At 36.0% G+C, this 72,089-nt stretch overlaps 3 protein-coding genes across 5 annotated transcripts; 2 read left to right on the top strand and 1 right to left on the bottom strand.

Moving 5' to 3' along the window:
- The first annotated feature begins 26,968 nt into the window (after positions 1-26,968).
- Positions 26,969-45,103, top strand: LOC104110920 (G-type lectin S-receptor-like serine/threonine-protein kinase SD2-5). Of its 3 annotated transcripts, none has more exons than XM_018775869.3 (4): positions 26,969-27,127; positions 32,383-32,445; positions 36,624-36,841; positions 42,629-45,103. In XM_018775869.3, the coding sequence occupies exons 3-4, from the start codon at positions 36,693-36,695 to the stop codon at positions 44,790-44,792; spliced, it is 2,313 nt and encodes a 770-aa protein (XP_018631385.1). In that variant the 5' UTR covers positions 26,969-27,127; positions 32,383-32,445; positions 36,624-36,692; the 3' UTR covers positions 44,793-45,103. The 3 variants fall into 3 exon arrangements, with proteins under 3 accessions (XP_018631385.1, XP_018631383.1, XP_009618783.1); XM_018775867.3 differs by having other exon boundaries at positions 32,313-32,445; XM_009620488.4 differs by lacking the exon at positions 32,383-32,445.
- Positions 37,428-39,373, bottom strand: LOC117280231 (F-box/kelch-repeat protein At3g23880-like). The gene has a single exon (XM_033659904.2). It carries the CDS (start codon positions 38,927-38,929, stop codon positions 37,664-37,666), a length of 1,266 nt encoding a protein of 421 aa, XP_033515795.1. The 5' UTR covers positions 38,930-39,373; the 3' UTR covers positions 37,428-37,663.
- A 16,748-nt stretch (positions 45,104-61,851) lies between the features above and the next one.
- Positions 61,852-66,507, top strand: LOC104110922 (cytochrome P450 CYP72A219-like). Its single transcript, XM_009620490.4, has 5 exons — positions 61,852-62,228; positions 63,434-63,654; positions 64,078-64,322; positions 64,918-65,308; positions 65,923-66,507. The coding sequence occupies exons 1-5, from the start codon at positions 61,916-61,918 to the stop codon at positions 66,346-66,348; spliced, it is 1,596 nt and encodes a 531-aa protein (XP_009618785.1). The 5' UTR covers positions 61,852-61,915; the 3' UTR covers positions 66,349-66,507.
- Positions 66,508-72,089: the final 5,582 nt, after the last annotated feature.

Raw genomic sequence — 72,089 nt, 5'->3', positions numbered from 1 at the left:
TAATTCCCCACACTTAGGTAATTTTTTCCAGCAACAATCTTGTACTACACAAATAATTCCTACACAAAGCTCACAACCAGTTAGTTCAAAATAAAGCATGATCTAAGAAGAACGACAAAAAAGAAAGAAAAACACATGGGTTGCCTCCCAAGAAGCGCATGATTTAACGTCGCGATACGACACATGTTACCAACATCATTGGAAATTGATCAAGGCCACCACATGGCTGTCATCAAACTTGCCGAGGTAATGCTTCACTCGGTGCCCATTAACTTTGAAGATTTTACCATTTTTGTTTTCAAGTCAAGAGCACCAAACGGAGTCACGTGCACCACCTCAAAAGGGCCACTCCATTTTGACTTGAGCTTTCCCGGAAACAGTCGTAACCGAGAGTTGAATAGACGAACCAAGCCACCCTCCTTGAATTCTTTGTTCCGGGCATATTTTTCATGTAAGTACTTTATCTTGTCCTTATACAAGGATGAGCTGGAATAGGCATGAAACCGGAATTCATCAAGTTCATTGAGTTGCTCTACCCAGAGATTGGTTGTACATCCCATTCAAGGTTTAACTTCTTGAGCGCCCACATGGCCTTGCGCTCTAACTCAACCGGAAGATGGCATGATTTTCCAAATACCAACCGATACAGAGACATACCAATTGGAGTCTTGTACACAGTTCTATAAGACAACAAAGCATTCGTCAAGTTTCCTTGACCAATCCGTCCGGTTTGCATTGACAGTTTTTGATAATATGCTCTTTATCTCCCTGTTGGATATCTCAACTTGTCCACTAGCCTGGGGATGATAAGGTGTTGACACCTTATGATTGACACCATACTTGGAAAGTAAAGTGTCGATGGACTTGTTGCAGAAATGAGAACCCTCATCACTGATGATCGCCCTAGGAGTGCCAAACCTTGTGAAGATATTTTTCTTTAAGAATGCCACCACACTTCGTGCCTCATTTTTGGGCAAAGCTACAGTTTCAACCCACTTGGAAACATAATCAACAACAACCAGAATATAAGTGTTACCACACGAACTCACAAAAGTCCCCATGAAGTCTATGCCTCACACGTCAAAAATATCGATCTCAAGAATATTGGTGAGAGGCATTTCATCCTTCTTGGAAATTCCACCAGCTCTTTAGCATTCATCACACCTCTTAACAAGCTCACTTGTATCTTTATACAGGGTAGGCCAATAAAATCCACAGTTAAGAACCTTTGAGGCAGTTCTCGCCCCACCATGATGACCACCGTAGGGCGAGGAATGGCAAGCATCAAGAATATTCATTTTCTCCTCTCCCGGGATACATCTCCGTATCACACCATCATTGCAAATCTTGAAAAGATAGGGCTCGTCCCAATAATAATACAAGATGCCCCGTTTGAGTTTCTTCCTTTAGTTAGAAGAGAGCTCACTCGGGACAATGCCAGTCACAAAAAAGTTAGCCACATCGGCGAACCAAGGCATACCATTCAAAGACACGGAGAGGAGTTGTTCATCTAAGAACGAATCATTAATTTCGAGGCCATCATGGGGACTCCCCTCATCTTCTAAGCGGGATATGTGGTTTGCCACTTGATTATCACTTCCTTTTCAATCAATGATTTCAAGGTCAAACTCTTGAAGCAGAAGAACCCATCTCATCAACCTAGTCTTCGAGTCTTTTTTGGTCATCAAGTAACGGAGTGTCACGTGATCGGTGTGCACAATCACTTTGGCACCCATGAGATATGGCCTGAACTTTTCCATGGTGAAGACAATGGCTAATAACTCTTTCTTGGTCACCGTATAATTGACTTTGGCGTCATTCATCATTTTTCTTGCATAATAGACCGGATGAATTATCTTGTTGACCCTTTTCCCCAAAATCGCTCCTACCACAACATCACTAGCATCGTACATGAGCTCAAATGGTAAGCTCCAATTGGGTGCGGTAATGATGGGAGTGGTTGTCAATTTATACTTGAGAAGCTCAAAAGCTTTCATGCAATCTTCATTGAACATAAACTTTGCATCCTTTTCTAGCAGCTTGCACAAGGGGTTCACCACTTTTGAGAAATCCTTGATGAACCTTCGGTAGAACCCCGCGTGCCCAAGAAAGCTCCTAACTTTCTTGACGGAAGTAGGAGGAGGGAGTTTTGAAATAGCTTCAATCTTTGCTTTGTCCACTTCAATACCGTTCTTTGAGATCTTATGGCCGAGGATAATGCCCCCTCGACCATAAAGTGGCATTTTTCCCAATTAAGCACTAGGTTGGTCTCTTCACTCGGGCCAACACTTTGTCAAGATTATACAAGCATTCTTCAAATGAGTCCCCCACAACACTAAAATTATCCATGAACACTTCGAGGAAGTCCTCCACTATATCCGTAAATATTGCCATCATACACCGCTGAAAGGTAGCCAGTGCATTACACAAATCAAACGGCATCCGTGAGAATGCAAATGTGCCATACGGACATGTGAAGGTGATTTTCTCTTGGTCTTCCAGTGCAATGAGAATCTGGTTGTACCCTGAGTACCCATCCAAAAAGCAATAGTAGGCACACCCGGCAAGTCTGTCCAATATTTGATCAAGAAAGGGCAATGGAAAGTGGTCTTTGCGGGTCACTTTGTTCAGCTTTCTATAGTCCATACATACCCTCCATCCGGTGACAGTACGAGTGGGGATCAACTCATTTTTCTCATTTGTGACCACAGTCATACCCCCCTTCTTTGGCACATATTGTACCGGTGAAGACCATGAACTATTCGAAATAGGGTACACAACCCCTGTATCAAGCCACTTGATAATTTCCTTCTTGACGACCTCTTGCATAGCCTCATTCAACCTCGTTTGATGTTCCACGGCGGGTTTGGCATCATACTCTAGTATAATTTTGTGCATGCAAAAGGAAGGGTTTATACCCCGAATGTCAGCCAAAGTCCATCCAATTGCCTTTTTTCCTTCTTTGAAGCACCTCAAGGGTGGAGTCTACCTGCACGTTAGTTAGGCAAGCAGAAAGAATAACAGGTAATGTGGAAGAAGGGCCTAAGAATTCATACATGAGGTATGAAGGCAAAGGCTTCAACTCCAATGTTGGTGGCTCCTCGATTGAGGGCTTTGTTGGTGGAGTCTTCCGGTTTTCCAAATCCAAGGAAAGTTTACTGGGCCCATATGAGTAGGATCCCATTCCTTGCAACGCATTTGAACATTCAACCAATCCTTCTTTTTCATCATCCTCATGGTTTAACAACACAGCTTCCAAAGGGTCTTCCACATTGATCATGGCACTCGTGTCATCAACTATCACCTCCGTCACAAGATCCACAAAAGAGAAAACTTCATTGCTATTTGGTTGCCTCATTGATTTGCACACGTGGAATATAACCTTTTCATCGCTCACACGGAAGGTGAGCTCCCCTGCTTCCACATCAACCAATGCCTTCACTGTTGCTAAGAAAGGTCTCCCTAATATTATAGGCACCTGATAGTCGACTTCGCAGTCGAGAATCACAAAATCAGAAGGCAAAATAAACTTGTCGACCCGGACTAGAACATCATCAATAATACTAAGCGGCATTTTCATTGTCCGATCCGCCATTTGTAATCTCATGGAAATAGCTCTTGGTTGCCCAATACCTAGTGTCTTGAACACGGAATATGGCATCAAATTAATACTTGCTCCCAAATCACGCAAGGCTTTTGCAAAATTGGCGCTACTAATGGTGCATGGAATTGTAGAGGCACCGGGGATCTTCAAGCTTTGGAGCCATCGAGTGCACAATGGCACTCACTTGATGAGTCATTTTGATGGTCTCACAATTCATAGATCTCTTCTTAGTTACCAAGTCCTTCATGAACTTGGCATATCCCGGCATTTGTTCGAGAGCTTCCACCAAGGGCACATTGATTGACAAACTTTTCATCATCTCAATAAACTTCTTGAATTGGTTTTCATTATTTTGCTTTGCAAGCCTTTGAGGATACGGTGGAGGAGGCATTGTCAAAGGGGCCTTGGCTTTAGGCACTACCGTTTCCGGTATGTCTATCACCTGTTCCCTAGACGAGTTCACATTATTTTGAGTCTCCTCCATGTTGTCATCAATATTGATCATCACTTCATTATTCACATTCTCATCATTGGCTTGAATCTCATCATCTTCTTGCAACACAACATCATCACTCACAATCTTCTTTGGATTAGAGGTACTTGCATTTCCACCTCTACCGCTTCTTGTGGTCACCGCCATAGCATGGCCTGTATTGTTCCCACCCTTCGGGTTTACTACCGTATCACTTGGTAGTGCCCCCTTAGGGCGAGTATTCAATGCTTGAGAAATTTGACCCATTTGTACTTCCAAGTTGCAAATAGAGGTAGTATGGGAGGCTATTTGGGCATCAGAGTCAGCATTCCTTTCTATCATTTGTTTGAACATACTCTCTATCCGCCCCATCTCATTGTTTGAAGAACTTTGCCCTTGAGATGAATATGGAGGCAGATTTTTGGGTTGTTGATATATCGGGGGCCTTTGAAATCCCGACCTCCGGTTGCCTTGATTATTATTATTCAGACCCCCTTGGTTTCCATTGCCGCCCTAATTATTATTGTTGTTCCCCCAATTCTGATTGTTGTTCCCCCAATTGTTCGAGTTGTTGTTATTGCCATTGTTCCAATTCTCTTGGACTTGGTTGCCCCAATTTTGATTGTTCCCTTGAGATCTCCATTGTTGATTTGGAGCATTGCTCCGTTGACCATGGTAGTTATTGGCATATAACACTTCCTCACTTTGATCATCATAAGAATTGTCTTGATTGTATCCACTACCACTTTGCTCATATTGATCTTGATTGTTTTGCATTTGTTGACCACACTGTCTCCTCTTGTTGACCATGACATTTACCCTTTCCATGGCATATACTTGCTTTGTTCCTTGAACTTGCTAAGGCTGGGCCTTTGCTAACTGATTCATAGTAGTTGTTAACTCGGCTATGGCTTGTCCGTGATCATGAAGTTCCTTGTGAAGATGGATGACATTAGGGTCACCCTGAGGAACTTTTGCCCGACTCTGCCAAACTGAGGATGTGTCAGCCATCTCATCAAGTATGTCACAAGCATCGGCATAAGGCATTTTCATAAAATTTCCCCCAGCTAGTTGATTCACCACACACTGGTTGGTCGTGTTGATGTCCCTATAGAATGCCTGCTGAATCATCGCTTCAGTCATATCATTGTTTGGGCATTCCTTGACCATTGTTCGATATCGCTCCCAGATTTCATGTAGGGGTTCATTAGGTTCTTGTTTAAAGGCTAAGATCTCATCCCTCAATGCTTCCATATGACCCGATGAGAAAAACTTGGCTATAAACTTTTCTGCCAACTCATCCCACGTGTGTATGGAGTGGTTGGGTAGCCTCTCGAGCCAGTCCAAAGCTTTCCCTCTAAGTGAAAATGGGAAAAGTCTCAATCTCAGAGCGTCCTCCGACACGTTCGTTTGCTTGCTCCCCCAGTATGTGTCTACAAAACCCTTTAGATGCTTGTATGCGTTCTGATGAGGAGCTCCAATGAAGAAGCCCTTTTGCTCCAATAGGGTCAGCATGACATTTGTAATTTTAAAATTGCCTGCCCGTGGAGGAGGTGGGGGAGGGTTTGGAATGTTGTCATTAGCCTGGCGGCCTCTTCTTTGGACTTGAGGTTCTATATTAACCTCATCCTCACCATTGTCATATACCTCCTCCCCCGGAAGAACATGTCCGAGAGCATCATTATGAGCTATTTGGTACCTAAAGTGATTGATACACAAAAGTTAGAAAAACAGAAGGAAAGAAAAACAAGACACACAAATAGTAAGATAGATAGCCAACACCGTCTAACTCCCCGGCAACGGTGCCAAAAAGTGATCAAGGCCAAACCTACACTACTATAGAGTAGCGAGGATGGTCGATGCAGCTTTTACCAACGAGGTCGAGATCGATTTCCACAGGGAGTTAATTTGGCTTGGAGTTGGGTATCTAACTAATCTAGATGTGCGTGGTATTCCTAATTGCACTTTCAAACATTGTTGCGATTGATTATATTCTAATTTTATACTATTGTATGCTAAGTGTAAGCTAAGTACAATATTCTTTTGGTGAAAGTTTTCAAGTGTTAAAAGGCACTAGGGAAGTGACTTCCGCCTAGGTGAGTATCTAATGGGTATCAAGAATCTAGGACAAGCTTAGCTTGTTATGATTGGGATCGTGATATAACCATCACACATAAGTGCTCACTCTATACCTCTCGGTAGTTTGAGTGACTTTGCCCGATTTGGCTTTCTCAAGTCCAAATGGGTGTTCATACAATACAAGTGAAATTGGCTCAAGTCGGGTATTACTATCTCTAGGTTTAATGCTTTAATTGGGGCTATCAATCTCTTGAGTTCACCCCAATTCCTTGTTAGCCTAATTTTCCTAGACTTAGTCCCTCTTTCTCAAGAAGAGCCAAAGTCATAAAGGCATGAGTCAGTGTTTGCAACCACTAATTCTACAATTTTAGCATGAATTAGGCTAAATGTCACTAACCCATAAACAATTAAGCCCTAAAATTCAAGACCCATTAAATACCCACACTAGGGTTGGGTCACAACCCTAGCTATGGGGTCTAGCTACTCATAAAAACAGCAGCAATTAAAGATAAAGATAAAATATAAGCCATAATATTAAAGTACAAGATGAAAATCTAAAATTTAAAGGTAAATCTACTCTAAAATTGCCCAAAAAGGGAAAAACCAGCCGTTCGCGTGGTCTGCTAAGCAAAAACATAACCTAAAATTGATAAAAGAATCTATTTATACTAGACTGAAATTTCCGACCAAAAATGCCCCTACGGAGGATTCGCGGACGCATAATTCTGACCGCGTCCGCGCTTGAGCTTTCGCGGCCGCGTAATAATGTGCGCGGTCCGCGTTTCTTCAATACTGGGCTTGGATTGGGCTTAGTTTCGCAGATCGCATAATTTTAACCGCGTCCGCGTGTGGTTCCATCGCGGCTGCATAATTTGGACGCGGACCGCCTTCTTTAGTTAAGTCTGAATTGTAGGGTCTCTGAACCTCAAGATGCGCTCTTAACGGAATTCCCTTCGCGTCCGCGTAAGATCAATTCGCGGCCGCATAATTTGGACGCGGGCCACGTTCTTTATTTGAGCCCAAACTGTAGAGTCTCTAAACCTCGAACCACTCTCTCAACGAAAATCCCCTCGCGACCGCGCCAAAGATTTCGCGGCCGCGCCTTTCCAACGTGGTCAGCGGTGATTTTAGTACTCAAATCAGCTTCTCTGAATCTACTTTCGCGGACCGCGTAATAGTGGCCGCCTCAGCGGTGGTCCTTACGTGGCCGCGCTTTTTTGCCGCTCTCAGCGCTCCACTCTTATCCTTGGAATAGTGCAGGTTTGACTCCTTTATGAGTTGATTGTGGCTTATTTGCTTCATTTTGACCAAACCCTGCAAGCAAGCACATTAAGTTAATTTTCGGGAATACCTTTATGCATTTTTGACCCAAAACCTAAGCAGATGAAAGCAAATAATAGGCTAAAACCCCTAGTTATCATGCTTTCCCATCACGTATGAAGAGGAAGTCTATTTTGTCAATATCCACAGATGGTCTACTGAAGGTGCAAAGGAGAACTATTGTTTACACTTGCCAGCCTCGTACAAAAGCATAGAAAGAGAAAGAGAAAGAAGCCAGGTCGACCATCCAAGGAAGTCGAAGAGAAAAGTCAGTCTTTGTGGAAACATCCTATCACATAACTGTGGAAGATAGCCCAATGCCTTGACGTTGATGATGAAGTCCACGAGGCTCACCCTCAATTAGATGATGGCGGTCAATCAACTGTGGATGAGCTTAAGGAACTCAATTTAGGCACTCCGAAAGATCCACGCCCACCTTCATTAGTACACTTCTTACGTCTAAGGAGGAGAAGGAATACTCCAAGTTATTGACCGAGTACAAAGATGTCTTCCCTTGGTCGTATAAATAAATTCCTGGTCTTAGTCCTAAGGTAGTCGTTCATCATTTAGGGATCTAAAGTGGAGCACGCCTTGTGAAGCAGTCACAATGCATGTATCGACCCGATCTAGTACCACAAATTGAAGTCGAAGTCAACAAGCTCATCGAGGCGGGATTTATTCGAAAGGTAAAGTACCCATCATAGATATCGAATATTGTGCCTGTCAAGAAGAAGAATGGTCAAATACGTGTTTGTGTTGACTTTCGAGACCTAAACAAAGGCATGTCCGAAAGATGACTTTCCGCTACCAATTATTGAACTCATGGTTGATGCTACAACAGGGCATGAAGCTATGCCATTCATGGATGGGTCCTCCGGGTATAATCAAATCAGAATGTCTCCAAAAGATGAAGAGTGTACTGCTTTCCGAACTCCAAAAGGGATATATTGCTACAAAGTGATGCCCTTTGGTCTGAAGAATGCTGGTAACACCTACCAACGCACGATGCAAAACATATTTGATGGCATGCTTCATCAGAAGGTTGAATGCTACGTTGATGACTTAGTGGTGAAGACGAAGACTAGGCGTTACCACCTTGAAGACCTTCGAATTGTTTTTGAAAGGTTAAGAAAATTCGACCTAAAGATGAATCCACTCAAGTGTGCATTTGGAGTTACGTCAAGAAAGTTTCTTGGCTTCATTGTGCGTTATCGTGGAATTAAAGTTGATCCCGCAAATATTGACTCCATTCAGAAAATGCCCGAGTCAAAGAACTTGAGGGAGCTTCGAAGTCTACAGGGAAACTTAGCAATCATTCGGAGGTTCATATCTAATCTGGCTGGACGATGTCAACCTTTCAATCATCTATTGAGGAAGGATATCCCTTTTCATTGGGATCAGTCATGTCATAATGCTTTCGAAAGCATCAAAAGATACTTGCTGAATCCACCTGTGTTAGGGGCACCAATGATCGGAAAGCCATTGATACTCTACATTACGACACAAAAACGCTCTCTTGGGGCACTACTTGCTCAAGAGAATGATGAAGGAAAGGAACAAGCCTTGTACTACCTCAGTCGAACTCTGATAGGAGCTGAGTTGAACTACACGCCTGTTGAGAAAATATGCTTAGCGTTACTTTATGCAATAAAGAAACTAAGGCATTATTTTGAAGCATACACCATCAAACTCATCTCTCGAGAAGATCCTGTGAAGTTCGTGATGACTCGACCTGTTCTTTCTGGACGCCTAGCAAGATGGTCCATATTGTTTAACCAATATGAGATCACATACACACCACAAAAGGCTGTGAAAGGACAAGCACTCACCGATTTTCTAGATGATCACCCTCTTCCGGCGGAATGGGAGCTTTCTGATGAGTTTCCAGATGAAGACGTTTTGTTCATTGAAGAATTTCCACCATGGACAATGTTCTTTGATGAATTCACACGTCGGAATAATGCGGGGTCAGTTGTTGTGTTGGTCTCTCCAGATAGACAAATCTTGCCATTCTCCTTTATTTTAGGTGAAACATGTTCCAACAATGCTGCATAGTACCAAGCTTTGATCATCGGTCTTGAAATGACATTAGACATAAAGATTCTACAGTTGGAGATATGCGGTGACTCTAAGTTGATCATCAACCAACTTTTGGGGATTTACGATGTAAAGAAGGAAGATGTAACGACCCGCCCGGTCGTTTTGACTATTGCAATCTTGTTCCCCCATTTACTGCTCAAATTGTGAATTATAGTTGTTATTTGGCTTGACGGGGTAATTGGTTTGGGTTCGGTGAGGTTTTGAAATGATTTGGAGCGCTTAGTTCCAAGGTTTAGAATTTAAGTTGAAAAGGTTGACCGGATGTTAACTTATGTGTAACGACCCCGGAGAAATTTTGCTAAGGAAATTAAGGTTTGGTGGTGTCGAGGTAGATCAATTAGTACAAAGATTATAGAAAGCGGGCCGCATAATGACCATAGACCGGTTCAGTAACGCCCAGCTTTGGAGGCCAAATTATGCAGCCGGTATGCGGACCGCATACCTGTTATGCGATCGCATAACTGCATCGGAGCTTCCATTCTTTCTAATTTTTTACCCGACCCAACTTCGATTTATAGCCCTTGAAGATCATTGTTGAGCCAAAAATCTGATATTTTAGAGAGAGGTGAGAGCATTTTAGAGAGAGAAAGTGAAGACTTAGTGATTTATCCATCAATTCTTGTTCAAGGTTTGAAGATTTCACAAGGATCTTGCTAGGGCTTCAAAGAGGTAAGAATTTCTTTCCCTAATTCTTCAATTTCGGATTTGGAGTAAAGATAGGTGATTAATAGTATGATTCTTGAGTGTAGTTATCATATATACATACCAATAAGGTTGTGGAAAGATTGTTAAGTTCAAATGGATAAGGATTGGGTTGAAAATAGTAGAAATCTTCATATACTTTAATTGAAGATTTGAGGGCCGAGTTGGTGTCAGATTTTGGTGAAATTTATATGGTTGGATGGGCGTTCATATTCTGTAACTTTTGTCGGGTTCCGAGATGTGGCCCCCACGGGCGATTTTTGAGTTAATTTCGGATTTTATTGGAAAAATTAGTATTTTCTTATGGAATTAATTACAATAATTTGTATTGACTGATTCGAATTAATTGTGGCTAGATATGAGGCTTTCGGAGACCAATTCTCGTGGCAAGGGCATAGTGGAATAAATAATTATACGGGTTGAGGTAAGTAACAATTATAAATCTGGTTCTGAGGGTATGAAACACCGGATTTTGGTATCATGTGATTATTTTGGAGGTGGCGCACATGCTAGGTGACGGGCGTGTGAGCGTGCACCGAGGGGATTGTGACTTGGTCCGTCCCGAAAAACTGTAAAGTTGAATAATTTATTGTTAGCTATATGATCTCTATGTGTTGAAGAAATTTGACTATAAATCATGTTAGAAATCATGCTTAGGCTATGTTATAGTACTGTTGAGACCCGTAGAGGTCGCGTACTTGTTGAATTATTTGCTAATTGATGTCTTGTACTCAGTCATGATTTTTCTTGCGTATTATACCTCAGTATTTCTGGATATTTGTTGATATACTATGTTATATTTGTTTGGGCTGATCTTTGTGATTTCTGAGAGCCCGAGAGACTTGAGAGGTTGAGGACTGAGTAAGGCCGAGGGCCTGTCGGTGAGGTAAGGATATTATGGCACGTGAGTTGTCCATGCAGGATATTATAGCACGTGAGTTATCCGTGCAGCACGTGAGTTATCGGTGCAGATTATCGTGCTTGGGCTGTAGGAGCCCCTCCAGAGTCTGTACACATCCCCAGTGAGTGCGGGTACCCATTGAGTGTGAGTGCTGAGGGTTGAGAGCCGAGTGGTTGAGCTGTTGTGATAAGTTGAGTGACTGTTGCCTGAGAGGCTGTACTTGTTTTACATTTGTTGTTGCACTTGGTAGCTATCTATCATTGTTGTAAAATCTCTGAAAGAATTTATATCCGGTTTACTTGGAATTGAACTGTATAAAATTGATTTGACTTAAACTGCCGGATTTGAAAGCATGTCTATTCTCTGTTGGAACTACTAAAAGTGAACTATGACTGTGTAGCTCATCATTATCTTCACTTCCTTAGTTATTATTGTTACTTGCTGAGTTGGTTGTACTCATACTACACCCTGCACTTCGTGTGCTGATTCAGGTGTTCCTGAATATAACGGGTGTTGATTATTTCGCGCAGTTGACTTTTAGGAGATTTTGAGGTAGCTGCCGTGTTTCGCAGACCTTGTCTATCCTTCTCTATCTCCTTGTTTACTGTATTTGGTCTCAGACTATTATAGACCGTATTTTCCAGACTTGTACTCACATTAGATGCTCATGTACTCAGTGACACCAGGTTTTGGGAGTGTTGTATCGGGAATTGCAAGATCTTTGGTATTGTATTAAACGTTACGTTTTAAAATTTAAAGGAAATCGTGGGTTATTGATGTTGTCGGCTTGCCTAGTACTGAGATAGGCACCATCACGACAGGTTAGGATTTTGGGTCGTGACAGAAGATCTTTTGCCATACCACCAATATGCTTCTTGTTTACTCGAAAGATTCGACCAAGTGTTCTTAAACCATGTCCCAAGAGAAGAAAATCGCATGGCTGATTCTTTGGCTAACTTGGCCACGACGATGGCACTTGGAGAGAATGAGTCAACAAAGGTACATGTGTGTCATCGATGGGTCATTGCTAGGTTTCTTGATCTTAAAATCAACGAAAGTCATCATACGTTCGTTGGGGTGATTGAAAAAGAGGATTGGAGGCAACCATTGATAGAGTACCTTGAACATGGAAAGTTACCTGAGGATCCGCGACAAAGAACAAACATCAAGCGAAGGGCACCACGATTCATCTTCTACAAGGGAACATTATTTTGCCGCTCTTTTGAAGGACTATTCTTGTAATGTCTTGACAAAGAAGAAGCCCACCAAGCGATCGAAGAAGCACATTCTGGTTCATGTGGAGCACACCAATCTGGTCCCAAGCTTCATTTTCACATCAAAAGGATGTGTTACTACTGGACGACAATGGTGAAGGATTGCATGGAGCACACCAAAAGATGTCAAGCGTGTCAATTTCATTCCAACTACATCCACCAACCTCCAGATCCTCTTCATCCAACTATAGCTTCATGGCATTTTGATGCATGAGGACTTGATGTTGTTGGACCGCTTCCAAAGTCATCAAAGGGACAAATGTACATATTGTCTACCACAGACTACTTCTCTAGATGGGCTGAAGCTGTTCCACTCAAGAAAGTAAAAAAGGAAATTGTTGCCGATTTTATCAAGTCGAACATAATTTTTAGGTACGACATACCAAGATACATAATCACGGATAATGGAACGCCATTTGACAACAAGCTCATAAGGAGTCTATGTGAAAATTTGGTATCAAGCAACATAAGTCTTCAATGTATAATGCACCCGCCAATGGCCTTGCCGAAGCTTTTAACAAAATGCTTGGTAACCTTTTGAAGAAAGTTGTTTCAAAGAACAAGAGAGACTGGCATGAGAAAATTGGTGAAGCTTTGTGGGCATACCGGACAACCTTCAGAACTGCTACACAAGCAACTCCTTACTCTTTGGTGTATGGCGTAGAAGTTGTCCTTCCGTTGGAGCAACAAATTCCATCATTACGGATCACACTCTAAGAAGGACTCACGTCTGAAGAGAATGCTCAACTTTGCCTAGCAGAGTTAGAGGCATTAGATGAGAAAAGATTGGAAGCACAACAAAAATTAGAGTGCTATCAAGCTCGACTAGCTAGAGCCTTCAACAAGAAAGTGCGACCACGATCATTCCCAATGGGAGATTTAGTCCTAGTTGTTCGACGACCCATAATCCTCAACAAACGCATATGCGACAAGTTTACCTCAAAATGGGATACGCCGCATGTTGTGAAGGAAGACTATTCAAGTGGCGCATACAAAATTATTGATAAGGATGGTCTCAGAGTTGGTCCGATCAATGGAAAATTTCTGAAGCAGTACTTTCCATGAAAGTCAGCTATGCTCCTTGACGTACGAGCCTAAACTGCAAGTCATGACGCTCCTCGACGTACGAGCCTAAACTGCAAGTCATGACTCTCCTCGACATACGAGCCTAAACTACAAGTCATGACGCTCCTTGATGCATGAGCCTAAACTGCACATTGCTACACTCCTGGCCCGCATGAATTTAAACTGTGTACGGCCAAACAAAATCCGCTAGGTTGAAAGCCTCACGAGGGGTGGCCTAGGCAAAAAAATTAGGACATAAAAAAAAACTCATCCACTGAACTACGTTATGACTTGATCCTCTTCACCGAGGTACGTAGACAACTTAGAGTCTCATTCTAAGTTCAGTCGCATGAGTTTTAAAATAAAAGGTTTGGCTTATGGGATCATCAGCTCTTTCAAGTAGAGAGGCATATATAAATATGAAAAAGAAGACGATTTGCATTGAAGTGTAAAAGATATTTTATTGCTTCAATGTTACAAAGTTGATACATCCAAAAATGTGGAGACGAAAGGGATTAGACATTATCCTATACAAAAGCCTAAGTAATGAAAATGATCGTCAACTAGGCTTTGTTGTTGACGCGTCTTAAATGTTTTTCCAAGTTTGTATGACGTCTCCACATTTAATACGACATTCTCAATGTATGTCTCTCGCCATCAGTAGTTGTGATGATCTCTTGACCACGTCTCTTATTGTTAGGCCTCAAGCATGATAGTTTGCTTATCTTGTGCAAGTGTTGGTTGAAGCTCCCATATATGAGTAGTAGTCTCTCTTGAAAAAAAACCTTCAATCACCATAGGATCTGCCATTGATGGACTTCAAGATTATCAACAAATCAAGTACAATAGTTGGTAAAGGGGTGACTCCATATCTTGCATGACACCTCAGTATGATATCTGGCCCCTTTGAGCTCCTTTGCAAGTTTGCAAAAGAAGTAAATGAAGAGATAAGATTTGTGAAGCATGATAGATAAAGTTACTATATGCAAAACTGTAGAGTCAAATTCAAGAAAATAACAACATTCATAGGACAACTCAGAGAGCATAGAGATGAAAAGCGAGCTCAACGGACGACATGATCAACTTTAGAAAACTACTGCGGTCTATATGAAAGACATTCGACCCCTAACATTTTATATGTTATGGATTTGGATGTCTAGTTTCAAACAACATAAACGGTTTGCGATTTGGAGGCTCTTAGCTCAAGATACGAACTATTCGTCGGGAACTACACGAATCTGAGAGTTTACTGCAGCTAGGTCGACTTTGAGAATTTTTTTTGTTTCGAGCTATGCCATGAAATTAATATATGTTTCAGGTCTCTGCGTTTACTTTTTAATGGCACAAACAGATTACAATTTGGAGATTCCTAGCTCGAGATATGAATTCTTTGATGAGAGTGCGCAAAGCTGAAAAAACGAGTATGGTAAACGTCCAAATCAATTTCAAGAAATTTCTGCGGCCAATTTGGAAGGAATACTTCTACAATATTTTGAGGATTTTCTTATCTCTGAGTCCTCTTTCCAATGGAGTAGACGGCTCATTATTTGGAACTTCCTAGCTTGAGATATGTACGTTCTAATGACAACATACAATGTTGTAAAGTCGAAATATCAGACATGTATATCAGCTTCAAAAGTCGACTATGGCTAATCCTCAAGGAATTTATCCGTGAATTTTGTATAGGATGCAGCCTTTCATGTTTTTAGTCTTCGAAATCAAGTGACTTGAGGTTTCATCACTCCTACATCAAGGAATGAATATTTTTACAAAGGTGAGCCAAGTAATCACCCACCAAGGATGGAATACGGTCGCTCCAGCTCCAAGTCTTTTTCTTGCCAAGCCGCAAGGCTGAGATGCACCATGTTCTCACTCATATGTTGCAAAGTGGGGATATGTCTCGTCGATCAATCTCACTTAGGACTACTCTAAATATCTCTCGTCGAGCCGCAAGAAGGGATGTACCAAGTTGTCGTTGCACTCTCTTGAAAACCTACAAAAATAAGAAAAGATTTTGGATCCCTCGGTGCCAACAACATGGCATTTTTGCGGATACGGTGCGAGTAGCACGACGATCATCTCGGTTAATGGATATCGATGCCATAGCATGACGTTTCTGCTCCTGTGGATACGACGCCAATAGCACAATGGTTCGATTCGGCATGATAGACATCGAGGCTGACAACGCGATTTTCCAAATCAACATGGGGAACATTGTGACATACAGTTTAATTCATCATGATGAATAGCAGTGCCGTACGCTTAGCCCTATCCAATTTGGATGTTGAACGGAAATCTCCAATGGTACAAGATAAATAATTTTACATCACAAAATCGAGCATCATCCACTAGAGCAAGCGAGCACAGCTTGTGAAGGCATCTAAAGCCTTTGCTGTCACGCCCTCATAAGCCTGCAAAATAAAAAGGAAGAGAGATGCGGGAGCCTACGATGCTTAGTGCACAAAGCTCTTTGGTGCTCTGGTTGATCTCTATTGAGTTTAGGGGCTGCCTTAGCGTCGTACATCCCTGTTGTAATATGGCCAATATTTTGGCTAATGAAGTCCATTTCACATAAACATAAGCATCTTTGCAAAGTGTAGACTTTGTTGGCAATATTCTTTGGGACCCAAAAATATTGCATTGTGTGGTGGACATCATTTGCTCAAGTTGCATCTCTTCTTTTACATCTAAGAGGCCAAGACTTTTTTGCCTATAAAAGGGAAGGCCATTAGTTCATTTTATACACACCAACAAGACTTGAGTCTTCATTTCTTGTTTCTTCCTTTCCTCCTTTATTAAGAGTATTTTGTATGAGAGTTAAGTGTTAGGAAACACTTGTGTGAACCCTTTCTTTGGAGTGATCTTGTGAGGTTATTCTCTTAGAGTATTTGAGATTAATTAGAGTATTTACTCTAATTTTGTACTCTTATTGGTATAGTAAAATTGCCCCTCTCCGCTTGTGGACGTAGGTCACTTTGACCGAACCACGTTAAATTTGTGTCTTTTTTATCTAATTTAATTGCCGTTATTATCAACTTGTATTGTCTTTGTTATTGTCATTATACCGTTATTTGGCTAAATTCTGCACTACCCGGGTTCCCGATCCTAACAAATTGGTATCAGAGCCGAATCTAACCAGGTTACTTTCAATAGCCAAAATGACTCTAACAAAGACCTATGTTGAGAAATTTGACCGAAGTGCAAACTTCGGAATATGGCAATTAAAGATGGAAGCTATCCTAATTCAGGATGGCTTAGACTTGGCGTTGCAATGAAAGGAGAAGAAGCCGGATAAAATGACGGACGAAGAGTTTGCCATCATAGATAAAAAGGCAAAATTAGGTATCATTTTAATGAGGTTTTACGTAAAGTTTCAGTAGAAACCACAGCCAAAGGCATGTGGGAAAAATTGAAAACCTTATATATGAAGAGGACGGTGGAAAATAGAGTTTACCTGAAGCAGAAGCTTTATACAATTCGTATGGGTGAAGGTACATCTATTCTCTCTCATCTTGACACCTTTGATTCCATTCTTATGGATTTGAGTAATATAGATGCTGAAATTAAAGATGAGGATCAAGCCGTGTTACTATTTTGTTCTCTACCCCTATATTTTAAGCATATAAGAGATACTATGCTTTATGCAAATGATAATATCTCTTATAAGGATATTAAATCTATCTTAAAATCAAAAGAACATATAGATAGTGATATTACTGGGGAAGCTAGCGGAACTCAAGCGAAAGTTGGCTTGTTTGTTAGGGGCAAATCCGACTCCATATCCAGATACAATAATTTAGAGTGTCGCTATTGTCATAATAAAGGTCACATTATCTCTGAATGCTATAAACTGAAAAATAAAAAAAAATCATAAAGAAAGAAAAAAATGAGCACAAAAATACTGACAATGCCGAAGCTAGTGTAGCAACTGCTGAGATTGAGGAAACTATATTTTTAGCAACTGAAACTAGTTTCAGATTAGACAATGAGTGAATTTTAGATTTCGATTGTTCATATCATATGTGTCATAGCAGGGACTTATTTTTTTACATATGATTCAGTTGCATGTGGAGTTGTCCAACTGGGTAACAATGTTACTTGTAACATTGTTGGCAAAGATACAATTCAGATCAGAATGTACGATGGTGTGGTGAGAACTCTCACCGATGTTAGATATGTTCCTGAGTTGAAGAAAAGTCTTATCTCTTTGGGCACTTTAGAATTCCTTGGGTGCAAATTCACCGGTGAAGGTGGAGTTCTAAAAAAATTTTAAGGTGCTCTTGTGATCATGAAAGCACACAGATCTGGTTCGTTGTATACTTTATTGGGCTCCACTGTTATAGGTCCTACTACAGTTTCGGTATCAGACAACTTGTCTGATTTTGATGGCATTTAATTTTGACATATGCCCATTGGGGCTTTTGCGAAGAGGGTGGAGCAAATTTACTATATCAGCCAAAATTAGGCCAAGGTGGAGATTTGTAATATGACCAATATTTTGGCTAATGGAGTCCATCTCACCTAAGCATAAGCATCTTTGCAAAGTGACTTTGTTGGCAATATTCTTTGGGACCCAAAAATATTGCTTTGTGTGGTGGACATCATTTGCACAAGTTGTATCTCTTCTTTTACACCTAAGAGGCCAATACTTTTTTGCCTATAAAAGGGAAGGCCATTAGTTCATTTTATACACACCAACAAGATTTGAGTCTTCATTTCTTGTTTCTTCCTTTCCTCCTTTATTAAGAGTATTTTGTATGAGAGTTGAGTGTTGGAAAGCACGTGTGTGAACCCTTTCTTTGGAGTGATCTTGTGAGGTTATTCTCTTAGGGTATGTGGGATTAATTAGAGTATTTACTCTAATTTTATACTCTTATTGGTATAGTAAAATTACTCCTCTCCGCTTGTGGACGTAGGTCACTTTGACCGAACCATGTTAAATTTATGTCTTCTTTATCTACTTTAATTGCCGTTATTATTAACTTACATTGTCTTTGTTATTGTCATTATACCGCTGCTTAGCTAAATTCTGCACTATCCGAGTTCCTGATCCTAATACCTGCTGCGGTGTTGCCTCTGAATACTTTGTAGTCATTAAAAAATTGAGTTAGCGGTAATATCAAGCTTGTCATGATCGGGCATATGTCTGTGAGGCCTGCTAATCTAAATCACTTGGCCCCTCCGTGTAATAAATATGCGGCATGACTCTTCTCTGTAATCATTGGAGTTGCGGCACGACTCCTCTGTGTAACCAATGCGGTTAAGGATGGCTCATTCATACCTGAGTAGCTCGTTATTGTTTTGTAGTAAAAATCTACAAGGAAAAAAAACATAGTAGTACGTTGCAAAAATAAGGCAAGAACATGAAATAAAAAGAAGCAAAGAAAGACAATATATTATGCAAAAAAAAAAAAAGATACTTGGCTAGAGATTTCGAAGACTGCGATTTTCTTCCCCTAGCTCGTGGTGATCCTGTTCTTCTAATATGTTTTGAGGGCCCAATTCCTGTCTATTTATAGATGCTTAAGGGTGGTGTTCCTAGTCTAATTAGAAGTGCATGAACTGTAGGTTTTTTAAAGTGATAAAATTTTATTTCTTTAAGGAATCAAAATTATCACAATTCTTGAATGTGTCTCAACGTGCATTAATTTTGGGCTTGGAAACAGGTAAAACAAATCGAATTGCAAGAATATAATATTGACTTTGGATATTTATCCATTTAGCATTACAAGAAATCAAGAGTCAATCCCTTCAAACCACACTTTGAAATAAGTCTCAAGAAAATACTAGAGGTGGATTCAAAGGATTGTGTTATTCACCGGTACTTCAAACCTCGTCATCAAGACTCGACAAGTCTACATTGCGACAAGGCTTGAAGTAGAGGGTATCTGTAGACATATAAAATTTATTGGGTCTAATCCATACAAAATTTGGATTAAATTCAATTGGGTTAAATAATTAATTTGGACTTTACAAATTAAATTAATCCATTTTATTATTTTTATGCCCAAGGTCCATTTTATCTTAAGGCCAGACTTATGCCATGTGTCAAGTGACATGGCATATCTAGTCAAACTACAAGCCAAAAAGATGACGTCACGTGTTAAATGATGTGGCAATCCAAGTCAAAAAGCAAGAACCAACCACAGGTCGCCAAGTGGCTAAAATGACATGGGCCAATCAGAATCAAGCAAGAGAGTTCATATGTAGTTGGACTGTCCATCCTCTACAACTATAAATAGAGGAGCTACATAATTCTCAGAGGAAATTGAGAGTTGGAGAAGAACATTCCGCAATTGGTGAAGGCATCCACAAACAGAGAGATCAATCATCAAGTGCATAGTTCTTCAACAAAGGAGTGATCAACGGAGTTCTTCTCGAAGATCAACCCGTAACAATAAAGTGCTGCTCGACGTTCTTGGCGATTAAATACATCACAAGGAGGTCTGCGTCATCCTACATTCGAGAATCGACGCTTCTCAAGCCCTCGATCACAGAGAATTTTAGAGAGGAGAATCAATGGATACATATAATTGTACTCACAAATATTTATCAATAAAATCTCTTTTTCTTCATATTATTTTTTGTTGTAGTTTATTTTCCGGATTACGAAAATTTGTTGCGAACACTCATAATCTTAAAATTGAAAGGGGTTCCATAGTAAGAACATACGTCAAACTCATCAAATTCAAATTCAAGACTCGCCTCTAGCTGTTGCGTTCAGTATATATAACTACTTACACATTCAATATAGTTTAATTTAACTCATCCCGACATATTACTAATTTTCATAATTACTGGTGAAATAAAAAAATATTCCACAATCTACAACTATTAATTAAATAATATATTCTACAACACAACCATAGTAAATGTATAGAAGTTAACCCTTACGGTGGATTCCCTATTAATTAGGAAACTGATTCTAAAAGTATTAAATTAAAACAAACACCTAAAAATAAGGGAGTATCCTTATTTTTAGGGTAACATAAAGGAAATCAATATCAAATGCAGTCAATTATTTCCTCCTTTGCTACCTTTTCAAGCTATAGTTCTACGTATCTGCATTTCAACTCCAATATCTCCTTCTCCTTAAAATGATAGGGTATATTTATATTATATATGTATATGTCATCAATATATGTTTTACATTTGAAGTAAATATATCACATAATCTATTTACATACATGTAGTATACATAATATATATAATTTATATTAGCACCAATATATAACATTTATTCATTATATTCGTATACCAAATATATATATATGGTATACTATAACTACATTATATATAAATATATTATATGTATGTATATACTATATATGGTGATAGAAGTAATATCATTCATTGAAAGACAATTCAATATTATAGAATAAAGGAGATGGAGAGTTGAAGACCAATTTTATATTCATCCTTCCGCCAGTGAACTTAAACGAAGCCTAGGGAAGTTAAGTCCTAAATTTTTTTATTCATGGCTGGGAAATATCATGAAAATAGTTGAAACCATCACTATTTGAAATAAATGAAAAATCAAGTTTAAATCTACAAGTTTGGACTGGGTTCGATAGTGCTCACAAGAATAAAGCCCCCATCGGCAAGCTCTAAAAAAAACCTTGAAATCCCAACTGAAGGGATTGTTGGCAGCAGCACCACGTCGGTGTTAATTGGATTCAAGTATGAAGTATGTAATATGGCCATTATTTTGTCAAATGGAGTCCATCTCACATAAGTATAAGCATATTTGTAAAGTGTATACTTTGTTGGCAATATTCTTTGGGACCCAAAAATATCGCATTGTGTGTTGGACATCATTTGCACAAGTTGTATCTCTTCTTTTACACCTAAGAGGTCAAGACCTTTTTGCCTATAAAAGGGAAGGCCATTAGTTCATTTTAGACACACCAACAAGACTTGAGTCTTCATTTCTTGTTTTTCCTTTCTTCCTTTATTAAGAGTGTTTTGTATGAGAGTTAGTGTTGGGAAGCACTTGTGTGAACTCTTTCTTTGGAGTGATCTTGTGAGGTTATTCTCTTAGGGTATTTGGGATTAATTAGAGTATTTACTCTAATTTTGTACTCTTATTGTTATAGTAAATTGCTCCTCTCCGCTTGTGGACGTAGGTCACTTTGACCGAACCACGTTAAATTTGTATTTTCTTTATCTACTTTAATTGTCGTTGTTATCAACTTCCATTGTATTTGTTATTGCCATTATACCGTTGTTTGGCTATATTCTGCACTACCCGGGTTCCCGATCCTAACAAATTGGTATCAGAGCCGGATCTAACCGGGTTAGTTTCAATAGCCAAAATGACTCTAACAAAGACCTATGTTGAGAAATTTGACCGAAAAGCAAACTTCGGAATGTGGCAATTAAAGATGAAAGCTATCCTAATTCAGGATGGCTTAGACTTGGCGTTGCAAGGAAAGGAGAAGAAGCCGGATAAAATGACGGACGAGGAGTTTGCCATCATAGACAAAAAGTCAAAAGCATGTATTATTTTAAATCTCTCAAATGAGGTTTTACGTGAAGTTTCTGTAGAAACCACAGCTAAAGGCATGTGGGAAAAATTGAAAACCTTATATATGAAGAGGATGGTGGAAAATAGACTTTACCTGAAGCAGAAACTTTATACAATTCGTATGGGTGAAGGTACCTCTATTCTCTCTCATCTTGACACCTTTGATTCCATTCTTATGGATTTGAGTAATATAGATGCTGAAATTAAAGATGAGGATCAAGCCGTGTTACTGTTTTATTCTATACCCCCATCTTTTAAGCATATAAGAGATACTATGTTTTATGCAAAGGATAATATCTCTTATAATGATATTAAATCTATCTTAAAATCAAAAGAACAGATAGATAGTAATATTACTGGGAAAGCTAGTGGAACTCAAGCGGAAGTTGGCTTGTTTGTTAGGGGAAAACCCGACTCCATATCCAGATACAATAATTTAGAGTGTCGCTATTGTCATAAGAAATGTCACATTATCTCTGAATGCTATAAGCTGAAAAACAAAGAAAAGCATAAGGAAAAAAAAAATGAGTACAAAAATACTGACACCGCCGAAGCTAGTGTAGCAACTGATGAGATTGAGGGAACTATATTTTTAGCAACTGAAACTAGTTTCAGATTAGACAATGAGTAGATTTTAGATTCCGGTTGTTCATATCATATGTGTCCTAGCAGGGACTTGTTTTCTACATATGATTCAGTTGCAGGTGGAGTTGTCCAATTGGGTAACAATGTTACTTGTAACGTTATTGGCAAAGGTACAATTCGGGCCAGAATGTACGATGATGTGGTGAGAACTCTCACCGATGTTAGATATGTTACTGAGTTGAAGAAAAATCTCATCTCTCTAGGCACTTTAGAATCCCTTGGGTGCAAATTCACTGGTGAAGGTGGAGTTCTGAAAATTTTTCAAGGTGCTCGTTTGATCATGAAAGCACACAAATCTGGTTCGTTGTATACTTTATTGGGATCCACTGTTATAGGCCCTACTACAGTTTTGGTATCAGACAACTTGTCTGATTTTGATGGCATTAAATTTTGACATATGCCCATTGGGGCTTTTGCGGAGAAGGTGGAGCAAATTTACTATATCATCTAAAATTAGGCCAAGGTGGAGATTGTAATATGGCCATTATTTTGTCAAATGGAGTCCATCTCACATAAGCATAAGCATCTTTGCAAAGTGTATACTTTGTTGGCAATATTCTTTGGGATCCAAAAATATCGCATTGTGTGTTGGACATCATTTGCATAAGTTGTATCTCTTCTTTTACACCCAAGAGGTCAAGACCTTTTTGCCTATAAAAGGGAAGGCCATTAGTTCATTTTAGACACACCAACAAGACTTGAGTCTTCATTTCTTGTTTCTTCCTTTCTTCCTTTATTAAGAGTGTTTTGTATGAGAGTTAGTGTTGGGAAGCACTTGTGTGAACCCTTTCTTTGGAGTGATCTTGTGAGGTTATTCTCTTAGGGTATTTGGGATTAATTAGAGTATTTACTCTAATTTTGTACTCTCTTTTGTACTCTTATTGTTATAGTAAATTGCTCCTCTCCGCTTGTGGACGTAGGTCACTTTGACCGAACCACGTTAAATTTGTGTCTTCTTTATCTACTTTAATTGTCGTTGTTATCAACTTTTATTGTATTTGTTATTGCCATTATACCGTTGTTTGGCTATATTTCGCATTACCCAGGTTCCTGATCCTAACAAAGTAGATATTGAATGAGATAGAAAATTTGATAAATTTGAAGTAAGAGAAATCCCTAATTTTATGTTAAGTGGAGGTACTTTTAGGAGAATCTGAGATAATTATGCATTTAGAATTCTCATAATTATAATCATAACCATAATCCCTATTTTCACGTTTTAAAATGAGATATTTAAGGAATAGAAAAATGGTATATAATCTAATTAAGAAGTTAAAAAATTGTATTAAATTGTATATACTGTAATTATTTTAAGATAGTTGTAACTCTTCAAAACGTTGTACTTCGTGTAAATTTCCCCTAAAACATATCTCCAATTATGTTGACAATAATAGTTATCAGGGTCGGATCTACCATATGAGGTAGGAGTACCACGCCACCCGCCCGCTTCGCTAAAATTTTTACTATGTATATAATATTTCTGTGAAGAAACATATATATGGATAGAGTGGCACCCAGAAGTCACAAAGTGGAAGCGGGTGCCATTGATTCAACCTTCCCTTTGAAGGCTTTCCTTGGTCTCATGAATGCAAGTTTGATTCCCTATTGGAGCAGCTCATTTGATTTTTCCTTTTTTCTACTTATTAAGATTTTCTTTATTTTCGGTTGAGCCTTAGGGCTTCACCTCATTTTCTTCCTTTTATTACTTGCTAAGTCTCTCTTCTTCATTTTTTTAACTTTCGGTCCTCATTTTGTTTCTATCATTATACCTTACTTTATGAAAAATTATTTTCTATAGGTAATTTGAATTGATTTTAATTAGCATATAATTTCTTTGTTTTTAATGAAACGATATTAATTTATATATTGGAATATAATTTTAGCAATATCTTCTATTGGGTTTTGCAAAAAAAAAATGGCTTGATTGATAGTCGTTTTGAGTCGAATATCATATGTTGAATGTTGAAGGTTTTTCTTTGAAAATAATTGTCATATAACTTAATAATTAAGATGGAAAAATAAACAAAGAACAATACAAGTAAATTAATCTAGTCAAGCAAAGAATATATAGTGTAGTTAAGCTACTCTTTAAGCAAATATTTATATTGGAGGCGCTCTTTTCATGAAATATTATTTTTCTTTTGTATTTTTATTTAGAATGTGTTTAAATTAAGTGTTAAAAATTTGAACTAAAATCGAACTTTATTTGCTTTGTGAATGAAAGACCTATTCAAATTAACCAAAAACTAACCGAACTAACCCATTATTCCTAATATGTCTTTGTACCTGCTGACATGTATACTGTATGCATAACATGGTGGCACCCGTAACTTTCAAATTCTGAATCCGCCTCTGAATTAGTTACAGTCAGAACAACCAATTCTCCTCCCCTCTTAAAACCAACCCCTTTTGAGCTTCCTCGTGACATAGTTGTTAAAGAGATGAAATTCTTCCTCATTATTATTATTATTATTATTATTATTATTATTATTATTATTAATTATTATTATTAATAACGAGATCTTGGAAAAGGTTGGACCATCAAGGGGTAAATTTGTGTTTTGGTAAAAAAAAATAGTGAATTCTTTGAGATGACACCAAAAACAGGACACTTCAAGGGAGCAGAACCATGGAAATTTAGGTTATCCACATTATCTAAAATAATTTGACTAGAAAAGGAAACTTTAAATGTCCCAAATAACTCTCAACTTACAAACCTCTAGATATTAATCATAAATTTACTAAAACTAGCCAAACACATAAAAATTAAAACCCACATAAATAAGGTTCTTTCTCTCCAAGAATCACATACAAAGATCTCCTTCCATACTTTTAAGCGTGATCAACAACATTAGATGCAAGACAAAAAGAAAATTTCATGGATGAGCTAGCAAATGAGGTGATGAAATATAAAAATATATATATACAAGATTCCAAAAATTTAAGCAAAAAGAATATTTTTCAATGGTATGGTTGAAGTTCATTGAAAACATTAAATGAGTCAATATACAAAATTCGAGGAAGATAAAAAGTGATTTGGACTGATTTGGTGTCAAAATTCATAGTTAAAATCGAGGTCAAAAAATTCTTCCGTGACACATGTATCAAACATGTATCACGCATGTATCTCACACACATGTATACATGTATATTCATGTGATACACATTTGATACAAATATGATACATATGTGATACACATATTATTTATTCATGTTCATCTTTTACTTTGAATTTTCAATTCAAACCAACTCAAAACTCCACAAAATTATCCCAAAACTGAGATTCAAGCTCCTTAAAACGTACCAAATCTATTTTAATAACACCACTCAAAAGAAAGCAAAAATTAGATATTTTTTGACTACAAATAGCTAATTGGCTAATATTGGTAATATTTGACTAATATTAGTAATATTTTATGAATTGACATATTTTTGTAATAAGCTACTTATAAATGAACATAACTGCCAGTTTTCTTAACAAAAATCATAAATACAAGGTATAGTTTATTAAGTTATCCCTATTAAATGCTTTTTGAAGAATTGAGAAATATTTAAAAAACTACTTTTTAATATTATGGAAAAAATAATTAATAAATTTGGTCATGAAATCCTAAAATAAATTATTCTGGAATAAAGTTTTTGAGCTAGAAGGACAATTCAAATGGGACGGAGGAATAGTAAAATACTGAGACATTCCCATTCTCTTTATTTTCACCGTCCAGTAGTCGAGGTTTCTTTCTTTCTTTCTGTTTGAGCCTATGTCAAACAAAAGGAAAAAATAAAAACGGTCCCTTATGTTTGAGATAAATTTTAAATAATTCCTTACTATGCTTTTGTAAAATTTTGATCCTTTTAAGCTTGCTAAAAGTGAGGACCTTTAATCTCATTTAAATACTTATTAAATTATGACTATTATATTTAATCAGATGTGAAAAATTGATTTAGAAAAAATACTAGAAAAATTTCGTCAAATTCTAAAAATTACAAACACCAACTATACTAAACAATAAAAATCGACAAAAAATAGTAGAACTAGACCAAAAACTAGAAATAAATAGAAAAAACAAAAATTACACTCTCAAATGCGAGTTCCTATTAAATCTTTTATTTTTTATTATTTTGTTTAAATCTAACTCTTAGAATCTGTTAAATATTTAATAGAGATAAAAAGTATTCATTTTAATAAACTTAAAAAATCAAAACGGCTCAGAAACATACCTAAGGGACTATTTTAAACCTCTCCCAAACGTAAGGACTATTTTTGTCATTTTGTCCAAACAAAAGTAAGGAAAGCAATGAACAGCTGTAGAATTCCCCTGTTCTCAAGAAATAGTTTCACCACTCCAACTAAAAATGTCTTCTCAGAAATCATTGTCTATCTTCTCAGAAATTCTCCCTTTCCCGACTTCTCCAATTTTTATCACTGAATCGTCGATTGGTACGCCCTTTCCTTCTAAATTTCTTGACTTCTAAATTTTTATCACTGAATCGTAGCCTTCATTCTACCAGCATCATTACATGTTTGATCGCAAAATTGGAAAGTGAATCTGCTTTAGTTGCGAACAAGTTTATATATTCATATTTGTCCAGTTATGTCAATGTTTATATAAACTGGCACTAAGCAGGTGCAATTAAATGTGCATTTCAAAAAGCAAAAAGCTGCACATGTTATGAACTTAGAATATCTATCAGGTTGTCTACTTCTGATTATGTCAATTTTTAAAGGTTAATAAAACAGAAAAAGGAAAGTTTTTCTTTTTCTTTTAAGGTTTGAGTATGTTTGCTTGTGCTAATTTTGATTTTAGTACCTTTTTTATTGGGTGCATTTTTAAAAGGTAAATAATCAGTTATGTCCACCCATAAGCAAATTAGTACAAAAATTGACCAATTCATAAAATATTACTAATATTAGCCAGCTATTTGTCGCCAAAAAAAGGTCAACTTTTGCTTTCTTTTGAGTGGGTGTTGTTGGAATAGATTGGGTACATCTTAAGAAGTTAGTTTTGATGTGGTTTGAATTGAAAATTCGAAGTAGAAGATGAACATGGGAAAAGATGATATGTGTATCACATGCGTATCACATGTATATACATGTATACTTGTGTGTGAGATACATGCGTGATGTATGTTTGAATGTGTCACAGAATTTTTTTTATTTTAACTATGAATTTTGATACCAAACCAGTCAAAATCACCTCTAATCTTGCTCAAATTTTGTATATTGCCTCATCTATATGTTTTCAAGAATTCCAACCATACCCATTGGGAAAAATCCTTTTTTGCCTAATGATTGTAATATTGTACATCATTGGTAATGAATTTTGACTCCAAACTAGTCTAACTCACCTTCAAAACTCGTCAAATTTTGTATATTGCCTCATCTATGTGTTTCAACGAACCGCAACGATACCCATTGAATAAAAATCTTTTTTGCCTCTGTTTTTTGAATATTGTGTATCATTATAAAAATAAACTTTTTTTTTTGGGGCTATTTTTGGTAGCATGACTAAAATGAGTAGTTGTTGGTAAATAGTGTCTTTTTTGGTACATTCATGTAAGATTTCCTTTTTAAAAACAAAAAAAACTACGCCTTAGTCAGGTTGGGTTCGTCTATATGAATCCTCACTTCTCCATTTAAGCTCAACTCACACCATCGTAACGCGTGCCTAGGTGGGCACGCCCATCAGTATCATCGGTATCCAGGATTCATCATGAATTGACAAGTTTTAAGATTCTTTAATTTTGGTATATTGATTGTATTGGGGGTTCTTTCCCATCAATGTCCATAAAACTTAACTTCATCAGAAGAGGAAAATACCCTAGAACAGAGTTCCGTGAGAGGGAACATCAACCAAAACTCCTAAGTAAGAACAAAAGTCTTACCCATGTTATGTGCTCTTTTCTATCAGCTCGCTAGACAAATCTGAGATAGTGATAACAGTCAAGTAACTGATACCGATTACAACCAAAGCATTTGAGCTATGTTGGCAGTGAAGACTTGCTTCTTTTTTATACCAAAGGCAGAAACTCATATCATTGCATGTGTGTGTGATTTATGTATTATATATGTAAGTAATATGAGGTATCAAGGTTAGTCCGGTAGGTATGTACATGCAATTTTAGAAGTTTTCATGCTTCCTTTGATAAGTAATCTAAAATCTTAGGAGTTCCATTGTTATAGCAAGTAATACGAGTCGTAATAAACAAATAAGGAAGTATTAACATTCAAATAAAGTATATTGATTACAGCCAATGGGGTTTTTGCTCATTTGTTGCAAACAGGTGAACCCATTTAGGGGTATTTTTCTCTAATACAACTTATTTATTTATAGGAAAAAGACACCTCAGGAGTATGGTAAACCTACAATCCAAGCTATGTTGCATCGATCCTTCCTTGACGTGCCCATGTCTAAAGGGTATGGCACGGGTGTGGGTTTCTTGGTGATATTTACGATAACCTAATTAGAAAAATACTTCACGGACACATATGGGATACTAACACCCTCCATTCGGCTAGACACGGAGTTTAAAAAGATAGGAAGACTTTGGTGACATAAGCTAAATGTATGTAGATGCCTTGTCATTTCTATTAAGAGTATATCATTAAGCATAAAATACAAAAGCTAAAAGTATATAGCTCCCAAATAGAGATGTGTTTATCTTTTTGAAACGGGCTAAAAAGAAAAGAGAGTCAAACAAAGGGAACAATGGGAGTAATATGTGCCCGTAGACGAGTCCATGTAAATTGATCCAAGTGAAAACAGCTCTTCAGCTACCACACACCAGAGACAAGTAGACAGTGGTTGGTAGTTTGACAAACCATTTCATATTTTATGTGTCAATGCCCTTGGCAAAGTTGGCTGAACAAATCTCATGTCAATAAGCAAGGAACACCATGGCCATGACAATATTGTGTTTCAAATATTCCAAGAAGCAAAGTAGTACTACAAATAACATGTCTCTATTTGATAAAGTAGTCTAACCAGGAGTAGTAACAAGTTGCAATATCTTTTGAGCAGATATCACATTGATAAGATCTTGAATAGCAAGTGACGCATGAAAACTTTTAGGCAGAGAACTAAATATTAATGTTGGATTTCAAACACAATACTTCTGTAAATAAATGCAAGCATGTCTGTAGTTTAAAATTGGTAATAGGGGTATAAATTATATGAAAGTATTTTTATATTGAGAATGTCCATTTGCCTTGAAAACAAATGAAAGAAGTCTTTTTTTTGGTATTTAGAACTTAAATTTATGATCTTCTGGAAGAACTTCTTAATAAGTATCTAGTTCTTGATTGTACAAACACATCTTAAGTGGTAATTTTTATCTTAAAGTCAGAGCAATAATAATCTTATCATTTAAACCCTAAATATACAGTATGTCCTTATAATGCAGACACTGTTATTTCTATTGACCTTGCTCATTATTAGCTGAATCATTATGCTGTTTGTTCCACGTTGGTCATATGAATTACACTGGGAGACTATGCACGGTTCATCTAATTTATCATAGGTTGTGCTGGATTCATTTGCTTGAACGAAAATAATATATAGGCTTCAAATATAATCATCTATAAAGCATATCGAGGTTATGGTTAAAGCCAAAAGAAAGCATGGTCACTTGTTTACTTAATTTAAAAAAAAAAAAAAAAAAAAACCTACAAGCCCAATAAAAACATGGTAATCTTCAATTAGTGGTGGGGGATACACATAAATTTTATGGTTTCTGGTTCTGATTCATTCTCTCTCTCTCTTTCTTCCTGTTTTCTTTTTCCTTTTCCTCTTTAGTATACTCCCTTCTGTTCTTTCCTCTTGCTTTGGCACAACAGCTTCCCATTGTAGACCTTGCAGACTAAGTGATTGTCGCCGGTAGGTATTGAGGCAGCTGGTGCTAATTACTTCTCCCTCCGTTTCAATTTATGTAAACCTATTTCCTTTTTAGTCCGTGCCAAAAATAATAACTCCTTTTCATATATGCAATGATTTATAGCCACACAAAATATATGTGCCTCATTTTACACCACAAATTCAAAAGTCTTCTTTTTTTCTTAAACTCCGTGCCCAGTCAAATAGGTTCACATAAATTGAAACGGAAGGAGTATTCTGTTTGGTTCTGCTTTTTTCGGTGCATGCTGTCACTTCCACCAAACGCGCTTACCTTTTTCCTCCTTTTTCTGAGTCTTCCTAATTTATATGAGCATAAATTGTACTTCACCAGTAAACATCTATCTGTACATTTTACTAGAAGTTGATTCTCTTTTTTTTTGGGGGTAAGTAGCAGCAAGAGCAGTGGTAGCAGTATGGGGGATTGATGCTGGTTTAGCAGAAGAGGAGGCAGAAGGTTGTGGAAGCCTAATGCCATTAATTTTTGTCAATTTTGTTAATTGCATTACTGAATGTCAAAATCGTAAAGGTTGCATGGATATCATAATAGCATGTAGATTCAAAGTCGTAACAAGGTTATATTTCACGGACTAAAACTACTCTTCCGCTACTACGTTTAGGTGAGTTGATCAGTCTTGTATTTCCTTCCCTGCTCTTATGGATACCTGGGATCCGTAGTAGTAGTAGTCGAATGGGGGATTGATGCTGATTTAGCAGAAGAAGAGGCAGAAGGTGGTGGAAGCCACTAGAGGCATTAATTTTGTTTAATGTTGTTAACTACATTAGTAAATACAAAATTGGCCCATGTCTCAAAATATTAAAGGTTATGTGTTGATCATAATAACATGGAGATTCAAAGTCGCAACGAGGTTATATTTTAAGGACTAAAATTGCAATTTACCTCATTAAAGAAGTCTTCACTTAAGTAATTCAAGTTTGTTCCTATTTCTTATTCGTAGATTGTAGATTAAGATGTTATTATAAAAGGAAAGTAAATCATTTGATTCCTTCCTGAAAATAGATCTTTAGTAGATCGCAAAGCTTATGAGGAGAGGATTACCCAAGATCATATAAGGAGAAGAAACCCAAATCCCACGGATGTGAGACTCAACACCCACTCTCATACCCAGACCTACAAACTAGAGCGTGGACAACATAAATGGAGGCCCAACATGGTAACAATAAATTGGGATGGGCCTGGCTCTGATACCATGATAAATGGACCATAGACTTAGCTCAATCCCAAAAGCTAGCTCATGAGGTGAGGATTGCTTCAGACCATATAAGCAGACCAAGAAATCCAAATCTCACCGACGCGGGACTCAACAATCCTTATTCTAAACAATCAACCTCACTATCTACTGATCAGTTTTGAGACAATTTAATGCTATGTTTTCTTTCTTGACTTGCCTTCTTGCATTAAAGAGCCTAGTGGAATGCCAAATCTTGAACTGAATCTAATTTATGATGACATTTTAGCGATAGTCATAGTGTCATACCCATACTAAAGGAAGACTTGTCTACTTGGAAACAATAGTAGTAGAGCTCATTTAATTAGAAAGGGCGTGCTTGAGAACTTTTTGTGCAACAAAGAAAAACTATTTCCTTTTCTGAAAGTTCGATAACTCAAATTCACTAAGAAGGCAAATTGAACTTCAATTTTCTTATAGTGCGTAACTGATATACCCATTTCCCAATGACTATAATTGATTTTAAGAATGTCTTATCTTGCAGTAAGTGCCCATGGTCTAGATTTTCTTTCCCAAATAATATTTTTTTTTGATAACCGTGGTGTCCGGGCCAGCTTGCGCGCACCTCGACTAATTCCACGGGATACCTGCCACCTCCCACCAGCAACATGTACCAGGTAATAATCCCTTATGCTGCTGCAGTTATTTACTGAGTATGTAGACTGTAAGTAATCATTGCAAATTTCTGTTGTTCGCTATTTCGGTTGTTGTGGCTGATATAGATATATTAGTCTGTAATCCTCAATTAAATTATGAATCATTGTATTTATTAAATTTAGAGAAATAGTGTCCTTATTGGCATTAACTTTGTGAATTTTGCTAATGCAAGTCAATTTTGACCTCATATTATCTATATGCCCAAAGCTAAAACAAGCTGGCTGCTGATGGACTTCCATGAATTATATTGGTTTTATCATTTGGTCATATTATAAAGTTGATATTTTACTTATCAAAAAGAAGTTGATATTTTTGTTTTGGTTTATGGTGACACATGTACCACTTGTGTACTTCAGTACAAAGAGAAACTGTAGATTTGAGAAGAAGAAAATGTTTCTTTCATATATTAGTATGTTTCTCACACCCCTAAGCAAAGGTATTTTATACACGAGGTCCTATGACTATTTTAGGAAGGAAAATAAATTATAATCAATGTACAATCAATTACAATCAATCAGAATAAAATTAAATCTTCCATAACAATCAAGCTAATCAACACCCCCTCAAGTTGGTGCAAAGATGTCGCACATGCCGAACTTGCAAACCATTGTATGAAAAGTCCGTTTGTTGAGACCTTTGGTAAACACATTAGCTAGCTGCTTTTCTGATAACACATGAAACAAGCTCAAGACACCACTCATAACTTTTTCTTTGATGAAGTGTCGATCAATTTCGACATCTTTTGTTCGGTCATGCTGGACTGGATTATGTGCTATGCCGATGGCACCCTTGTTGTCACAGTCTATGTTGTTCGGACTCTCCGAAAATGTTGCTGGTTGCGTGTCGGATCCTCTCCGAAAATGAGGATCCGACACGGGTGCGACATCATTTTGGAGAGTCAGCGCAATATAGGTCACAGTATAAGAAGAGTTTTTCCTTTTTGACAGTCTTAGTTCCTCTAGCAACTTTAGTAACCAAAGAATTTCATAGACACCGTGGGCCATAACTCTATATTCTGCTTTCGCACTTGGTCTAGCAACTACACTTTGCTTCTTGATCTCCAAGTGACCAAGTTCCCTCCCACGTGTGTACAATAACCGGATGTAGATCTTTTATCATCTAAAGATCCAGCCCAATCTGCATATGTATAGGCTTCTACCTAAAACAGACCTTTCCCTGGAGCAAACTTTAGATACTATAAAGTGTGAAAGACGACTTGTATATGAGGATCTCGAGGATCATGCATGAACCGACTCACCTGTCTGACTGAATAGGCTATATTTGGTCTAGTGTGAGAGATAAATGAGTCTTCCAACCAACTTCTGATATCTCTCCTTATCAACTGACTCTCCAACTTTGCTTTGTAACTTGTGATTGCTTTCAATAGGTGATTCTGCTATCTGCAACCTGTCATACTAGATTCTTTCAAGAGATCCAGAATATACTTCCTTTGAGAAATAAAAATTCTTCTTTTTGATCTAGCAACCTCAATTCCCAAGAAGTACTGCAATTTTCATAGATCCTTGATCTCAAATTCCCGTGCCAACAACTTCTTCAATCGAGCCATCTCTTCTTTGTCATCTCCTGTCATTACTATGTTATCAACATAAACTATGAGGAGTGAGTTTACCCGTTTGATGTCTTCTGAATAGGGTGTGATCAACATTGCTTTGTTGATAACTGAAGGAGATCATTGCTTTGCAGAATCTGTCAAACCAAGCTCTGGGGGATTGCTTCAGTCCGTACAGGGCTTTCTTCAATCTGCATACCTTTCCATGACTTTGTGCATTATCAAATCCAGGAGGAATCTCCATATATACCTCTTCTTCTAAGTCTCTCCGAAGAAATGCATTCTTCACACCAAACTGTTGTAAGTCCCAATCAAGAATAGTTGCACAAGACAAAAGAATCCCGATAGTGTTCATTTTTGCAACATGGGCAAATGTCTCTTGATAATCCACTCCATAAGTCTGAGTGAATTCCTTAGCCGCCTATCTTGCTTTGAATCTTCCAATCGAGCCATCAACTTTCTGCTTCATAGTGAAGACCCATTTGCAACCAACCAACTTCTTGCTTGGTGGTGAAGTGACAAGTTCCCAAATTTCATTTTTTGACAAGGCCTTCATTTCTTTAATCATAGATTGCTTACATTTAGGATTTGCAAAAGCTTTCCTCCTATTCTGGGGAATTGACACAGAAGAAATCGACAAGACAAATGCTCTATAAGAGGGAGGCATAGAATTATACAGCAACCACAACAAATCCAGTGATTTCTTACAAGTGGGGTCTTGGGAGTGTACTCAACCTTACCCCTACCCTGGAAGGGCAGAGAGGCTGTTTGAGACATAGAATTATATGAGACAAAATTAAATAAATGGTGTTCGGTGGTGCAAGATCTGACTTATTTTCTGTGATCAACATGCAAATCTAACTCATTAGGAAATGTAAATAACTTACAAGTATAAGAAGGTTTAGCTTCGATAGATTGCATGACAACTTCTTCTGCTCTATTTCTCCTTGAGTATGTTTCCAAATCAGGCCCATCTAAACGCCCAATAGTCTCCTCCTGAATTCTTTCTCCAATTTCACTTTCCCTTGTGAAAATTGAGTGTTTTAAGTGGCATTCTGTTAATAAGAGAGGTAACTACTGGAATAACATCCCCAATAAGGTTTTGGTAGATGTATGGTGAATATAAGAGATCTCGCTACTTCTAACAAATGCCTATTTTTTCTTTCAGCGGCCCCATTTTGTGCACTAGTGTAAGGACACTAGTCCGATGGACTATCCATTGGACTCCAAATAAGCACTAAATCTTTTATCCATGTATTCGTTGCCATTGTTAGTTCTCAAGATTTTTATTTTGTCATCAATTGAGTTCAAATCATCTTATGAAAGGACCGAAAACAAGAGAAAATTTCACTTTTAGCTTTTAACAAATATACCAAGTCATCCTAGTACAACAATCAATGAAAGTAACAAACCATCGAGTACCAGATAAAGAAACAGTTTGGGTAGGACCGCATACATCAGAATGAATAGTCATACACAGAGTTGTGCTTCAATTATCACTCACATGATAAGAGTTTCTAGTATGCTTGGAATATTCACACGCATCACAGAACAAAGATTCAAATTGAGTCATTGAGAACAAATCGGGATATAACTTCTTCAAGACAAAAATGATGTGTGTCTAAACCGTCTATGTCGTTGTACTATTTCTTGGTTGATATCCTTACTTTCCTCAAAAAAGGCTTGACCAGAGTTTGAATTCTATCTAATATATACAAGTCATCACGCAATCAGCCACTGCAATCCTTTTTCCTATTTGAAGATCCTGAAAAATACAACGATCGAGAAAGAACTCGATTTTACAGTTTAGAGTTTTGGTGATGGCACTAATAGAGAAGGAATGCAGGGACATGGAGCACAGTATGACAGTTTAATATTAGGAGTACAAACGATAGATTTTCTTCCAGAGATATGTGTTAAAAACCATTGGCTATTTTGACGTTACCTCTTTTGAGACACAGAGAATAGTTTTGAATGCCTTAGAGCCTGTTATGTGTCTATTTGTACCAGAATAAACAACTTAAGAATTAAGGTGAGCAGCAAAGGCATTACCTGATTGCACATAATTGGATGTGACAACATTAGCAGAGTCAAGTTTGGCTAGGAAGCGATGGAGAGCTGAATTTCATCTGAAGACAAGATTTCTCTAGAAACCGTCTCCTTGAATGTCTCCATATTTTCTGCTCAATCAGAAGGAAATCTGAAGAAAATTGCTGAAAAATAATCTGCCTCGCCGATAGTGGTTTACCTTCTTGACAACACTAACAGAAAGGTGTTTAGTTTCGGATAGCTTCAACGGAGAGAGAAAAACTCGACCTCTTTTCGAGATTAAGGAACCTTTTGAAGAAGAAGAAAAGACTAGTATTTCTGTGTATTTCTTACCTCCCTAAGTAAAGGTATTTAAACACTAGGTCCTATGACTATTTTAGGGAAGGAAATAAATTACAATCAGTTACAATCAATTAGAGTAAAATGAATCAAATCTTTCCTATTAATTAAGCCAATCAACAATAATATTGTTAATAATCCTTGGATTGACATTCTTTTTGTTTTGTAACGTAATTACAGGATGGTTGGGAAACTGATGAGGCATTAGAAGATGCAGCTTTAACTGAGATCTTTTAAGACTCTGGGGTTATGTGTGCGTTTGAGGTTCAGGAATTCTTGGGTACTTGGAGTTTCAAGAGCAAAAGCCAAGGCACATTTCATAAGGGCACATGTTTCTTTTGCATGTCACAGAAGAACCAGATGATTGGCCGGAGAAAACTGTCCGCGAACATCTATAGGTAAGTCTTGGGTCTGCCTATCTGAGCTACTGAGATCTTGAATCACTTTGATTATCTATATGCCCATAGCTAAACAAGCTGACCGCTGACGGACTTGCGTGAATATTTCTGTTGTTCATTTAATCATTTGGTCATAGCAGAAAATTGATATTTTTGGTTTATGGAAACTGCTTTATTTTTTTGTGTTGGTTTACGGTGACGCCTATAACACTTAGTGTACTTCAGTATCAAAGCGATACACGAATGAAGCTAATAATCTGCTGCCTTGTTCTGTTGCTGCAGATATTTGTAACTAAAATGAAGCTTAAGAAGATTAAAGTTGAAAGCACATTAATTTGGTAGTGGGTATCTCATCTTTGATTGGGAAGTTTATCACCAATCAACAACTAGATTTCCCAGTAATGTTTACCATAAAATTTTGATTACTTGAACTGTGCCATTTGTTAGTGGTGTGATTTATGTATTCTTATTCATTTGTCAACTGTTACAATTTCAAAATAGTTATGTGTTACCGAAATATCTCAAAGCTAAAAGGTTCAAGGGTTTACGGCTTTCCCCACCTAAAAGTAAATTGCATTGACTGACACATTTGATTCGAATATTCATCTTGATTTGGTCAATGTAGCCAAACATAAAACCACAAATGGTGTAGCAGTCAAAATTGATTAAAGTTGTAATAACAAGCATAACACCGAGCACATGATACATAGCTGTGATAAATGAAATTGGGATGGCCTGACAGAAAGCAGATATATAATCTTCCGCAGAAGGTCGGCCTGAACTTTATAACATTTGTTCATTATTTTAGATGCAGGCAAGCTCTTAGATATTTCCGGCTCCAAGAAAAGCTGTGAGATACTGATGCATAATATAATGCATCCAGCTTTGAGGAGCATTCTCAACATCATTTTCTTCATCTTCATCATCATCCGTTGTCTCCTCCGATGATAAATCAAGTGGAGGCAGTACAACCCCTTTATCTAGCAAAACAAGGCTTTCCTCGTAAGTATCAAAATAAAAAGAGTACTCAGTGCCAGGAATACCAAGGCGCTCCTTTTTTTGCGTCTCAGGATTATATAAAGCTAGCATCCCTATTGATTCAGTCAACAATATTTCACTATTATCACTAATGCCGAGTACCATTAAATGCTCGTTGCCAAGTGCAACATTATACTCCTTGCTCCATGACTCAGTGTCTCCATATTGTTTCATTACCCAAATGGAACAACTGCTGCTCCAAATACGTGTATCATACTGATACACAGCAAGTGATTCCCTACACTCTGCAGCATTCAGATTCATTGGTATTTCGTTAGCCAAAACTTCTGGTAATGATAATTCCTGAAAAATCTCATCATTCAGATCAAACACCATTATCAAGTTCTCCACCCTTCTTCCCTCCCCAGTTCTCTTGTATGCAGTCCAGTGGACCTTCCCACAAACAACAGCTTGTGTCCAAAAGTACTCTATAACACCAGTGTCTGGAATAAAACCATCAAATTCATTCCAAATTCCCGAACTAAGTGCATATACCTCAACCTTAGGTGGCGCCAAATCCTGATAATCCCCATGAGTATAGGCCATCTTCACAACCTTGTAATCTCTCGTTTTAATTGCAAAGCCAAACCCAAAGACAAACTTATAAGTCCACACATTGTCACAACAACGAGCAGGCGTAGAGAGGGTGAGGCATCTGCTTATTCTAGGGTTCCAAAGTACCAAAAGATTATCATATCCAAATAAATCATTTGACAAACAGACCACACCATTGCATACACCTACGATCCTACAGTAATATCGTACTCTGCCACTAAAAGGGGATCCTAATGTTATTACAGGGTCAACATCTGCTGATGCATCCCTACGCACAATTAAATATTTTTCCTTCCTTTCAATTGTTGAGAAGTACCTCATGATTGTACCTGTAGAGGGTTTTAGTAGAATTTGCAGGGTGTGCAGCCATATGAATTCAGGGCTTGAAATTTGTGAGTTCCATGATTTTGATATGCACCTAAATCGGAGGAGAGATTTGGGAGGAAGCCTTGAGAAGATTTGAACCATCAGTTCTTCAGGGTAATAGTCTGACATTTTTCTTGGGATATGAAATTGAAGATTTTGCTTTCTTACTCTTTTCTATTGTTTAAGAAGAAATGTTGGGTGGGGGAGGGGGAGTTCTTGAAAGGGAGACTGCTCGCTTTCTGAAGTTGTTTGATAGCGAAGAGAGCTCCAAAAGCAAGTTGATGGCAAGATGGCAAGAGAAAGCACTATTTTATACAGGGTAAATAAAGCAAAGACAAGAGTTTGTACCACAAACAATTAATGCATGCTAATCCAGAAAGATAGATTGTTTAATTGCTTGCTTAAGATCTCCTCTCACATTTGGAAGGTAGGAAACTAAGAAAGGGGATCATTAGTTTGAGCTTGGTTTTTGTGAATTGAAGTAGGGTAATAATTGATGTTTCACACTTTTATTGAGTTTCTTAAAAGAAAAAAGAAAGAATCCAATTAATTACCTGCCGATTATCATTTTTCTGTTACTTGACTCACTTATGGTAAGTAGGTTTGTTATAAGTTGGTAAGTAGGCTGATAAAGTGATGCGTGCTTGCGTCAATAAGATATTACATAGCAAATTTGGACCTTTAGGGATGAAATACAAATAATTTTATTTAGCTCTTGATAGTAGGATAGGATAGACCCTTGTGGTCCGGCCCTTCCCCGGACCCCGCGCATAGCGGGAGCTTAGTGCACCGGGCTGCCCTTATAGTAGGATCATGTGATTTCACAAAATATAAGGTAAGTGAATTTGAACTGTTTTCATTTTTAATTTGGGAAAAAGTATTTTTCTTGCTTACCTTGTAGTTAAGGAATACATTTATGTCATTGTAACTTAGAATCCCCCCCCCCCCCCCCCCCCCAACCCAAAAAAAAAGAAAAAAGAAAAAAAGAAAAGTTAAAACCAAAGAGATGTTTCTTCTGTCAGTAAACTGTGTTTGGACCTTGCTCAAGTGAATGATAAAATTATATACTTACAACAAATACCCTCAATCTCAAACAACGGCTATATGAATCCCCATTGACCCTCACTGACCATATTTCTCCATTTAACTTTGTCTCAGGCCAACATTATACAAAATAAAATAAAAAGTGCTAGAAGTTAGTAGTTACCTATATTTTCTAGGCCGAATAGCCAAATGCACACCGGGATTGTGTTCCCGACCCCCTAACTTCACGGTCATACATATACCTCAACTCGATTAATACAAGTGTTTTAAATGCCTCTGGCCATTGACCGAGCTTATGTGGCATTGACATGATTGAGATGGACAAAGTGCGTGGTATACACACGTATGAAGGGAGTGGATTGGTATTTTTTATTTTGAAAAAAGATTAAAGATTTACCCCTTCCCAAATTTCCCCCAACTCCACTGCCACCACCTCCTCTTCCTCCACCTTCACGGCTTCACCCCCCTTCTTCACCCCTCCTCTTCTCCCCTCCCACTAGAGGGGTGAACTTTTCAGTTAAGAATTGTTAGGGTGCCCACCTCTCCAAAATTTCAAGTAATTTTACCTCCAGGAAAAAGCTACAATCATTGGAAAACAAGTCCTCGCTGGGAAAATCTTTTCTGGTGACTTTTCATCTCTTTTCTTTCGTTTGGCTTTCTTAATAAGCTCTCAAATCCCCAAAAATGACATCGAAGAGGAGACTACCGAAAAACCCAGTTGCGGCCTGCAATGATGATTGATGTAAGTTTCATTAGGAGCTCTCACCGGTGTCCTTTTTCTCATCTCCGACCACCCTTTTCCGTTGTTCTTTCTTTCCTCTTCCACAAAATCACTCTCCAAACTACAAAAATCACCACATCACTTTGGATTTGACTGGCTGGAAATACTCATTGGCAAGCCTCTATAATGCATTTTTTCCGTTGTCGCTCTGTTTGTCCATGGTTAGCTGTCCCGTCTCATTATTGTAGCGGTACTCTGACTTTGGTATTGCCACAACTGCTGTTTTTACTTTGCAAAAACCCCATTTGGGTTTGACTTCACGGTTCTACTGCCAATTCAGTGATTCACGGCTCCTAAAATTTCAAGCAACTTTGACCACACTTGTGAAATTTCGAAGTTGCGAATAGTGACTTCAAAGCTCTTTTTCATGGAGAGGAGATGGTTGTTGGGTGTTTGCAAGATGGTTGCTGGTGTGTTCTGTAAGATGGAAATGAGGAAGAATTGGTGGTTTGTCATGAAAATGTCCAGAACTTGTGATGGAGAATTTCTTTTGGTGTTGCGGTGCAGATGATAAGAAAATGGCGGATGACTATTTTTGAGGAGAAGAAAGGCGTGAGATGGTGAAGGTGTTTGTGAGAGGAAAGAGAATGGGCTAAAAGAATATTCTAAAAAAAGTTTTTTGAATAATCTTGTGGAATATTTTTATCTAGCGTGCATAACATATTAACGTGATTGAGGGACACGCATGTCCACACAAGCAACATTGATGTAGTCTCTTGCCCAGCAAAATAGAATAATTTGCACTCTTCAATTACTTCAGGTATACTCATTCCAAACTTCTTGTTACCATGCTCTTCAACTTCTCTAGAATTTGACTCTAATAATATACCCAATAGGTCATTATTGAGGGCCTTGCCATTGCCTTCTTCTTTTGCCTTTAATCTGTTGTCAATTAGACATGAAATTTTTTCTCGTACTTCCTTTTCACATTCTTTCATTCTATTGTTCATTTTACTGGGAAGAAATCTGCAAATTAAAGGAAAAGTAAGTAAATATTTATGCATATCTTTATGCGTATGATCCAAGAGAAAGAATCAACTCTCTATATGAAGATGTGTGAAAACGCAAGATAAAAAAAATAAAAATAAAAAGTTGCATCTCTCTAAAAGTTTAAACTTTTAGAAGTAGTCATTCAATTTCAGTACATCCAAACAAAAAATAAATAAAAAAGAATTTGAGGAAGAAGCTGAAGGAAAGTCTTGGCACAAAGGTAAAAGTTACCATCCTGTAATCAAGAGGTTACAGGTTCAACTTGCAGAAATAACCTCTTGCAAAAATGCAAAGTAAGGCTGCATACATAAAACTAGTGTGATCCAACCCTTCTCCGCATCCCGCGCTGGACTGCCCTGGGCTGCCCTTCTAGGAAAAAGCAGGGAAGTTGGATGGAATGGGAAGGTCAATGTTTTCTATTTGACTCCTTTGGCAGTCCACTTAATTAGTCTTTCCAAGTTTCCACTAATTTAAGCAGGTCCCTTTTTTCCTTCCAAACCATAATGTAAGTTGAAAATAAAATAGTGGTTGACCAACAAAGTAAGTCAAGAAGTAAATGATAGGTCAATGTTCTGGGGTTGATTCTTTCTAAGTGTCCAAGTCCATGCATCTATTTTAAATTAAAATGAGGTTTACTTAGGCCACTTCACCATCTTACAGATATCATACAAATTTCTTCTTTATGGCTGTAAGCTGGATTTTCCCTTTCTTGTTCACTATTTTTGTTATTTTCATTCATTAACCAGCCAACCTTTTGATTATCCAACTGCAAATCTTTCAACGACTTGGATCAACAGTTATTCAGCACCACATTCAGTGAACTTCACTGATGGCTCTATAGTAAGGGCTATACTTATTAAAGGAAGCTTTGGTCCAAGATATGCTTGTGGATTCTACTGTAATGGCAATTGTGAAACTTACATCTTTGCCATTTTCATTGTGTACACAAATAGTATTTCCTCTATTACAGCTGTTAATGTAGGATTCCCACAAGTTGTTTGGTCTGCTAATAGGAATAATCCAGTTAGGATCAATGCAACTTTGCAGCTCACATTAGGAGGAAACTTGGTACTTAGAGATGCTGATGGTACTTTGGTTTGGTCAACAAATACTACTGAGAAATCTGTTGCTGGCTTAAAGTTGACTCATTTGGGAAATCTTGTTCTCTTTGATGTCAACAATGTTACTGTTTGGCAATCTTTTGATCATCCAACTGATTCTTTGGTACCTGGACAGAAGTTAGTATCAGGAAAGAAGCTAACAGCAAGTGTCTCAGCAACAAACTGGACTGAGGGAGGTTTGTTTTCTTTCTCTGCCACAAATAATGGTTTGATTGCTTTCGTTGAGTCGAGTCCACCACAAACATATTTTGAGAGTTCCATAGATGGACTAACTGCTAGTAAAGCATCCAACTATGTCATGTATTTGAATGGAAGCTTAGCTTTATTCACCAATTCCAGTGACTCCAAGAATCCGCGGATACTGGTTTCCGTTGCTCCTGTATCTTCAGCTCAATTTTTGAAACTGGAATTTGATGGGCACTTGAAAGTGTATGAGTGGCAAGACCAGTGGAAAGAGGTCAATGACCTTTTTACAGGCTTTTATGGTGAGTGTGCTTACCCAATGGCATGTGGAAGATACGGCATTTGCTCAAAAGGGCAGTGTAGTTGTCCCAAATCAAGTTCTGATTCAACAAACTATTTTAGACAGATAAATGATAGGCAGCCTAATCTTGGTTGTTCTGAGATCACAAAAATGACTTGTAATGACTCAAAAAACCACAGATATTTGGAGCTCAATGATGTGAATTATTTCGCGTTTAGTGCAGATATTATTGATACAGACATGACTACCTGTAAAAATGCATGTTTGAGGAATTGTTCTTGTAAAGCTGCTATTTTTGGTTCAAATTCTTCTACTGGGGAGTGCTACCTTCCATCCGAGATATTTTCATTGATGAATAATGAGAAGGACAAGACAAGGTATAATTCCTCTGCATTTGTGAAAGTACAGAATGTGAAATTACAGAATGAAACTCAACCAGCTGTTGCAAGAAGGAAAAGGCACTTGAATGGTGCTATAGTGGGATCTGTTACAGGAATTTCCATTCTTGGCATTATAATCGGATGCATAATTTTCATACTCTGGAAGAAGAGAAAGGAAGATGAAGTGGAAGAGCATTATCTAGATAACATGCCAGGAATGCCTGTTAGATTTTCTTACGACAATCTAAAGTCTGCAACTGAGAACTTTAGCAAAAAACTTGGTGAAGGAGGATTCGGATCAGTGTTCGGAGGGACCTTAAAAGACGGCAGAAAGATTGCAGTGAAATGCCTTGACGGAATAGGCAAAGCCAAGAAATCATTCCTAGCTGAGGTTGAAACCATTGGCAGCATACATCATCTCAGCTTGGTCCAATTAATTGGCTTCTGTGCTGAGAAATCTCACAGACTTCTAGTATATGAGTTTATGAGCAATGGATCACTAGACAAATGGATCTACTCTGGCAATCAAGAAATCGTTCTAGATTGGAAATGCAGGAAGAAGATTATTCATGACGTAGCCAAAGGACTAGCCTACCTCCACGAAGAATGCAGGCAAAAAATTCTACATTTGGATATTAAGCCTCAAAACATTCTCCTAGATGAGAAGTATAATGCTAAGCTCTCTGACTTCGGACTTTCCAAGCTAATAGATCGGACTCAGAGCAAAGTTGTGACTACCATGAGAGGTACTCCTGGCTATCTAGCTCCTGAATGGCTTAGTGCAGTTATAACAGAAAAGGTAGATGTCTATAGCTATGGCGTTGTAGTCTTGGAGATCTTGTGTGGAAGGAAAAATTTCGAGCCATCTGAGCCCGAGGAGCAAAGGCTATTGTTTAGTCTTTTCAAGAGAAAGGCAGAGGAAAGGCGACTAATGGATCTGATTGATAAGCGCAGTGAAGATATGCAGCTTTATAAGGAAGAAGTAGTAGATATAATGCAAGTTGCTGCGTGGTGTCTACAACGCGATTATGCCAAGAGACCATCAATGTCAATAGTTGTCATGGTCATCGAGGGCGCGGTGGATGTTGAAAAGAGTCTGGACTATAACTTTCTTATTACACAAAACGTATCAGATATCAATATAGTAGATTCTGCTCCATTATTTCCCTCAATCCCATCCGGCCCAAGGTGAGTGGGAATTTCTTCTTAAACATTGCTAATTTCTAGCTCTATAAAATGCATCATGCTGGCTGCTGTTTAAATTTCTTCACTGTTATCACAAAGTTGTACTAGTTTGTTTTCTTTGCATAAGTCATGTAAATTTATTCAATATACATCAAGTGTCGGGAAAGTGGTGAGGAAGAAAGATCTAGGCTTTATATTCACACATATATGGAGCTTTATGAGCTCCAATGCAAGGACATTTGTTTGGATGGTTGTTACATATAATATTGTATCATATTATTACTTTAAATACAATGTTTGTTTTAATTGTTACTTAAATTTTATTGTATCGTATTGTTAAATCCGTCGTTAGGTAACGACGACAAGTGTCACTTTATGTAACGACTAATTTGGTGTGGTCGCGTCGTTACCTTATCTTTTTTTGTCATCTTGCCCTTTATTATTATTAAATAATCATTTACCCTACTTTTTTATATAATAATTCTACCCCGTACCATATATATATATATATATATATATATATATATATATATATATATATATATATATATATATATATATATATATATATATATTTGTAATACTGCAAGTTTATTCTTCATATTGCTGGTACGTGACATCATAAAACAACGGTAAATGATACAATTTATCCAAACATTGTATTCAACAAATGATACAGTATAATATAATACAATACAATATGATACATTAAGAAACAATATGTAACAACTATCCAAACACGCTGTTAATAGTTTTAATCATAAACGTATTCGTAACTTTAAACTATCATTTATCTCTCTTTAAATGTCTCATTTAAGTAACACTCCACTAGTTAGAACAATAAAGGTATATTTGGAAATTACAAGAAATGAATAACGAGAAAACCCGGACTTTACAATTTGAAAACATAACTTGTGCTTCCTGAAGATCATGCGTAAGAAAAAATGCTCATTCAACCAGTTCATTAGTGACAGTACCTGTAAATTTTGAATATATAAAATTCAAATGCAGAATTGCACAATCGAATATGCAGTTGGATCCCTTTTTGCATAGAGCTGTCCCATTCTCTATTAACAATTTGGAAAGATATATCTTTAGGAGGAAAAAAAAGAAACTTTATGATGACTTGTGACAAGGAAAGTTTTGCCAATCAATTTGTATCCGTGGCAAAATTGCATTGTTAAGATTTGGCTAGGAATTCTGACGATTTTTGTGACAAGGGAAGTTTTGCTCATCAATTTGAAATCCTTACTTAATGCCGGCCGAAATCTGCGTGCAAAACTTATCTTAACGGGTCACGGTCTCCCAAAAGGGTGATTTGCACTTTTTGATTTTTTTGACATCGGTTGTCTCACGGGTAGAACTTCAAGTTAACAAGTGTTATTTTTCGCTTTTTCCATGGGTAACACTTTTGACTTTTGACCTTGAGGATTTTGCTCATGGGGTAAGCGGGGGTTAAAAAAATTAAGAACAACCATTTTCTAGGTCATTGGGGGTAATTTTCTGCTCCAAAATATCTTCTTCTTATGGTCCAATGCACCTAGGTCCTTTGGCCTAGTCTCATATCTAACAGTGGTGTCAAAATAGCACGAGCTAGCTATTTTTCGGACTGGTAATCGAAAAATAGCCAGCGTTTGAGAAGTCATAGAAAAATAGCCACTATTTTATTGAAACACGAAAAGTTTCAGCATAATATGCGGGATTATGAAGCTCATGCGTATAAATTTCTAGCATATTATGTTGGAACTCCATGACACAGAAAGTTCCAACATAATATGGGGGATTATGGAGCTCCTGCATATAAACGTCCAGCATATTATGATGGAACTCCAACACATAATAAAATTCCAGCATAATATGTTGGAACTTGGAAGCTCATATGTAAAAAATTCGAACTCCAGTGGGCTTGCATCTGAAGAATGTCCGTGAAGTTCTTGTAGTGGGCTTGCATCTCCTTAAAGAGAGCGAGATATTCGTGCCTCAGCCTGAAGATATTTTATTTTCTTCATTTTATTTTTCAAATGTAATTATATTTTCACCAACAATTTTAAGGAGATTCATTATGGCTACAGTTAAAAAATTCGCGGATATCAAGGTGGGAGATCTCAACAAGCCATTCCATTTTAACAGTACTAATTTCAAGAGATGGAAGGGTAAAGTACTTTTTTATTTGAGTCTTCTCAATGTTTCTTACGTTTTAACTGAGAAAAATCCAAGCAAAGTAGACAACTCCTCCATGAATGATGATGAGCTAATTGCCCTTCAAGAAAAAATTAAAAAATACAACGATGATTCATACAAGTGTCGGTATTATTTTCTTAATTGTCTATCTGATAATTTTTATGATTATTATGATAGAACTTACTCTACTGCAAAGAAAATTTGGAAAGCATTGCAGAGAAGTATGATACCGAGGAGGCAGGTGCGAAAAAGTATGTTGCTAGCAGATTTTTGGACAATAAATCTGTAGTAGACCAAGCTCAAGACTTCATAATGATCGTTGAAGAGCTCAGGTATGAGGATATTAAAATTGGAGACAACCTTATTGTTTGTGGCATAATAGATAAACTTCCACCTTCATGGAAGGAATTTCAAAAAAACTATGCGCCACAAACAAAAGGAAACTTCACTTGAGACGTTGGTAATGCAGATTCACATGGAAGAAGAGGCATGAGGCCAAGATGCACTTATGCAATCGAAAGAGAGCACTCTACAACCATCACTACAAAGGTAAATTTAATTACTTCAAATAATAATATTTCTGAAACTCACGAAAATACTTCTTTGAAGCCGAAGGAGAAGACTTTTAAGAAAAATTATGGTCGACCTCCCAAGAAGAATAATGGTGCAAACAACCAAGCACGGAATCAACAAGTTCAAATTGTGAAATCATGCTTTGTCTGTGGCAAGATTGGGCATATTGTTCGATTTTGTAAATTTCAAAAACGTGATCCTACACCACAGGAAAACGTTATCGAAGAGCCACTTGTGGCGGTGATAACAAACATTAACATGGTAGAAAATGTTGATGGATGGTGGGCTGATTTTGGAGCAAACCGTCATATTTGATATGATAGAGATTGGTTTAAAGTATATTCTCCATTTGAGTAGCCCAAAACCATCATGCTTGGTGATTCTCACACAACCCAGGTGCTTGAAAAGAGAGAAGTCGAGTTGAAGTTTACTTCAGGAAGAGTATTAACGTTGAAAGACGTACTTTATACTCCTTCAATGAGAAAAAATTTGATGTCTAGTTTTCTTCTTAACAAGGCAGGCTTCAAATAAATTATTAAGAGTGATCAATATGTAATAGTGAAAAAGGGTATTTTTGTGGGTAAGGGGTATGCATGTGATGTGATGTGATATTCAAGTTGAATGTTGAGATGAATAAAACTTCTTCTAGTTCTGTTTATATGCTTTCTTCTACTATTTTTTGGCATGCTCATTTGTGTCATATTAATAATCGTTATGTGGGAATCATGAGTAGTTTAGGATTAATCCCAATGATTAAAAAGAATTTTAAAAAATGTGAGGCTTGTAGTAAAGCTAAATTAACTAAAAGGCCTCATTTCTAAGTTGAAAGAAAAACTAAATTGTTAGAATTAGTTCACACTGATATTTATGAACTTTGAGAAATTTTAACTCGTGGAGGAAATAGATATTTTATCACTTTTATTGATGATTTATCTAAGTATACATATGTTTACTTGAGGAAAAATAAAAGTGATGCGTTTGAAATTTTTAAAAATTATCTCCATGAGGTTTAAAATCAATTCGGTAGAAAAATAAAAAGAATTAGAAGTGATAGAAGCCGTGAATATAAGTCTAATGAATTTAATTCTTTTGTTAGATCATTGAGAATAATTCATGAAACTACTCCACCTTATTCTTCTGCATCAAATGATGATGGTGTGGCTGAAAGGAAAAAATAGAACTTTGGTAGAGTTAACTAATGTCATGCTTATTGAGTCAAATGCACCTTTAAATTTGTGGGGTGAAGCTACTTTGACTGCATGTTATGTGTTGAATAGGGTACCTCATAAGAAAATAAAATTGACACAATTTGAGTTGTGAAAAAATCACAAGCCAAATTTGGGTTAACTGAGAGTTCGGGGTTATTTAGCCTATGTTAGGCTAACAAATCCTAAAATTACAAAATTGGGTGAAAACGTTACCACTTGTGCTTTTCTTGGTTGTGCTTCTAATAGTACAACCTATAGATTTTTAAATCTTGAAGAGAATATAATTATAGAATTAGGTGATGCTATTTTTCATGAAAATAAATTTTCATTCGAGTCTAAAAATAGTGGGGGTCAAAGAGATAAAAGATAATTTTTTGTCTATGCCTAGTTCTTCTACTTCTATTTTGCAATGAAGAAAATGATGCTTTTGAGTTAAGAAGAAGTAAAAGAGCTAGAATAGAAAAAGATTTTGGTCCTGATTTTTATGTTTTTAATAATGAAAATGACCCTCTTACTTTACAAGAAGCTTTATTATCACCTGATGCTATTTTTTGGAAAAAGGCTGTAAATGATGAAATTGAGTCACTAATTTCTAATAAAATTTGGAAGTTGGTTGATTTACCACCAGGTTATAAAATAATTGGGTGCAAATGAGTCCTAAGAAAAAAGTTAAAACTGGATGGATCCGTTGATAAGTATAAGACTAGGTTAGTTACTAAAGGTTTTAAGCAACTAGAATGCCTAGAATATTTTTTGATACTTTTTCTCTGGTAACTAGAATTACATCCATTAGACTTTTAATTGCTATTGCTGCAATTTTTGATTTGCATATTTATCAAATGGCTTGAAACATGCACCTAAGCAATAACATAAAAAGTTTGATTCCTACATGATTGAAAATAATTTTAAATAAAATGAGTGTGATAAGTGCATATATCATAAGTCTTTGAATAATTTACATGTAATTATTTGCCTCTATGTTGATGATTTGTTAATATTTGGCTCTAACGTGAATATTATTGGAGACTAAAAGCATGCTTAGTAGCCATTTTGACCTGAAAGATTTGGGTGAGGCAAATTTCATTCTTGGAATGAAGATTACTAGAATATGTGATGAAATTTTCCTTGATCGGTCACATTATGTTGAGAAAATTTTGAAAAAATATAATTTTATTGATTGCAAGCATGTTGTAACCCCTTTTGAGTCAAGTATTCACTTATTTCATGTACAAAGTGATAATGATGTGATAAATCAAAAGAAATATGCTAGCTTAATTGGAAGCTTGAGATATGTGACTGATTGTACTCGGTCTGATATTGCATACGCAGTAGGAGTACTTAGCAGGTTTACAAGCAAGCTAGGTAATGAACATTGGCATGCCATAACAAGAGTTATGAGGTATTTACTTGGTACAAAAACCTATGGCTTATTTTATAAAAAATATCCTGCTGTACTCGAAGGCTTTTCTGATGCAGATTGGAACACTTTATCTGGTGATTCCTGTTCTACTACATGTTATATTTTTACTTTGGGAAGTGGTGCTATTTGTTGGAAATCGAAAAAGCAAACAATAATTGCTAACTCTACCATGGAGGCTGAGCTAATTGCTTTAGCTTAAGCTAGTGAGGAAGTGAATTGGTTGAGAGATTTATTATTTCAAATTCCTTATTTTGAAAAACCAATTCTTCCTATTTTAATTCATTGTGATAGCACCACTGCAATTGGTAGAGTACAAAACCGTTATTACAACGGTAAATCCAGGTATATAAGGAGAAAACACAGTACTATGAGATCATATTTGATAAGTGGTACCATTAATGTTGATTATGTTAAATCTTACAGATCCATTGACTAAGGCCTTAGCAACAGAAAGGGTCTGGAGCACATCGAGGGGATGGGATTAAAGCCCATAAGCTCATAAGTCATATATGAGGAAACCCAACCCGGGGACTAGAGATCCTATAACCAAGTTCAATGGGAAGAACGAATCATATGACGACTTGGTTTGAAATGCACTATTTTTATTATTGTTCCATCCCTATGGTGTGAGTGCATTTATCCTGTAATGATTTGCGAGGTTGAGTTTTATTAACTCTTAATGAAAATCTGTAGCTCGTATGAGTGAGGTGGTAGAGTTACGGGAGCACCCTTGACAGATCTCACCTATGTGAGTGTGGAAGTAGGCCTCTTCCTATGAGAATTGGGCTTGTTCTAAAAAACACTCATGAAAACCGGGATAGCACAAGGCCGTAATGTGCTGGCTAATAAAATTCATATCAACACCTTGATTATTATGTGTAAGAAGTGATAATTAATTTCCCTAAAGCAGTTATAGTTCAAGTCTGAGACCACTACTGACTCTGGAGTAAAGATCGATGTTTTGCTAAGTGGAGGTTCAATGCAGAACACACCTTCATTATGCATAATAGTCTTCCTTCAACCGGTAAAATTCTCTTATTTTAATATTAAAATGAGTGGGAAAATATTAGTATAATAGCATTTTATTATTAAAATAAAATATACCATAACTCCCACTACTCCGTGATGTAGAAAATGGCCATAACTCCGATAACTCCCACTACTCCATGATGTAGAAAATGACAATAACTCTTTTTGTAACTCTTCTCCCATGTTCTACCACTAATTAAATAATTTAACCATTATCCCATGTTCTCCATGATTTCATATCTTATTACCCCACATTCTTCCAATTTAATTCAAGGAAGAATTCCTACACCTATAAATAGGAGTCTTTCTTCCATAATGTGGTGAATATTTTTTTTGTAGAGTGTTTCAATAAAGTGAGGTTAAAGTTGTAAAAAAGAAGAAGAGAGTTTTTACTTTTGTTCAAGGAAGGTATTTATCTTGGTGGAGTTTTGGACTCAACAACTTGTCTAGAGTTTGTTCGAGCCATACGACATGATCGAGCTGTTGTATCATGAGAGAGACAAGTCAAGAGGATTACTGCTGGACCAGTGGAGACTTTGCTGCATTGGACTTGAATCTCCTTAAAGAGAGCGAGATGTCTGCGTCTCAACCCGAAGATATTTTGTTTTCTTCATTTTATTTTTCAACTGTAATTGTATTTTCACCAACAAATTGGCCTACAACATGTACTTTGTTATAACAAGCCTAATAAGGCCTTTGGAAATAAAATAATAACCTACTATTTCCAATTTAATTGCATCGATAGTGTACAATTTTTGCTGTCAATTAGTATAGCTTAAATCCTTAAAAATTAATGCAAAATTGGCCGATACGAATTTATATTGTCACTTTTTCAATTGGCCCTATTATACGTAACACGCTTCTTTAGAATGTCATAGGAATTCTTATTTATGACATAAAAGAACTCACTCACATTGGTTTCTTTAAGTTCAATTATACTAAGATGCTACTATAGATTGATTTTGCACAAAATTCAATCAAACAAATTAACTACAATATCCATCACAAATTAAATTAGAGTTGACAATATGAAGTTATGTGCATAGGGTACATAAAGGTTATGTGTTTTTTTTTTTGAAATATTTAGCTTATATATATATAATGCTTGACTATCCAAGTAGTAAGTTGTTTTCAAAACCAATTATAAGATTAGAAAAATACTCTTCAAGAATAAATTTTACAACAGATTTTATTAAATATTTGACATAAGAAACAAGTGGCTCCACCTTAAGAAGAAAAAAAATCAAAGGAGAAATGGTTTATTACATCTGATTTTCTCCCATTTTGACTAGTAAGCACAAGCAAGTAGATTGAGTCAAAGAAGACGGGCTAGTTGAGTTTTGTACCGAAATATACTAATAAAAAAAGTAAAATGAGAGAGGCAGTGGAATTGAAATTCTAAGTTTGTCCAAGGTAAGAGTCACAACAGCAAATATACAATGCAGAGGAAAAGAGGCAAAGAAAAATTCATACAGATCGACCATTAAGGCCTACAAAAAAATAAAAGTACACAAACATTCCTGAGAGATCAACCATTAAACCCAAAAGCACAAAGAAAGCAAGGAAAAAGCACACAAAAATTCATACAAATCGACCATTTAATATACACAAAAATTCAATATCAAACACCATTTAATCATACAGATCGACCAAAATACACACAAAAATTCAAGGTCGAAAAATTAACAGAAAGAAAAAAATTAAACATGGGAGGTGTAAAAGCGATGTCGATTGAAGAGGAAAAGAGAAGTTAGAAGAAGAAGAAGAAGAAGGAGACAATGTATTTTGTTGTTGTGTGGCGAAAGTTTCTAGGTCGAAAAAGATTGGGGAAATAAATGGAGGGAGTGTGAAATAAATTACCTGCTATTATTTTAGGGTTGCATATCCGTAAATTGTATATAATTTTGTGGGGCTAATATTTTGCAGCAAAATTATGCAAATTGCGGAGGTTACTTATACCCTCCGCAAATAAACCTCCGCAATTTACCCCTTTTTTTGTAGTGATACTACAAGAGAGAAAGAAGATTCAAATGTCTTAGGAGATAAGAAGGCAAGTGGGATGTTTACAAATGAACAAAATCTTTGTAGAAGTGAAATGACCTTAATAATGTCATGCATGACATCACATTAAGTGTGATCATGCAATGTAAATGCATGTAAAAATGCATCTACCAATTTTCTCCTAAAAGGAGGCTTCCAAATGTTCACACTAGTTCACAATAATCTTGTAAAATTCAACAAATCTTCACCTTGGCAAGATTCCACTCTTTTAATTTTCTCTCACTGATAAATTTTGATTATATCTTCAACTTCAATCTTCAAAGTTCAACAATGTTGATCAAGTTCAAACAATGTTGAAATTTGATCGCAGTCACTTCTTTCCTGCTCAAAAATCAATCCAACATCTACAGTATTACGAATATAACGTAGAATCCATTTCACAGCTTGCCAATTCTCTTTTTCTGGATCATGCATATATCTGCTTACAACTCCGATAGCATGTGAAATATCAGGTCTTGTGCAAACCATTGCATACATTAAGGTACTAACAACATTCGCATATGGTACTCTTGACATATACTCTCGTTCAGCTTCATTCTTCGGCGACATAGTAGCACTAAGCTTTAAGTGAGGAGTAAGCGGAGTGTAAATCGACTTCGTGTTCTCATTCATGCCAAATCGATCTATTACTCTTTTCAAGTATTCTTTCTGAGATAGATAGAGTTTCTTTGATTGTCTATCTCTTTTTATCTCCGTGCCAAGAATTTTCTTTGCCTCACCCAAATCTTTCATCTCAAACTCCTTTCTTAGTTGAATCTTAAACTTCTCAATTTCCTCTTAACTTTTGTAAGCTATCAATATATCATCAATGTATAGGAGAAGATATGTGAAGGATCCATCTTCAAGTTTGCGCAAATAACAATGATCGTATTTGCTTCTTATGTACTTCTGCCACAACATAAACTTGTCAAATCATTTGTACCATTGTCTAGAAGATTGTTTTAATCCGTACAACGATTTTTCAAGTTTGCACACCATATTTTCCTTTCTAACAACTTTGAATCCTTCTGGCTGAGTCATATAGATTTCCTCTTTCAAGTCTCCATATAAAAATGCAATTTTTACATTTAACTGAACTAGTTCCAAATTTAACTGTGCTACCAAAGCCAACAAAACTCTAATGGAGTAGTGTTTCACGACTGAAGAAAATACCTCATTGTAATCAATTCCCTCCTTTTGAACGTACCTTTTGGCCACCAATCTTGCTTTGTAGCGAACATCTTCTTGGTTAGGAAATCTTTCTTTCTTTGCAAATACCCATTTGCACCCAATTGCTTTCTTGCCCTTCGGGAAATTGGCTAATTTCCATGTATGATTATGATGAAGGGACTGAATTTATTCATTCATGACAATCCTCCACTTATCTTTTTCTGAACTTTAGACTGCATCTTTATAATTGGTAGGAACACCATCAGCTACAATTGAGGCTGCACAAGCCACCGTCTCTATGAGACGAACACGTTTATTTGTTGTTCTTTTTGGCTTGCTGGTTGCTATTGATTCAAGTTGTTGTTAGGGTTCCTGAGTTGGAATCTCCCCTTCCATTGACTCTTCTTCCGGGGAAAAATCTTTTATTATTTCCTCGTGTTCTCCATGTGTTGGGAAAATTAATTTTCCCTCAAACTCCACGTGCTTTGAATCACCATCAGTTTGTTTGACATCTTCAACTGTCACCTTATCTATTATGGAAGATTCATCAAAGGTAACATCTCTGCTGAATATTATTTTTTTTGTCTCTAGACACCATAATTGGTATCATTTGACTCCAGAAGTATTCCCCATAAATATAGTTTTCTTTGCTCTCTGATCCAGTTTTGACTCTTTCAAATGATAGTATGCAATTGAGCCAAACACATGCAAAAAATTATAAACTTCAGCAGGTTTTCCATACCATTTTTCAAATGGTGTCTTTCCACCAATAGCGTCAGATAGTAGACGATTAATGAGGTGACATGCATATGTTATTGCCTCAGCCCAAAATTCTTTGTCCAAACCAGCATTGGACAACATACATCGAACCTTCTCCAGCAAAGTACGATTCATACGTTCTGCCACTCCATTTTATTGTGGTGTATTTATGACGGTGAAATGACTCAAAATGCCATAATCTTCACAAATCTTATTGTAAAGATCATTTTTGTATTTTCCATCGTTATCTGTGCGAAGATATATTATCTTTCTGCCTGTTTGAGTCTCTATCATCGCCTTCTATTTGAGAAAAATTCTTAGCACTTCATCTTTGGTTTTCATAAGTATACACCCACACTCTCCGGGAAAACTCATCAATAAATGTTACAAAATAGTGTTTCCCATCTAATGAAGGTGTTTTGGAAGCACCCCAAACATCAGAGTGAACATAATCCAAAATACCTTTAGTATTATGGATAGTTATTCCAAATTTAACCCTTGTATATTTTTCCTTGACACAATGCTCACAAAACTCTAAATTGTAAGTCTTTACTCCTTTTAACAATTCTTGATCTGATAAAATTTTTAAGGATTTTCCTCCAGCTTGTCCCAAACGCATGTGTCATAGCTTGGTTGCTTCTGCCTCCTTGTTATCACTGGATGTCATTGTTGCTGTCCCAATAAGTGTACTCCGTGATAGTGGTACATGTTATTATTTCGCCGAATTCCCTTCATTACCACTAGTGCACTGGAGCATATTCTTATTACCCCATTTTCTGCAATAACTTTGAGCCCCTTTGACTCTAGGGCTCTAACAGAAATGAGATTTTTATTCAATTCCTGTACGTATCGAACATCTGTTAATGTTTTGATCAATCCATCATGGTTCCTTAATTGGATTGAATCAATACCATATGCGGTAAGAGAATTGTTATTTGCGGTGTGAATAACTCCACATTCTCCTTCTTGAAAATTAACGAACCAGTCCCAATTGGGATACATATGATAGCTACAAGCTGAATCCATCAGCCATATGTCCGATGGTTTGAATGGCTCAATTGTAACTAGTGAGAAATCAGTCGTCACAATCAACTATATTTGAATCCATGATAGCCTTCTCATTGTTAGGTTTTGGCCTTGTTTTTCAACTTTGGACAGTGTGATCATGCAATGTAAATGCATGAAAAAATGCATCTACCAATTTCCTCCTAAAAGGAGACTTCCAAATGTTCATACTAGTTCACATTAATCTTGTCAAATTCAACATATTTCGAATCAGAAAAAGATCTAGTCTAGGCAGAAACATAGAATGGACAAAATTGAAATAGGTATTATACATACTTGATGTTTTTTGTTGGTGCAGTTGAGTTCATCCAAAATGCACTTCCCTGTTTCGAGTTGTTCTTTTATTTTTATGAAGTAATAAAATTCATTAAGGGTATCAAGGAGATGCAAAAAGAACCTTGCCTTCGAGTTTTTGCATAAAGATGAAATCTCCAGCTTCTTGATTACTTTAGGCGTAACCTGCAATTCATTTAAAACTAAATGACCAGCTAAAAGAATTTCAAGATGCTTCTTTTTACCTAAATCAGCAGACCAGATGATGCGTTAAAAGGAAATTGTATAGATTATCAGTGTCATATTTTTTTATCAACAACTCAACTCATGTTGGATTCATAGTTCTCTATGAGGAGTATAATAGAAAAATTGATAGACACCATGATATATAGGAGGCCCAGTTATCTTATGCAAAAATTAAAACCTTCTTGTTATTTTAGTATAGAGAGACCTCAGTGAGTAGTCGCGTTTATAGGTTGTTGTTCACTTAACATCAACTTTATTTCTCAAAAAAGAAAGAAACTCTTCCACACCAATCAAAAGCATGACATCTAATTTAACATGATGAGAAACCATGCTGAAAGTGTTAAGATTATAAGAAAATATGGTCGATAAGTTACCTCTAAAATGATCAACTTGGAGACAAATTATCATATTTCATATCAGCTGGTATCAAGCATATTCGACAGACATGAGCCGAAAAGACCTTTAATTTGTTCATCCATCAAGTGATTTAAGATCTGAGTAAAAATGTTATTTTTTGACTCTTTAATTAAAATAAAGGGATAAGCTCATTTTTCTCAAGTCGCAGGTGCGAGCCCGCAAGTGCGTCTTCTTGGCCACATAAGCGGCTTCGGAGCCTTGGCCAGTGGTCTGTGGGAGTGAAGGGTTGAGCGCAGAAGTGACCCCGCTTCTACGTGAGGAGCCGCAGAAGCGAGACCGCAAAAGCGGAAACCCGTCCGCAGATGCGGCCTACGCTGGGCCTGTGGAGTTCCGCAGAAGCGGGCCTATTGCCGCAGAAGTGGTACCGCAAATGCGGAAGTTCTGCTGGGAAGAACCCTCATTTAATGTCGGGACTCAATCATTTTGGGTTCATTTATTTCATTCTTTGGGCGATTTTTGGAGCTCTAAGAGAGGGGCTTTCACCTATCACTTTGAGTTAAGTAATTTTTATACAATGTGAGTTAAATACATAGATTATGGGTAGATTTAACATGTAAAATTTGTGAAATCATGGGTTTAGATGAAAAAACTAGGTTTTGATAAAAATGAGATTTAACCACGAAAATGGTCAGGGAATTGAGTAAAAATTATATATTTGAATCCGTGAGGTTATGGGTAACATTGATTTTCAAAAGTTTTCAAAATCCGGGCACGTGGACCCGGGGATAAATTTTAGAAATCCTTTAATTGGGGTTGGGTAATCACTCTAATGGTTAAATTATGAACTTTTGAACATGTATTGATTAATTTACATAATATTTGACTAGTTTCGGATTTTCGGCGCCGAGTTTGAGGCCTTAGAGTCAAAATTGAGGCCAGAAAGTGAGTTTCGAGACGAGGTAAGTCTCTTGCCTAACCTTGTAAGAGGGAATTTACTCCATAGGTAATTAAAATTAATATTTGCTTCTAATTGTGGGGGCTACGTACGCACAAGGTGACGAGAGTCCGTGCGTAGCTACTATTCTTGCTAATGTTCGGGTAGCTTAGGACCCAAACCATGGATTACTTGAAATGTTTGCTCCCTACTTGTTAATTTAAGGGCACAAAATTATATTAGGACTTGTTAGAGGAATTTTAATAGACCGAATTTCACTTACTTGAATTTTTAGCGGATCACTTGACTGTTAATGGAAATTATATTATATTGTGTACTAGCCCTGTTATAACGTCAAGTCAAATGCTTATAAAGTATCTTCTTTTCTTGTAGAGCGGGCCGAATGCCTCGACAGTAGATAGATGCATCTATGGATCGTGTCGCATGTCCCTCGACAGTGTACATGTTATTCTGGATCGGATCGTACGACCTCGACATAAATCATGCTTAATAATACTTGGAGTCAGATCATACTTGATGTGGTTACAATTGGTAACGGAAGGAGATTTACTTGGAATTTATTAATTGTGAAGGAATTCTTTGTTTCTGCTTGTTAATGAGTTATTATTATTATTATTATCTACATAACCCATATCTTTTAGAATTTCTATATTCATATTATTAGCCCATAGTAAGTGTCGAAGTCGATCCCTCATCACTACTTTTTCGAGGTTAGACTTGATACTTACAGGGTACACGCTGTTTATGTACTCACGCTATACTTCTGCACTAATTGTGCAGGATCTGAGGCAGGTGCATCTGGCGGTACTACCGACGCGCATCCCAGATATCCCGAGGCCTAGTGGTGAGCTGCATTCCTGAGCTATTCCGCAGCACCTAGAGTCTCTCATTTACATTTATTTTTGTCTATTTCTATTTCAGACAGTGGCTAGAGTTTTGTATAATCTATTAGTGCTCATACACTCGTGACATCAGGTCTTGGCACACACACTAGTAGACTTTATGGTTTTGGAGTATCTACGTACTTATGCGTGCATTCAGATGCTTTCATTTTATTTGTCTAACTCTCTATTTCGCAAATTTCTAAATACATGAAACTTAATTACTTGTAAGCCTATTAAAAGAAGTAATCACATAGTAAATTCATCGTAGGCTTGCCTAGCGGCGACCTTAGGCGTCATCATGACCTATAGGAGAAATTGGGTCGTGACAACTTTTGATATCTTTACTTGTACTGTTTGATTCTATTCTGGAACAGTTGTATTTAGAGATTTTTTAGTAAATTCTGTAGAACTTGTGACTTGTACTACTTGTTTTGGGATTGTAGAAATTTCTATTTCATATTTAATAATTGTTGGTTGAGTTGCCACTAATTCAGTATGTGTTAGGCTTATCTAGTCCCTAAGACTAGGTGCCATCACGAGTCACGACATCCTACAGGGGAAAATTTGGATCGTGATATTTATCATATGTAGCGAATAAATATGGGCTAGAAAAGATAACCAGAAAAACAAGAAAAATTGAAACAAAACTAAACAAAAATGAGAGAGCAGAGGGAAGAATAACTCACCGGAGAATAGACATCATAAGAGCAACGCCAACCTTGTCCCCAAAATGGGAAATTTCACTCCAACGCTCCCCCATTTTTGTCCCCAAAATGGGGAGTGAATAATGTCTTCCCAAATTTGGGGACACACTATTCATCTCCATATTTACTATTTTTCATTAAAATATTATTATTATTATTATTTAATCTTTTAATTTATCTTTTTATAAATACTTAATTATGTTTATATAATATATTTACCTAATTAATTTTTCATCTTAACTTTGACGTATAATTTTGAAAAATTAATTATCGTGCATCTATTTTTTAATGTAAAATTGGTAGTTAATTTTATTATGAGTTATAATTGTATGAAAAAGAATAACCATCACAAAAATGAAAGGTGAAATTATAAAATATTTGATGTTGCTAAATTGAAATACATTAAAATTGAAAATACATTAAAATTGGAAATACATTAAAATTAAAAATACATTAAATTAAAATACATTAAAATTGAAAATACATTAAAATTTGAAATACATTAAAATTGAAACTACGTTAAATAACATAATAATTTAGTAGCGAGACATGTCGTTTTCAGGTGCACCAAAATTATTATAGTACTGAGTGAATGAGGCTCAAATGATTGTTGTGGTTGTGACTGTTGTGGTTGTTGACTTCTTTTATATATTATTGTTGTTGTTGTTCTTGCCGCAAATATTCACGACGAACTGGATCCAAAACAGAATCCACATCCATGGACATAATTTTACGATCATATTTCAATTCTTTTAGTCTTATTTTTTCTCTTTCAATGTCATTTGTTTCTTTTTGTCTCTCAGTAGAAATGACAGTAGATGAAAATCAACGATTTCAGAATTTTTTAGCTCGACATAGAAGAATTAAGAACAAAGATGCTCATTTTGCATTTCGTAATGCATTAATAGATCATTTATGGAAGAATACTAGAGGTTGAAGTTGAATATTTATGTAGTATTTCGAATGAATTTTATCGTTATGTAATATGTATTTAATTAATCTTGTATCGCAATGATTTCGCTTTTATTTGAATTATTAGTTAATCTATAATAATTGATTACAAATTATATTATTTAAAATTTTATGGAATTGTTTTAATGGAAATTACAAATTAATGAAAATAAAAGATGGATTTTTTTATTGGAAATTAAAAAATAAAATTGAAATAAAAAATAATAATATAATATAGAAGAGGGAGAAGAATATAAAAAATATATTCTCTTTTGGGTAAAAAATTTGGAAAAATGGTTGGAGTAAGTTGTCCCCGAAACCAGGAAGAGGAAGACTTACCGAGAGAGATAAAATGTACCCAATTTGTGGAAAGACAAAGATCTGACGTGAGTGGATTTCTAATCAATGACGCATAATTGTTTTGGAAAGACAAAAGAGCCACATAGTATGCCCACATTTCAGGTCATATTAACAGAAATATCCTTATTAACAGAAATGCCCTTGATAGTACCAAAACCTTCACTTATAATATAGTTAATACCAAAATAATCTTATTTAATTTAAACTATTAAGTAATACATAATTACTTTTGGAATGAACTTTCATATTTATTTATTAATTTTTTTGATATATTTAAATTATCTTGAAAGAATAAGTACTTTTTAATTTTATTTTTATATTTTAATTAAATAAAATAAAAACTTAATTATTATCTTTAATACTAATAAATAGTTGTGATTATTTATATACTTATTTAACATTAACTATTAAGTAAATCTCTTCATGTCCTTATTCGTAATTTGACATTTAAAAACACTTTTTGAAAAGTTTGGCCAAATACAAATTGTTGATCAAAAGTGTTTTTCAAATTGATTAGCCAAATACAAACTGTTTTTCTTCAAAAGTACTTTTTCGATAAACACTTCTCAAAATAAGTTAATTTTTTCAACTTGGCCGATTAATGAGAAAACTTTTAAAAATAATTTAACTTTAAACTTTTTATTTTACTCATTTTACCCTTAATGAGAAATTTTTATAGTCACACAAATATTATAGTCCCACAAAGTTTTTATCCTTTAAATTTTTTAGATTATAAGTTTCAAGACTCCCCTTTCTTTTCTTTTTAAACCCGTGCCGAGTAAATTACGTTACATAAATTGAAACAGATGGATTATAAAATATAAAATTGGATAAAGAAAATGTGGTTCTTTTTCTTTGTCCTATTTGTTCTGGTCAAATCTGGATCTTAGTCCAATAAGATGGCCATTTCGTTTTTTGTATAAATTATACAATTAGGAGAAGTGAGAAAGCCAAGATGAATTCTACTTTCATCATATGGCATGAAATGGGAAATGCTCACAACAGCAAAATTGCAGCAATCTGTTTGATAATTTTCTTGGTATATAAAGCATGGGAATTGTTGAAGTGGATATGGATTAAGCCAAAGAAACTGGAGAGTTGCCTCAGAAAACAGGGACTCAAAGGAAATTCCTACAGGCTATTCTATGGAGATATGAAAGAATTGTCCAAAAGTCTCAAGGAAATCAATTCAAAGCCCATCATCAATCTATCAAATGAAGTAGCCCCAAGAATCATTCCTTATTATCTTGAAATCATCCAAAAATATGGTATGTCTAAAGATTTTTGCTTTGAGTTATTTCAGTCATACTTTTCTTCTTAGAGTGAGAGTTTTGAGGTAAATTAAAGATAAGTCAACTATAAACTTGCTTTGATTGGAGACTTTTGACCACGCCAAATTTTACGTTTCTTTACTTATAATTTTATTACTCCATCCGGTATATTTAAGTGATTTTTTTTGGTTCTTTTCACACATACTAAGAAATTGATCTTTTATCATTAATTAACAATAAAATTGACTATATTAATCTTAATTTACTTATTAAAAATATAACAAACTACTCATAGGCTCTTTAGTCCAAGTGCAACGGAAAAAAGAAGTTAATTCCTTCTTGATATTTGAAAAAAATCAAATATTTTGGATCACAAAAAAAAACCAAAAAATCACTTTAAATGCACCTTAGGGAGTAGTTAAATAGTACATTCTTCACTTTATTTTATCAGTTACTATGACAAATTAATTTGATTTAGTCTAAACTATAGAACCTTAAATCTTTTATACTAATGCACATGGTGTCATAATTTTATCTGGTGGGGATGAGATAAGGACTTCCCTCTAATGTGACAACTTTTCTTTATTTTAAAAAAAACATTTTACGTTAGATGAAATGTGTGTTGTACAAGTTAGCGAGATACATATATTGTTTATTAAATATTATCATATTTCATTGTTGACGAGCTGCATAGATTTTTCTGGCATCATAGCTGAATTTTAATAATTCATCGTAATTATAAAATTATTTTTCTAAATTATATTGAATTATGAGATGATCATTTCATTTAGCACATTAAACTGTTAGTGGAAATTTACTTTTATTTAATTAATATATCTTCGACATACCTTTTCAAATGTACTGAGCCTAATATTTTTTGATAGGTGCAATGCAATTAAAAATTCTTTTTGGTAACGAGTAGTAGTGAGATTCCAATCTATATAGGATCTCCATTAGTATTGATATCATATTGAATTATGTGACTATTTCATTTAAAAACGTAAGTTGTTATAAAAAAAAATATTTTCACCTACTTAATTATGTCTTTAATATATTATCATTTAGCCCCCTTAAATATCTCACTCACTAAATATTTTACTAATTGGAAAAATAAAAATATTTAATTTAAAACGTCAAATATTTTAAAACATAGTCAGTTTATTAAAACGACCGGGACGATCTGTTGACTCGAATGATTGCAGGTAAAAGATGTTTTGTTTGGCAAGGACCAACCCCCGCAATATTAATAACAGAGCCAGAATTAATAAAGGAGATATTTGGTAAGAACTATGTTTTTCAGAAGCCTAATAATCCCAACCCACTGACCAAGTTATTGGCTCGAGGTGTTGTAAGCTACGAGGAAGAAAAATGGGCAAAACACAGAAAGATCTTAAATCCTGCCTTTCATATGGAGAAGTTGAAGGTCAGCCAACTTTAGCTTCTTTTCCTTGCTTATTCTATTGAGTTTTCATCTTTTTATTGCATATAAAAAAATTTAAATTGTTTTTTAAGAGTTATAAACGAAACCCTTGATATCACAAAAAAAGGGTACTTATCATACGTACGGAAATCCCAAATGTACTAAGAAAGCAAGTCAGGCATATGTTTAATTTTATCCCAAATATCATGTTTTACATATCTTTAAATCAAATCACAAGTGTAAAACACAAATTTTAACATGACTCTAACTAATATCACTTAAGATGTAATTAAGGAATACATGTTGGAGACACTAGCTAATACACACATAACGCAAGTGTGAGATATATTTTTGTAGATTTTAATTTTATAGATTTTGATATCGTTATTATTAATGAAGTATACTTTCTTTTTTGTTTACAAGTAGCATATGCTACCAGCATTTTACTTGAGCTGTAGTGAGATGCTGAACAAATGGGAGGAGATTATCCCAGTAAAAGAATCAAATGAGTTGGACATTTGGCCTCATCTTCAAAGAATGACAAGTGATGTGATTTCTCGTGCTGCCTTTGGTAGTAGCTACGAAGAAGGAAGAAGAATATTTGAACTTCAAGAAGAACAAGCTGAGTATCTAACGAAGACATTCAATTCAGTTTATATCCCAGGTTCCAGGTAAATTTAAAAAGAAACTATTATTTTCAAAATATTAAAAGGAACACACGTTCATTTACTTAATTATTGTTTTAAGTGCACAACCCTTGTCCAAACTATGATAATTTTTTTTTTTATGACATTGAGATTTGAATGCAGGACCATATTGTTTGCTTTGATATCATATCAAATTGTGTGACTATCTTATTTAAAAGTCTAATCTATTAGAGAAAATACACTTTTATATACTTAATTACGGTATATCTCAATGTCACAACTGATTTTAGGCGGGTAATTTTTTGACACAACCGTCCTATGTAGGTTGCTATTATTTATTTTTTTTCGTTTGACTTTTCAGCTGGTGTTCGGGATCCACATTGGGCCCTGAATAATTAGGTTTCTTAAGGTCCATTAAGGGGAAGTGCTCCCTACCATAATTCTTTCCATTCCCATAACTCGAGACTTTTAGTTAAGATTTGAGAGATTCTATCCATCCCATCATAATTCTGGGTGGTTGTAGGTTCCGAAATCTATATTTCTGAGCCAAACTCCAACGTTTGAAGCACAACAAGACGCTTCACCCTTAATATTTACTTGCTTTTCCTTTAATTTGCAGATTTTTTCCCAATAAAATGAACAAAAGAATGAAAGAATGTGAAAAGGAAGTACGAGAAACAATTACGCGTCTAATTGACAACAGATTAAAGGCAAAAGAAGAAGGCAATGGCAAGGCCCTCAATGATGACCTATTGGGTATATTATTAGAGTCAAATTCTATAGAAATTGAAGAACATGGTAACAAGAAGTTTGGAATGAGTATACCTGAAGTAATTGAAGAGTGCAAATTATTCTATTTTGCTGGCCAAGAGACTACATCAGTATTGCTTGTGTGGACACTGATTTTGTTAGGGAGAAATCCAGAATGGCAGGAACGTGCTAGAGAGGAAGTTTTTCAAGCCTTTGGAAGTGATAAACCAACTTTTGACGAATTATATCGCTTGAAAATTGTAAGTGTTTTCCTGCCTGTTACTCTCGCAGTTTCATTTTATATGGTGGTGTTCTGCTGGAAACGGAGTTTAAGAAAGAAATAAGGACGTTCATTACATACTAAACATATTCTTAGAACTTGTGGTCTTACCGATATGCCATGACACTTCTATAAGAGCACATCATTAAGTATAAAATAAGAAGTTTAAAGGTTTCCAAATATAGAAATATATCCTTTTCTATAAACAAACTGAAAAGGAAAGAATGTCATATAATATGGGATCGAGGAACTGTGTAACTTGTGCTAAGAGAAGAAAATATAGAAGACAAAGTTATACCATATATTTTAATTTCTTAGATGCATTATCTCAGCTAGAAGGTAAATCATAAGGTCATCTCAGTTGTTAGTTAAAAATGAAAATGGCAACAGTAAAAACCAGTTGTACTACATTTTTATGTTTTAACCAGTATACCTCATGACTAAATTCAAGACATCTATTAGCTTCCATCAACAACATTTGTAGAAAGATTGCAGGTTAATGTTCATACATTTTAGTTTGTTCACAATGTAGATAGAACTTCAATGAAAAGAACACCCCTGATAATAATATTTACAATGTATTTTATTTCTCAGGTGACAATGATTTTGTACGAGTCTTTAAGGTTATATCCACCAATAGCAACTCGTACTCGAAGGACTAATGAAGAAACAAAATTAGGGGAACTAGATTTACCAAAGGGTGCACTGCTCTTTATACCAACAATCTTATTACATCTTGACAAGGAAATTTGGGGTGAAGATGCAGATGAGTTCAATCCGGAGAGATTTAGCGAAGGGGTGGCAAAGGCAACAAAGGGGAAAATGACATATTTTCCATTTGGTGCAGGACCGCGAAAATGCATTGGGCAAAACTTCGCGATTTTGGAAGCAAAAATGGCTATAGCTATGATTCTACAACGCTTCTCCTTCGAGCTCTCTCCATCTTATACACACTCTCCATACACTGTGGTCACTTTGAAACCCAAATATGGTGCTCCCCTAATAATGCACAGGCTGTAGTCCTGTGAGAATATGCTATCCGAGGAATTCAGTTCCTCTACTAGTTTGACAGCATATTAATTTGACCTGATGTTTTATATATAGTCATCAATATACCTTTCAGTGTTGCAGCGTACACCTATCAATTTCAATATTCTAGTTACATGCTATATTTGATTATTCCACTCTACTCTAGTTTAGGCACTTGTGCTACTTCTTATCATTACGTATAATTTAGGGGACGTGTATTTTTACTACAGGTGACAATCGTTGTAAATGATGCTTTGAGGTATATCTACCAATGGAATAAGCACATAGTAGAAGAACTATTGAAACAACTAGATTGGGAGAACATATCTTCCCTTTGTTTAAAAATGCGTATTGCAATTGCCCATAACTGCAAGAATCAACAAAGTATCAAAGAGAATATTCAAGGTTGATAGAGGACAAATTTTCAACTTGAAGTGGACAAACCAGCGATGTTACATTTTAAATTTGTATAAATAACATGAAAAGAACAAGAGCAGTTTACTAAATACCCAACTTTCGTCATACATTATGCATAGATCTTTCATTACCAAGAAAACCAAACATCTTTAGATGTACTTGATCAAGTTAACAAAAGTAACTGCAACTAGCTTCATTAACAACAATGTCAATTGTTAACAAGAATAATCGTAAAGTATCTAAGGAAAAAAGGGCTTCTCCTATAAATTAATACGTTTATGAAAATTAATTCATTTACAAGAACAGAGAAAAATGGATATTTTTCATCGAATAAATCCTTTTTATTTTTTTGCAGTAATCATACTCTCAATAGGATTATGGATAGTGTTAAATTGGATTTGGTTGAGGCCAAAAAGGCTTGAAAAAGTGCTTAATGAAATAAGGTTTTAGAGGAAGCCCCTACAGAATGTTTTATGGAGACAAGAAGGACAGGCTCAAAATGATGAAAGAAGCTAGAAATTCCAAGCCTATCAGCCTATCAGATGACATTCTTCCTAGAGTGATACCTCACATGTTTCAAACCGTTAAGAAATATGATACTGAGTACATGTTGTCAGGGGCGGACCTACGCTTGGGAGTCGGGGGTCAACGGAACCCGTTGGCCTCGACAAAAATATTGTATATATATTTTATATATATCTGTTAATACAGGGAGGACCTCTTTAAATATTTAAAGCGGCCCCCTAAGTCACAAAGGCTGGACAGAAGAGATGGTTTGTGAAAGTGCTCAATTGCCTTCTCTTGCCTCTGGACCCAGGTTCGAATCTGGGGTCCTACATTCCATATTATTTAATTTTTACTTTTTAACTTAAGACTTAAATAGCTTAATATTTTTTTAACCCCCTCAAAGATCCGAAAACAAACCCTCTTTTTTCTCCAAGAAACAAACCTTCTCAACTTCTCTGCCTCCCTTCAACTTCAACCTTCTTTTCAGTTCTTCACTTCTTTGCATCCCTTTGAAGTTCGAATCCCACTCTTCTTCAAATCTTTGATTAGTTGAGTAAGTTTTTCTTCTTTTTACAAATATTATTTTTTTGATTTTTGTGATTTTAACCTAGATTGTTTATGAGTTATGACTTATGAACAGATTTACTTTCTTCCCCATTCAAAATATCCCTTTTCACTAACACCATCAAATGCAAATTCAAATAGTAGCAAGCATTTAAGTTGAACAAATAATTGATGAGTAAAGTGCTCATGTAGTCCTGTAAATTTCTCTTTTTATTAGCTTAATTTTCTGGAGTTCTTTAATATAGTAGATAATGCTTGCAAGTTTTGCAAGAAACTTGTATTCGGATTTCAAGGATACTTCTTTTAGTTTTTGAATTCATTACTGTTCTTTTAGTTTTTGAATTCATTGTTTGAGCAGACAACAATCATGGTGATTGGTGCACATTTACATGATGTTAAATCTTTAGTTGGTGTGTTAATTCTTTTATCTTAATAAATTAATTTCATAGGTATTTGAAGATATTTTGCTAATGCTATTTAAAATATTATTTCAGTGAAGTGGATGATTTGAAACCAAGCTGTATTTGAATTTCAAGGATACCTTTCACAAATTGGTAAGTGTTCCTTCTATCTTTAAGATAATAATAATAATAATAATAATACAGTTATGAGTTATGACTTATAATAAAATATAGTGGTGTGATTCCCTTATTAGAAATATTATATTTACTTTTGTTCGTGATAGAATGAGTGTGATTTCCCTATTAAAATATTGTTTTGCTTGGCATTGTTGCTTTGTAGGAAGTTTTGTTGATGTGAATTGAGATGGACATATTTTTGACGAGGTTTAATTCCTCTCAACCAAGTTCTAGTTTTAGAGACAATTCTTCCCATCTTGTAGAGGAGTTTGATATGAAATCACTTAATCCTGACCCCGGAGAGAGAATACCCATTCATAGATATAGCTCCAGAATATGGGATGAAGTGAGAAGACACTACATCCAAAGAGGGCCTTGCCAACCAGTTTATCACAAATTTTCTAAAACTTTATTTGGAAAAAAAATGCGCCAATTTAGTCCAGGTTGGTTTAAAGATTCACATTCTAGGTGGTTAGAGTATAGTGTGAAGAAAGATGCCGCATTTTATTTATATTGTTATTTATTCAAAAATGATTACGTTCATAGTAGCACATGTGACTCTTTCACAAAAACCGGCTTTAAGGCTTGGAATAATTATTTAGTTTGTTACTTTGAGAAGGAAGTATTTGTAAATATAAGCAATGATGCTATTATTGACCGTTTTCAAAATATGAAAGCGCGTCGAGTTCAACTATGAGTAGACAATGTGCTTTTGTTATATTAGTATCAAGTTAATGGTATTTGATAATATTAATATTTTTATTTTGATGATAAATTATCATAGTCATTTCAAAGAGTTGCACCCGAATTTTATCACAGGTGATTGGGATACTAAAGATAATGATGCCCCCATTATGCTTAAATACTGGGTCCGCCTCTGCATGTTGTACTTAGTAGTTCTTTAAATCATCATCTTTGCCTATGATGTCAGAGTTCAACCAACAAACATTTTACTAGATGCAAGGAAAAGAAAGATCTCGCTGTTAAGTAGTAGCAGCTAGGAATATGGTGTTATTTGCAGAGATAGTCGGAGAAGGGGTTGGTTTCGATCTATCAAGGTAACCAACACGCATAAGCATGGACACCAGAGCCTTCCATAGTGAGAAGTAAGGCTGGCAAGTGGGCCGGTCCAGGCCCGGGACCGCGGGCCAAACGGGCCAGGACCGTTTGGCCCGGTTTTAGCGGGTCTGGTCCGGTCTCGTGGGCCCGTCAGACCCGGGACCGGCCCGGTCCCTTAGCGGGCTAAATGGTCCCAACGACTATTTTTTTTTAGCCGTTGGGCTGTCAAAAAAAAAAATAGCCGTTGGGCTGTCAAAAATAGCCGTTGGCTATTTATAAAATAGCCATTTAACCCCCCAACTTTGTTTTAATCCCAAACTTTTTATAATTACACTTTTTCCCTATTTTCAACTATAAATACCCCATCATTATTGTATTTTTTCTTACAAAATTATCAATCTATCACAATCTCTCTCTAATTTACTTCTATAATTGCTACTATTGCTTACTTTATTGTTACAATTTGTGAAATAATTGTGAAGTTGGTGAATTGAAGTCTTCAACGATAATCAATTTCCAACAAGTTGTTCGTCAATTCGGTAAACTCGTTCCAACTCTTAAGTTTTAATATTATAATTTTGTTTGTTTTATTTACTTTGCTTGATTAATTAAGATGGCTTATTCCTTAAAAAATATGTTTAGTAAAAATAAGAAAAAATCGAAGAGTGGTGAATCTAGTGGCCAATCTGTTCCTTCTCCACTTCCCCCGGCTCCCCGACCCAAACCTGTTACCCGTCCTACACCTCCTATTCTTGATAGCGATAATAGTTTATTACAATTTATCGAGAGTCAATTTTACCATAATATTGCACCCGGTGAACAATTAAACCATGAATATATGAATGCTCTTTATGGTAATCCAACTATTGATAAAAATGATGATGAAGAAATAGATTTTGATAAAACGCAACCGGATGACGATACACCCACTAGTCCTGCTCCTGAAGTTAACCCAACTAATAATAATCAAGATGATCCCCCGTCTGACCCTCCTGTTAGTGCCCCTACTTTTTCTAGACAATCTTCTAAACGGGCAGAAACATCTCTTGTTTGGCAATTTTTTACTCAACTAAGAGAAAAAAATAGGACTAAGTGTAAAACTTGTGGCAAAGAGTTAGTTTTTCAATATGTTGGAAGTCCGGCGGGGGGGACGGGAAGTTTGACTAGACACATATTGCTACACCCTCAAGATAAAGCTAGATATTTTCGTATGAAAGCTTTGGCTGAGGGGACAAGTGCACCTAGTCAGGCTGACCTTAGTACCGGGTCAAATCAATTTCAATCGGGAATTAACACTGTTACCGGTGGTATTTTATATTATGATCCAAAAAAAGATCGGGAAGAATTGGCAAAAATGATTACTGTTATGTGCTTACCCTATAGTTTTCCTTCTAACTCCCACTTTGTGCATTATATTAGAAAAGTTTATAATCCTACTTATAAAGGTTTTCCTCGCACAACCGTAAAGAGTGATATTTATAAATATAAATATGAATATGAATAATATTTGCGCTATTTATTTACGCATATAAATTATCGTCTTGCTATTACAACTGATATTGGTAGAAGTGGTAATGACTGTGATTACCTTACTGTTACCAGTCATTGGATTGATGAGCATTGGATAATGCAAAAGCGCATTATTGCTTATAGAATAATTAATTCACGTCACACAGGGCAGTTTATTTCTAGCACGATTGCGGATATTTATAGATATTTTTGCATTAGTGATAAAATAATATCAGTTTCAATAGATAATGCTACTAGTAACACAAATGTTGTAGCCTTGCTTACCACTACACTAAGTCCTGTATTTAGTAACATTTTTCATGTTAGATGTATTTGTCATATTTACCATTTAATTGTGGGTGATGGTATGCGGATTTTAAATGTTGAAATTGAAAAGGATAAATGGCTCTTAATTAGCTTTTTTATTCAAACCGTAGAAGTAGACTTAGAGAATATTTTAAAAGATGCGATGAATTTGGCCTAAGAGAAAGAAAGGTTCCTAAACCTTGTCCAACTAGATGGAATTACATGTATGAAAGTTTAGTTGTTGCATATGAATACAGAAACCCCATAAACTCAACGTTTAATGCTCACGTAAGTGATGATGATAAGCAGCTTACAAATGCGGATTGGGCTAATGTTAAAATGCTTGTAGATTTTTTAGAAAAATTCCATATTGCTACAAATAAATTTTCTGGGCAATATTATCCTACTATTTCTAACTGTTTAGTTTATATTGCAGAACTTGCAAATTTGTTTGATCATTTTTCAGAGGGTGAGAAAATTTATCAACTTGCAGAAAAATTCATATATAGTAAATCGAATATAGCTTATATATCTTAAGATGTATATATAGTAAATCGAATTATATTATATATATAAGCTTATATATATATATCGAATATAGCTTATATATCTTAAGATGTATATATATCTTAAGATCTACTATACTATACTATATACATATCTAGTATATCTAGTATACTATGTATATATAGTATATCTTAAGATGTATATATAGTATATTTTAAGATGTATACTATCGAATATGGCTTATATATTATGTATATATAATATATATATATATATATATATATA

Source organism: Nicotiana tomentosiformis, chromosome 6 (genome assembly GCF_000390325.3).
Source record: "Nicotiana tomentosiformis chromosome 6, ASM39032v3, whole genome shotgun sequence".
Lineage (NCBI taxonomy): Eukaryota > Viridiplantae > Streptophyta > Magnoliopsida > Solanales > Solanaceae > Nicotiana > Nicotiana tomentosiformis.
The sequence above is the reverse complement of the archived record's forward strand: the minus strand, read 5'-3'. Positions and strand labels throughout refer to the sequence as shown.

What these genes read in the sequence shown, in the direction of transcription:
- LOC104110922 (XM_009620490.4), top strand. Translation starts at nt 61,916, where the DNA reads ATGAATTCTACTTTCATCATATGGCATGAAATGGGAAATGCTCACAAC. An exon ending in TGAAATCATCCAAAAATATG is followed by an intron (nt 62,229 to 63,433) that starts GTATGTCTAAAG and finishes GAATGATTGCAG; the next exon opens with GTAAAAGATGTTTTGTTTGG. An exon ending in AATTATATCGCTTGAAAATT is followed by an intron (nt 65,309 to 65,922) that starts GTAAGTGTTTTC and finishes TTTATTTCTCAG; the next exon opens with GTGACAATGATTTTGTACGA.
- LOC117280231 (XM_033659904.2), bottom strand. Translation starts at nt 38,929, where the DNA reads ATGTCAGACTATTACCCTGAAGAACTGATGGTTCAAATCTTCTCAAGG.
- LOC104110920 (XM_009620488.4), top strand. Translation starts at nt 36,693, where the DNA reads ATGTGTGCGTTTGAGGTTCAGGAATTCTTGGGTACTTGGAGTTTCAAG. An exon ending in CTGTCCGCGAACATCTATAG is followed by an intron (nt 36,842 to 42,628) that starts GTAAGTCTTGGG and finishes GTCTGCTAATAG; the next exon opens with GAATAATCCAGTTAGGATCA.